Below are 72,089 nucleotides of genomic sequence, written 5' to 3' on the forward strand. Positions count from 1 at the left end.
GCATGGAGGGCATTAGAAGAAGGAAGGGAAAAATGAAGGGGGGGGAATTGGAGGGGAAGACGAACCATGAGAGACTATGGACTCTGAGAAACAAACTGAGGGTTTTATAGGGGAGGGGGGTGGGGGCATGGGTTAGCCTGGTGATGGGTATTAAAGAGGGCACATACTGCATGGAGCACTGGGTGTTATAAGGAAACAATGAATTGTGGATCACTACATCAAAAACAAATGATGTATGATGGTGACTAATGTAACATAATAAAATAAAATAAAATTTTAAAAAAAAGAATAGGAAGTCTAAAAGAAAATCATGTATCTATGGATGGTTGATTTTCAATAATGGTATCAAGACCATTAAGTAGGAGAAGAATATTATCTTCAAAAACTTGTAAGAGGATAACTGGGTATTCATATGAAAAAAGCATGACTTTATATCCCTCACTATACACAAATACAAAAATTCACTCAGTTAAATATTATGAGAATGAGAGATATACTCCAGAAAGCTGGAGTAGCTATATTAATTTCAGACAAAGCAGAACTCAGAATAAAGAAAATTATCAGGGATAAAGAGGGACATTACATAATGAGAAAGTGGTCAATTCTCCAAGAAGACATAACAATCTTATTTATGTGCCTAAAAAGAGAGTGACAAAATATTAGAGGTAAAAACTGATTAAACTAAAGGGGGAAATAGACAATACACTTTTACAGTTGGAGATATCAGCACCTCTCTTTCAATAATTGATAGATCATCAAGCAGACAAAAAATTAGTAATATAATTGACCCAAACAACACTGTCAATCAACTCAATCTGATTGACATTTAGAGAATACTGTCTCCAAAAACAGTGGGATATACATATTCACAAGCTCACATGGAACATTTCCAGAGTTAGAACCAGTCTGAGCCATAAAATAATTTAACAAATTTAAAGTATAGAAATCATGCAAAGTATGTAATCAGCACACAATGACATTAAATAAGAATTTAACAATAGATGATAGAAAATTCCAGAAGAGTTAGAAATTTAAAAGCACACTCTTAAATACTATAAGAAGAACAAGTCTCAAGAGAAACTTAGAAATATTCTGTTTTAAATTAAAATGAAAATGTTTTCAAACTTTTGGGAGAACACAGCAAAAGTATCAAAGTATAGAGCAATAAATTTGTATATAAGAAAAGAAGATCTGAAATCAATAATCTAGGCCTCCATCTTAAGAAACTAGGAAAAATGGGCGCCTGGGTGGCTCAGTCATTAAGCGTCTGCCTTCAGCTCAGGTCATGATCTCAGGGTCCTGGGATTGAGCCCCGCATCGGGCTCCCTGCTCTGCGGGAAGCCTGCTTCTCCCTCTCCTACTCCCCCTGCTTGTGTTTCCTCTCTTGCTGTGTCTCTCTCTGTCAAATAAATAAATAAAATCTTTAAAAAAAAAAAGAAACTAGGAAAAAAAACAGCAATTTAATCCTAAAGTGATTATTAGAAAAGACATAATAAAAGCTACAGCATAAATCAATGATATTGAAATGAGGAAAATAATAGAGAAAATTAATGAAGCCAAAAGCTAGTTCTTTGAAATGATCAATAACATTGATAAACTTCTAACCAGGTAAACAAACAAGACACAAATTATCAATAAAATAAATGAAAGATAGTTCATCAATGTTATTACTATGAACCATAAAATGATAAAATATAATACTATGAACAACTCTATGCCCACACATTTAATAACTTAAATAAAAGGGACCAAGTCCTTAGAAGACAAACACTACAAAACCTCATAGAAGAAGAAAAAAATAATCTGAATTGGACTATATTAAAGTATATGAATGAATAATAAATTTCCAAAAATTAAGCACCAGGACAAGCTAGTCTTAGTAGTGAATTGTACCAAATACTCAAGGAAGAAATGACAGTAATTTGCCACAATCTTTTCAAGAAAATAGAAGTAGGAGGAACATTTCCTAATCAATTCTGTGAGTCCAGCATTACACTAATATTAAGACCAGATAAACACATTACAAAAAAAGAAAACTATAGTTCAGTATCTCTCACAAACATAAATGCGAAAATCATCAAGAAAATAGTAGCAAATAATATCCAGTGTGTATGAAAAGAATTACAGAGCACAAACAGTTGTGATATTCCAGGTTTGCAAAGCTGGTTCAACATTTGAACATCTATTAAATTAATCCACCACTCCCACAGGTTAAAGAAGAAAAACCATGTGACTATATTAATTGATGTAGAAAAAGCAATTGGAAAAATCTAACATCCATTGATTAAAAAATGTTTATTGAACTAGAAATAGAAGAGAACTTCCTCAACTTGTTAAATATCTACAAAAAAAAAAAAACCATTTAAAATGCTACTTAATTGTGAGAAAATGGATTCTTTTCTCTAGCGGGAATAAGGCAAACCTGTCCTCTCTCACCATTCCTACTAAACAAACTAAACATTACTATTCTATTGTAATAGAACAATAAAATGAAATAAAAATTATACAGATTGAGAATACAGAAACAAAGACTCCTTTGTGTTGCTGCCTTTGTTTGCAGATGAAAAAAATTATCTATTTAGAATATTTCTTAGAATTAGCAAATAAAAAATACTGTAACTTATAAGCAAGTATATCAAAGTTGAAGTATAAAGGTTAATATACAAAATCAATTGCTTTTCCACATACAAGGAATGAACAATTTGAATTTGAAATCCCCTAAAAAAATGAAACAATACCATTTATAATAGCATCCCCAAAATAAAATACTCAGGTATAAATCTAATAAAATATGTACAAGATCTAAGTGCATAAAATTTAAAATGTCTGATAAAAATCAAAGATCTAGGTCCCAGGAATTCAGCTAGATAGGGATCATACCATTCTGAACACCTACAAACTCAACAGGAGATGGAAGAAAAGAATATCAGCAACTCTCTGAACAGAAAAGCGACCACTTTCTGAAAGGTAGGACATGCAGAGAAGTGAATCTGAGGTGATATTTGGGAAGATAGTTGGCAGTGGAGGGGGCCTCCATCCACTGCTACTGGCTAGTGACAGAGCAGCAGAGCACAAAATTGAAAATTTTAGAATTCGGCTCTGCTGAGGGACATCACTCCAGTGGCTAAGTGGGGGATGGAACCCTCGCTGGGACAGTGTGGTCTCAGGAACCTCGGGGTCACAGAAAGACCATGGGTGCCTGAGTGCGGCAGAGCTCCCAGGTATGGGACGGGGAAGCCGGCTGCAGAGACAGAGCTGAGGAGTGGGCTCTCAACTCAGGGTTGCCATAAACCGTGATCTGCGGCACAGTCGGGCCACTACTCCTCCAGCAGGGACCCAACAAGCGGCAGATCAGGGGAGACTCCCCTTCCTCTGCTGGGAGGAGTGGCATGGGAGCACACCCCAGGAATCTGCTGGGTTTGGAGACTCCACACGGGGTTGTGTGCCAGAGATAGAAATGCTCGGTCACAGGCCAGGTGAGCATGCAGTGTGGCCAGAGACCGGGGATACAGGAGTGATTGACTGCTTCTCTCTGGGGGCGCACCGAGGAGTGGGGAAGTTGTTTGCTCCTCCAGGGTGGAGATTGGGAGGCCACAATTTTTACTCTTTTCCTCCAAAGCTGTAGGGAAAGCTTTCAGGGAACAAAAGCTCCCTAGAGCAAACCCCAGCAGATCATTTAGCCGAGCCCCTGGCAAGGGTGGGGCAATTCCGCATCCAGCAAAGACATTTGAGAACCAGGGCAACAGGCCCCTCCCACAGAAGATCGGCAAGAACAGCCAGCCAAGACCAAGTTTACCGATCAATGAGAAGGGCAGAACTCCAGCACTAGGGAAATACTGCACATAGAATTCATGGCTTTTTTCCCATGATTCTTTAGTCTTTCAAAGTTAATTTTTTTAATTTTCTTTCTTTTCTTTTTCTTTTTTCTTTCTTTCCCTTTCTTTTCCCTGATTTCAGGTCTCTTCTGGTTTGTTTAGTGTATATTTTTCTGAGGTCGTTGTTACCCTGTTAACATTTTGTTCTCTCATTCATCTATTCTCCTCTAGACAAAATGACAAGATGGAAAAAATAACCTCAAAAAAAAAGAACAAGAGGCAGTACCGACTGCCAGGGACCTAATCAATACAGACATTACTAAGATGTTGGAACTGAGTTCAGAATGGTGATTTTAAAGATACTAGCTGGGATAGAAGAAAGCATGGAAGATACTAGAGAAACCCTTTCTGGAGAAATAAAAGAACTAAAATCTAACCAAGGGGCGCCTGGGTGGCTCAGTCATTAAGCGTCTGCCTTCGGCTCAGGTCAGGATCTCAGGGTCCTGGGATCGAGCCCCGCATTGGGCTCCCTGCTCAGCGGGAAGCCTGCTTCTCACTCTCTCACTCCCCCTGCTTGTGTTTCCTCTCTCGCTGTGTCTCTCTCTGTCAAATAAATAAATAAAATCTTAAAAAAAAAAATCTAACCAAGTCAAAATCAGAAAGACTATTAATGAGATGCAATAAAAAATGGAGGCTCTCACTGCTAGGATAAATGAGGCAGGAGAGTGAATCAGTGATATAGAAGACCAAATGTTGGAAAATAAAGAAGCTGAGAAAAAGAGAGATAAACAACTACTGGATCAGGAGGGCAGGATTCGAGACATAAGTGATACCATAAGACAAAACAATATTAGAATAATTGGGATCCAGAAGAAGAAGAAAGATAGAGGGGGGCAGAAGGTATATTGGAGCAAATTATAGCAGAGAACTTCCCTAATCTGGGGAAGGAAACAGGCAGCAAAATCCAGGAGGCACAGAGAACCACCCTCAAAATCAATAAAACTAAGTCAACACCCCGACATCTAATAGTAAAACTTACGAGTCTCAGAGACAAAGAGAAAATCTTGAAAGCAGCTCGGGATAAGAGATCTGTAACCTACAACGGTAGAAACATTAGATTGGCAACAGACCTATCCACAGAGACCTGGCAGGCCAGAAAGGACTGGCATGATATATTCAGAGCACTAAAGGAGAAAAAATATGCAGCCAAGAGTACTATATCCAGCTAGGCTGTCATTGAAAATAGAAGGAGAGATAAAAAGCTTCCAGGACAAACAAAAAATAAAGGAATTTGCAAACACGAAACCAGCCCTAAAAGAAATATTGAAATGGGTCCTCTAAGCAAAGAGAGAGCCTAAAAGTAATATAGACCAGAAAGGAGCACAGACAATATACAGTAACAGTCACCTTACAGGCAATACAATGGCACTAAATTCCTATCTTTCAATAGTTACCCTGAATGTAAATGGACTCAATGCCCCAATCAAAAGACACAGGCTATCAGATTGGATAAAAAAAAATAAGAGCCATCGATATGCTATCTGCAAGAGACTCATTTTAGACCCAAAGACAACCCCAGGTTGAAATTGAGGGGGTGGAAAACCATGTACCATGCTAATGGATACCAAAAGAAAGCTGGGGTGGCAATCCTTATATCAGACAAATTAGATTTTAAACCAAAGACTATAATAACAGATGAGGAAGGATACTATATCCTACTTAAAGGGTCTATCCAACAACAAGATCTAACAATTGTAAATATCTATGTCCCTAACATGGTAGCAGCCAATTATATAAGCCAATTAATAACAAAAGCAGAGACACACATCGACAACAATACAATAATAGTGGGGGACTTTAACACCCCCCACTGAAATGGACAGATCATCTAAGCAAAAGATCAACAAGGAAATAAAGACTTTAAATGACACACTGGACCAAATGGACTTCACAGATATATTCAGAACATTCCATCCCAAAGCAACAGAATACACATTCTTCTCTAGTGCCCATGGAACATTCTCCAGAATAGATCACATCCTAGGTCACAAATCAGGTCTCAACCAGTACCAAAAGTTTGGGATCATTCCCTGCCTATTTTCAGGCCACAATGCTTTGAAACTAGAACTCAATCACAAGAGGAAAGTCGGAAAGAACTCAAATACATGGAGGCTAAAGAGCATCCTAATAAAGAATGAATGGGTCAACCAGGAAATTAAAGAAGAACTAAAAAAATTCATGGAAACCAATGAAAATGAAAACACAACTGTTCAAAATCTTTGGGATACAGCAAAGGCAGTCCTAAGAGGAAAGTATATAGCAATACAAGCCTTTCTCAAGAAACAAGAGAGGCCTCAAATACACAACCTAACCCGACACCTAAAGGAGCTGGAGAAAGAAAAGTAAATACAGCTTAAACCCAGCAGGAGAAGAGAAATAATAAAGATCAGAGCAGAAATCAATGAAATAGAAACCAAAAGAACAGTAGAACAGATCAACGAAACTAGGAGCTGGTTCTTTGAGAGAATTAACAAGATTGGTAAACTCCTGGCCAGACTTATCAAAAAGAAAAGAGAAATGACCCAAATAAATAAAATCATGAATGAAAGAGGAGAGATCACAACCAACACCAAAGAAATACAATTATAAGAACATATTATGAGCAACTCTATGCCAGCAAATTAGATAATCTGGAAGAAATGGATGCATTCCTAGTGATGTATCAGCTACCAAAACTGAACCAGGAAGAAATAGAAAACCTGAACAGACCTATAACCACTAAGGAAATTGAAGCAGTCATCAAAAATCTCCCAACAAACAAGAGTCCAGGACGAGATGGATTCCCAGGGGAATTCTAGCAAACATTTAAAGAAGAATTAATACCTATTCTTCTGAAACTGTTCCAAAAAATAGAAATGGAAGGAAAACTTCCGAACTCGTTTTATGAGGCCACCATTACCTTGATCCCCAAACCAGACAAAGACCCCATCAAAAAGGAGAATTACAGACCAATATCCCTGATGAACATGGATGCAAAAATTCTCACCAAACTACTAGCCAATAGGATCCAACAGTACATTAAAAGGATTATTCACCACGACCAAGTGGGTTTTATCCCTGGGCTGCAAGTTTGGTTCAACATCTGCAAATCAATCAATGTGATACAATACATTAACAAAAGAAAGAACAAGAACCATATGATCCTCTCAATAGATGCAGAAAAAGCTTTTGACAAAGTACAGTATCCTTTCTTGATCAAAACTCTTCAGAGTATAGAGATAGAGGGTACATACCTCAATATCATAAAAGCCATCTATGAAAAACCCACAGTGAATATCATTCTCAATGGGGAAAACTGAGAGCTTTCCCCCTAAGTTCAGGAACAAGGCAGGAATGTCCACTATCACCACTGCTATTAAATATACTATTAGAAGTCCTTCCCAGAACAATCAGACTACTAAAAGAAATAAAAAGCATCCAAATTGGCAAAGAAGAAGTCAAACTCTCACTCTTTGCAGTTAATATGATACTTTATGTGGAAAACCCAAAAGACTCCACCCCAACACTGCTAGAACTCATACAGGAATTCAGTAAAGTGGCAAGATATAAAATCAATGCACAGAAATCAGTTCATTCCTATAGAACAACAACAAGACAGAAGAAAGAGAAATGAAGGAGTCAATCCCATTTATAATTGCACCCCAAACCATAAGATACCTAGGCATAAATCTAACCCAAGAGGCAAAGAATCTGTACTCAGAAAAGTATAAAATACTCATGAAAGAATTTGAGGAAGACACAAAGAAATGGAAAAACATTCCATGCTTATGGATTGGAAAAACAAATATTGTGAAGATGTCAATACTACCTCTAGCAAGCTACACATTTAATGCAATCCCTATCAAAATACCATCAACGTTTTTAAAGAAATGGAACAAATAATCTAAAATGTGTATGGAACCAGAAAAGACCTCAAATAGCCAGAAGAATGTTGAAAAAGAAAAGCAAAGCTGGTGGCATCACAATTCCGGACTTCAAGCTCTATTACAAAGCTGTAATCATCAAGACAGTATGGTACTGGCACAAAAACAGACACATAAATCAATGGAACAGAATAAAGAGCCCAGAAATGGACCCTCAACTCTATGGTCACCTAATCTTCGACAAAGCAGGAAAGAATGTCCAATGGAAAAAAGACAGTCTCTTCAACAAATGTTGCTGGGAAAATTGGACAGCCACATGCAGAAGAATGAAACTGGACCATTTCCTTACACCACACACAAAAATAGACTCAAAATGATTGAAAGACCTCAATGTGAGTCAGGAGTCCATCAAAATCCTAAAGGAGAACGCAGGTTCTTCGACCTCAGCTGCAGCAACTTCTTCCTAGAAACATCACCAAAGGCAAGGGAAGCAAGGGCAAAAATGAACTATTGGGACTTCGTCAAGATAAAAAGCTTTTTCATAGCAAAAGTAACAGTCAACAAAACCAAAAGACAACCGACAGAATGGGAGAAGAGATTTTCAAATGACATATCAGATAAAGGGCTAGTATCCAAAATCTATAAAGAACTCATCAAACTCAACACCCAAAGAACAAATGTTCCTATCAAGAAATGGGCAGAAGACATGAACAGACTTGTATCCAAAGAGGACATCCAAATGGCCAACAGACACATGAGAAAGTGCTCAACATCACTCGGCATCAGGGAAATCCAAATCAAAACCTCAATGAGATACTACCTCACAATAGTCAGAATGGCTAAAATTAACAAGTCAGGAAACAACAGATGTTGGCAGGGATGCAGAGAATGGGGAACCCTCCTACACTGTTGGTCGGATTTCAAGCTGGTGCAGCCATTCTGGAGAACAGTATGGAGGTTCCTCAAAAAGTTGAAAATAGAGCTACCATACGACCCAGCAATTGCACTATTGGGTATTTACCCCAAAGATACAAATGTAGGGATCCGAAGGGGTATGTGTACCCTGATGTTTATAGCAGCAATGTCCACAATAGCCAAACTATGGAAAGAGCCAAGATGTCCATCGACAGATGAATGGATAAAGAAGAAGTGGTGTATATATATATACAATGGAATATTATGCAGCCATGAAAAGGAATGTAATCTTGCCAATTGCAATGCCATGGATTGAACTGGAGGGTATTATGCTGAGCGAAATAAGTCAATCAGAGAAAGACATGTATCATATGATCTCACTGATATGAGGAATTCTTAATCTCAGGAAACAAACTGAGGGTTGCTGGAGTGGTGGGGGTGGGAGGCATGGGTTGGCTGGGTAAAAGACATTGGGGTGGGTATGTGCTATGGTGAGTGCTGTGAATTGTGTAAGACTGTTGAATCACAGACCTGTACCTCTGAAACAAATAATACATTGTATGTTAAAAAAAAAAAAAGGAGAGGATAGCAGGAAGGGAAAAATGAAGGTGGGGAAATGGTTGGGGGAGACGAACCATGAGAGACTATGGACTCTGAGAAACAAACTGAGGTTTCTAGAGGGGAGGGGGGTGGGGGAATGTGTTAGCCTGGTGATGGGTATTAAAGAGGGCACGTACTGAATGGAGCACTGGTGTTTTATGCAAACAATGAATCATGGAACACTACATTAAAAACTAATGATGTAATGTATGGTGATAACATAACATAATAAAAAAAATTCATTTCAGCCGAAAAAAAAAATCAAAGATCTAAAGGAATTAAAAGCTTTTTGTGTGTTTATGAGCTGGAAGATGTTATATTATTAATATGTCCCATCTTCCCAACTTTATCATTAGATTAGACAAAACTCCAATTAAAACCATAAGGCTATTTTGTAGATTTTAACAAACTAATTCTAAAGATTATATGGAAAGGAAAACACCTAGAATATCCAGCATAATCCTGAAAAAGAACAACGTTGGAGGAATCTCACTATCTGATTTCAAGGTTCCATATAAACCTACAGTAATGAAAATAATTTGGTATTAGTACAATAATAACTACATAGGTTAGTGGAACAATATAGAAATTCTAGAAATGAACCCACACAAATATAGCCAATTGAATTTTGACAATGGAGCAGAGCTAATTTAATGAGAAAGAATAGTCCTTCCAACTAATGTCACCAGAACAATTATATGTTCATAAGCAAAAACAAAAATAAATCTGACAAAGACCTTACATATTTCAACATAATTAATTCAAAAGGAATCATAGACTTAAATTTAAAATGTGAAACTATAAAAAATGTAGAAGAAAACATAGGAAAAATATTGGTGAACTTGGATTTAGTAATGAGTTTTTAGTGTGACACCAAAAACAAGATTAGTCAAAGAAAACAAAATAATCTGGACCTTATGAAAACGAAAAAAAAATCTGTTTTTCTGAAGACACAATTAAGAGTGAAAAGACAAACTACAAACTGAGGGAACATATTTGCAAAACACTTACCTGTTATAGGGCTTCTTTCCAATATATGCAACTCAAAAATAACAGAACAAACAACCCATAATGGACAAAAGTATAAAAAACACTCCATAGAAGAATTATTCAGATGGAGAATAATCATAATCATATGATGATCAGCATCATTTATAATTAGAGTACTGTGAATTAAAACGAGTTATCTCTATACATCAATTAGAAAAGTACAAATAACTAACAATGTTAATTGCTAATGAGGATACAGACCAACAGGAACTCTAAATCACTGATGATAAAAGTGCAAAATGGTACAGTCACTTTGGAATACAGCTGGAAGTTTCTTACACAGACAAACATAGATAAACACAGTTCTTTTTATAAATAAACATGTCATAAACATATGAATTTATGAACCAGCAATCATGCTCCTAGGGATTTATACAAATGACTTCAAAACATCCACACAGAAAGCTGCAGGCTGAATGATAATGTTTACAGGAGATTTAGTCATAATTGCCAAAAGCTTGAAGTAACCAAAATACTGTTCAATAGTGAATGAAAAAACAATATTGGTACATTTATAAAATAAAATATTATTCCATGATGAAAATGAATGTTATCAAGTCATGAAAAGCCATAGATGAATCTTAAATGCATATTGCTAAGTGAAAGAAGCCAGTCTGTATGGGTTGCATACTGTATTTATATAACATTCCAGAAAATGAAAAACAAAACATAGCAACAGTAAAAAGATTGATGATTTTTAGGGCTTCAGGAGAAAAGGGGAGGGTTGACTAGTTAAAGCAAATAGAAATTTTCAGGGCAGTGAAACTAATCTTTCTGATACTAAAAGGGTAGATACATGACACAGTGCATTGATGAAAACCCATGGAAATTTATAGTACATGAGTGACCCTAAATGAATATAAATTTTTAAAAAATCACTTAGGAGATTAAGGGACCTCAGGATGGATCACATGATGTAACAAAACAATCTCACTGTATTAAAAATGTATACAAAATGCATGAAACAGACACACTGTAGAGGGTGAGGGATAAAGTTTCTAACCTAAATAGTTTGGGAAATGAGCGGAGATTAAAGGCAAAAGACTCTGTATATAAGCACTGGACTATAGTGAATTAAGTTATTTCCCTCAGGGGTAGAGGTAAACAATTCTGACTCCACTATAAACATATGCTGAAATTGAACAATTAAATAAACATATAGTGCAAGGAGGGAGTCAGGTTTCTCACTGTTGGAGTGGGAGGTTACAAGTAAGAAAGGGCAGGAAGGTAACATGATCAATGTGTTCATAAATTAGAGTTTGAAACATCAATATAAACTCATATTTAGCTTAATATAGGTACAAATGATTTCTTATAAAAATACTTATAGATAACTATGTACATGGGTTAGTATACATACACATATTTCCATGCTTTGTAGCTGAGAGGGATAGAAATAATGCCACCCCAATAGCAAAGTGCACATCTAGCTACCAGACTTGATTTCTAATACTATATTCTCTAATCAAAAAAAGTCAGGACATGTTGAAGAAAAACCTTAAGTTAGGACTATGAAAGAAAGTATAAAAAAGAACCTGTAGTGCCAAAAAGTAAAAAAGTACTAAAAATATGACTCACCACAAATTATTAAATGAGGCAACTGAAAGTGAACTCCCCATGGCCAAAGCTGTCTAGAAATTTGAGCAACACAGTAAGTAAAGCTGTATGAGATAATAATCTAATGTTGAAAATAAATACCTTCAAATTCATGTTTATATTAATGAATGGTTGAAAGAATAAATAAATTGGGAAGAAGAGACAAATAATCCATGCAGAAAAATTTCCAAATAATTCATTTAGATATTCCACCTCCAGTGAAGTGGAGCATATCTCTCCATACCTTACGTAAGGTTATGCTTTGCATAATGACGTCTGCTCCAAAGAATACAGCACAAAAAAGGAGGAAAAAGTAACTTTACAGTGGATGAAACTAACAAATATTTCCTCAGCAGAGTAATCATGGTTAATATCAGTGATAAGTGATGTTGACAGAGTGTACCCTTGATATGATGTGAGGGAAATGGCAATTTATCTCTGTGGTATTCCTCCAAAACATCATAAATCCCAAACTAACCATGAGAAAAATATCAGACATCTTAAAATTTATGTTTTCTATAAAGGTAGACATCCTACAATATCAATATTCCTCAAAATTACCAATGCTATCAAAATCAAGAAATGTCTAAGAAACTGTCACTGTCAAGAGAAACTTAAAGCAACATGATGACTAAATATAAAGCATTATCTTGGATGGGATATTGAAGCAGAAAATGACATTAAGTAAAAACTAAGTAAATCTAAATAAATTGTGGTCTTTTAGTTATAATAATGCATCAATATTGGTCCATTCATTGTAGCAAATATACCACACTAGGGTAAGTTGTTAATAATAGGGGAAAGTAGGTGTGTGGGAAATGGGAGCTCTTGTACTAACTTCAAATTACTTTGTAAATCTAAAACTGCTCTAAAGTAAAAAGAATATCAGAAAATATACCTGAAAACATCCAAATTTGGTGAAAAATACCAGTATGCAGCAAATTTAAAACATATAAATAAAATCTAAGAACATCATAGTAAAACTGATGAAAACCGGAGTACAGAGAAAATCTTGAAAACAGAAAAAAAGGCTATATTATAAAAGGAGAGAAATTTACACAAAATTGTTGTGACCTTCTTATCAGAAACAATGGAGGCCTCATGATTCTAAAATGTTAAAATTCTTTATACAGTGAAAAAATTTCTTATAAATGAAGAAAAATGAAGATTTTTCAGATAAACAAAAGATAAGCGAATTAATTACAAGAATACCCTTAATAAATAATGCTGGAGGAAATTTTTTAGGATAATGGACAACCATATTAGATGGAATCTCAAATCTCCAGGTGGAATAAAAATGCCAGAAATGGTTAATATGTGGTTAAATATAAAAGACTATTTTTTCTCTTAATTTCTATAAAAACAACTGACTTTTCAAAGTTTTTTTTTTTTTTTTGTATTTTGTTTTAAAATACTCATGGGACTAGATATGAAAAACAACAGAATAATTAATGGGGGTAAATGGACCTCAATTCCTATAAGAATCTTACGTTTTATGTGAAAGGGTAAAATATTAATTCTAAAAAGGATACACATGTTGATCCCTAGAGAAATCAATAAAAATGCTAAAAAGTAGATGTAATACACCATTAGAAAAAATAAAATAGAATACTAAAGATATTTTAAATCACTTAAAATTAAGGTAGAAATGAATAAGATGATAGACAAACATGAGACAAATACCAATTATACATATGTATATATGTAATATATTTTAATATATAAATACATTTATAAATACATACAAATTTAATTATATATAATTATATTTAATAATTAATAAGATAGTACTACTAAGTTCTTATATAGCAATAATTATTTTAAATGTAAATGGTTTAAATTCTCCAATCAAAAGGCATTGAATGGCTGAAATGATTTAATAAACATGTGCAAGGCTGGCTTCACAACCCAGGATGCCCCCAGGGCTGTCTTCCCCTCCACCGTGGGGCACCCCTGGCACCAGGGTGTGATGGTGGGCATGGGCCAGAGGACTCCTACATGGGTGATGAGGCCCAGAGCAAGAAGGGCATCCTGACCCTGAAGTACCTCATCGAGCATGGTATCATCACCAACTGGGATGACATGGAGATATGGTACCACAACTTCTGCAATGATTTGCATGTGGTCCCCAAGCAGCACCCCATGCTACTAACCAAGGCCATCCTGAAGCCCAAGGCCAACCATGTGAAGATGACCCAGATCATGTTTGAGACTTTCAACATCCCAGTCATGTAGGTGGCCATCCAGACCATGCTGTCCTGTACTCCTCTCATTATACCACTGGCATTGTGTTGGACTTTGGTGACTGGGTCACCCACACTGTGCATATCTACGAGGGGTACACCCTTCTCCATGCCATCCTGCATCTGGATTTGGCTGGCTGGGACCTGATGGACTACCTCATGAAGATCCTCATGGAGCATGGCTACAGCTTCACCACCATTGCTGAGCAGGAAATTATGTGTGACATCAAGGAGAAGCTGTGCTACATTGCCCTGGACTTTGAGCAGGAGATGGCCACTGTGGCTTCCAGCTCCTCCCTGGAGAAGAGTTAGGAGCTGCCAGATGGGCAGGTCATCACGATTGACAATGTGCAGTTTTACTGCCCTGAGGCACTCTTCCAGCCTTCCTTCCTGGGCATGGAATCCTGTGGTATCTGTGAAACTACCTTCAACTCCATCATGAAGTGTGATATAAACATCTGCAAGGACCTCTACACCAAGAAAGTGCTGTCTGGTGGGGCCACCATATACCCCATCATCACTGACAGGATGCAGATCACTGTCCTGGCACCCAGCACAATGAAGATCAAGATCATCACACCCTCTGAACACAAGTACTCTGTGTGGATCAGCAGCTTCACTCTGGTCTCACTATCCACCTTCCAGCAGATGTGGATCAGCAAGCAGGAGTACCACAAGTAAGGTCTCTTCATCATCCACTGCAAATGCTTTTAGGCAGACTGTTACTTTAGTCACACCCCTTCTTGACAAAACCTAACTTGCACAGAAAACAAAATGAGATTGGCATGGCTTTATGTGTTTTGGTCTTTGACTTTTTAAAATTTCTTTTTATTTTGGTTTTTTTTTTGCTTTGCTTTATTTTATTTTTCATTTTGTTTTTGGTGATTGACTCAGGATTTAAAGACTAGAACAGTAAAGGTAACAGCAGTTGGTTGGGGAGAGCATCCCCAAAGTGTTACAGTGTGGTCAAGGACTTTATACATTGTTCTTTTTCTAAAATAGTCACTCCAAATATCATGAGATTCATTGTTACAGGAAGTCCCTTGCCTTCCCAAAAGCCACTCCATTTCTCCCTGAGATAGAAAGGCCAGTACTTGTGGAGCTCACACAGGAGAGGGTGATAGCATTGCTTTTGTGTAAATTATGCAGTCCATTAAAAAAAATCTTCATTTTAATACTTGTTATTTTTGTTTTATTTTGAATGGTCTGCCATCATGGCCCCCTTCTATGCCCCCCCTCCCCACAACTTGAGATGTATGAAGGCTTTTGGTCTCCCTGGGAGTATGGTTGAGGCATGGAAGCTGCCAGGGCTTACCAGTACACTGACTCACTGACTTGAGACCAGTTCAATAAAGTGCACATCTTAACGAAAAGAAAAAAACAAGGTCCAACTATATGCTGTATATAAGAGACTCACTTGAGCTTTAAGGATATATAGATATAAGGATAGATAGATAGATAGATAGATAGATAGATAGATAGATAGATAGATGATAGATAGATAATTAGCTCAAAGAGAAGGGATGGAAAAAGATAACCTATGTAAATGAAAACTAAAAGACAAAAAAGATAGTTATATCAGACAAGACATACCTCAAGTCAAAAACTATAAGAGACAAAGAAGACCATTATACTATGATAAAGGAATAAATACATTGAGAGCATAAAACAGTTGCAAATATATGTGCACTCATTATCAGAGATGACAAATATATTAAACAAATACTAACAGAATTGAAGGGGGAAGTAGAAAAATACAATAATAATGGGCATCTGGGTGGCTCAGTCGTTGGGTGTCTGCCTTCAGCTCAGGTAATGGTCCCAGGGTCCTGGGATTGAGCCCCACATCAGGCCCCCTGCTTGGCGGGAAGCCTCCTTCTCCCTCTCCCACTCCCCCTGCTTGTGTTCCCTCTCTCGCTGTGTCTCTTTCTGTCAAATAAATAAATAAAATCTTAAAAAAGAAAAATACAGTAATGGTATTTCAACAATGGGTAGATCATCCAGACATAAAATCAATAGGGAAACATTGGACTTCAACCATACTTTAGATCATGTAAACCTAATAAACATAAAGATCATTCCTTCCAACAGCAGTAAAATATACACACTTCTTAAGTACTCATGGAACACTCTCTGGCACAGATAATATGCTAGCTCACAAAACAAGTCTTAGCAAATTTAAAAAGATTTAAATCATGCCAACTGTCTTTTCTAACCACAATGGTATGAAACTAAAATTCAATAACAGAAATAAAACTTGAAAATCTACAAATATGTGGAAATTGAATAACACATTTCTGAACAACCAATGGTTCAAAGAAGAAACCAAAGGGAAACTTAAAAAAACGTTTGAAACAAACAAAAATGGAAGTACAACATCTCAAAACTTATGGGATGCACCATAAACAGTTCTAAGAGGGAAGTTCATAGTGATAAATGCATATGCTAAGAAAAAATAAATATCTCAAATAAACAACCTAACTTTACACCTCAAGGAATTAGGAGAACAAACTAAACCCAAAGTTAGCATAAGAAAGAAAATAATGTGTAAAACAGAAATAAATGAAATAGAGAATAAGAAAACAGTATAAGTTGGCTAATTGAATTTAAATTAAAAAAAGAAAAAGAAGGGCACCAGGTGGTTCAGTTGTTAAGCGTCTGCCTTCGGCTCAGGTCATGATCCCAGGGTCCTGGGATCGAGTCCCACATCGGGCTCCCTGCTCAGCGGGAAGCCTGCTTCTCCCTCTCCCACTCCCCCTGCTTGTGTTCCTGTTCTGGCTGTCTCTCTCTGTCATATAAATAAATAAAATATTTAAAAGAAAAAGAAAAGAATAGAAAATACCAAAGACTGGGTTGGCTTATTAAAAAATAAACAAAACTGACAAACCTCTAGATACACTTACCAAGAAAAAAAGAGGACTCAAATAATAAAATATAATGGAAGAAATGTTACAACAGAAATAGAGTATCATGAGAGACTGTTATGAAAAAATTTATGCCACCAAATTAGACAACATAAATTCCTAGAAACATACAATCTACTAGGACTGAAACATGAAGAAATAGAAAATCTGAACAGACTAATAAAGAGTAAGGAGATTGAATCAGTAATCAAAATCCTCCCAAGAAAAAAAAGCCCAGGACTTCACAGGTGAATTCTACCACACTTAAAGAACAGTTGATGTCAATCCTTCTTAAAATCTTCTAAAAATTCGAAGAGGAGGAAAAACTCTAATATTCATTTTACAAGGCCAGCATTATCTTGATACCAAAGTCACATAAGGGCACTACAAGAAAAGAAAACTATATGCCAACATCCCTGATGAATATTGATGCAAAAATTTTCAACAAAATATAGAAACAAATTCAAGGGCACATTGAAGGGATCATACAAAAATATGAAAATAAAATAAAATTAAAGGATCATACAACATGATCAACTGGAATTTATCTCTGGGATGGAAGAATGGTTCAATGCATGTAAATCAATAAATGTGATACCACATTAATAGAATGAAAGATAAAATGAAAGATAAAAAACATATGATCATCTCAATAGATGAGGAAAAAGCTATTTTACAAAAGTGAACATCCTTTCATGACAAAAATTCTAATAAAATAGTTATAGAAATAATATACATTAATATAATAAAGGCCATATAGGACAAGCCCACAGCTAACATCATACTTATTAGTAAAAAAGCTGAAAGCTTTACCCCTAAGATCAGGAAAAAGATAATGATGACCACTCTCACCACTTCCATTCAACATAATACTGGATGTCCTGCACAGAACAATTAGGGAAAAAATATTAAGAGGGTCCAAATGAGAAAAGGATTAGTCGAATTTATCTCCAGTTCACATAATCTTAAATATGCAAAACCTTAAAAATTAAAAAAAAAAATGGGGGCGCCTGGGTGGCTCAGTTGGTTAGGTGACTGCCTTCGGCTCAGGTCATGATCCTGGAGTCCCGGGATCGAGTCCCGCAAGGGCTCCCTGCTCGGCAGGGAGTCTGCTTCTCCCTCTGACCCTCCCCCCTCTCATGTGCTCTCTCTCATTCTCTCTCTCTCAAATAAATAAATAAAATCTTAAAAAAAATTTTAAAAATGTTAGGACTAACAAATAAATTCAGTAAAGCTGCAGGACACAAACTTAATATACAAAAATCATTTCTATTTCTATATGCTATCAATGAGCTGACCAAAAATAAGATTAAGAAACCAATTTTATTTATAATAGCATTGAAGTCTCTGCTGGTCTTGGAAGCTCCTTGCCTTTCCATCCATTCTGAATGACAGCCTTCCTGGATAAAGTATCTTTGGCTGCATGTTCTTCTCATTTAGTTCCCTGAATATGTCTTGCCAGCCCTTTCTGGCTTGCCAGGTCTCTGTGGACAGGTCTGACATTATTCTGATGTTCCTCCCTCTGTACATAAGAAATCTCTTCCCCCTCACCGTTCTCAGGATTGTTTCCTTGGATCTAAGATTTACTAATTGTACTATTATATGTTGTGGTGTAGGTCTGTTCTCATTGATCTTGGGAGGAGTCCTCTCTGCCTCTTGGACACGAATGCTTATTTCCTTCCCCAGATTAGGGAAGTTCTCAGCTACAATTTACTCAAGTATATCTTCTAGACCTCTCTCTCTCTCCACCCCCTCAGGGATCCCAATCATTCTGATATGGGAACATTTCATTGAGTCATTAATTTCTCTCAGTTTGATCCCTTGGGCTTTAATCTGTTTTTCCCATGGCCCCTTGGTTTCCTTCTTTTTTATCATCTATCTCCTAGCTCACTAATTTGTTCTGCCTCGTTTACCCTGGCAGTCAGAGGATCCAGTTTAGATTGCATTTCATTCATAACATTTTTAAGTTCGGCCTGATTAGATCTCATTTCTGCCCTTAGAGATTCTATATTGTCATTAATATTTTTCTCACGCATACATAACAACTTCATAATTGTTACTCTGAAGTCTATTTCTGACATCTTGGTTATATCCATATCCATTAGGTCTGTGGCAGAGGCCACAGTCTCTGATTCTTTTCTTTGTTGGGGGTTCCTCCTCTTAGTCATTCTGTTGAGGGGTGGTTGAGGGAATGTACAGAGTCCAAAGTATTAACCACAACCTAAACAGGATACACATGCTTTATAGGGAACTTAGGGTTGTCATACTCTTGTTCTTCCAGCCTGTCTTCTGGGGGAGGGTCCTGCTGGGCTGTTACTCAGGCAACCCTGCTTGGGCAGAGTTGCCCTGCCCCCTGTGGGTGAGGGGATAGGCTCAGTGAAAACCATTTTTTGGGGGGATTTTGTTCTCTGGCAGCTTTCCCTTGTGGCTTTCTGAGTCAGAGCAGAAGTGACAGCATCCAAACCTCTGTCTCAAAACAGAGAGATCACAGTCTGCTCTTCACTGTGCTCTCCAGGCCACACTGTATGATAGCATTAAAAAGAATAAGATACTTAGGAATAAATTTAACAATAGAGGTTAATAATCTATACACTGAAAACTATAAGACTACAAGGCATTTATGAAAGAAATGAAAGAAGACACAAATAAATGGCAAGTATCCCATGTTTATGGATTGAAAGTATTAATTTTGTTAAATTCTCCATGCTACCCAAAGCAATCTAAAATTCAATATAATTCCTATGGCATTTTTCACAGAAACAGGAAAAAGCAATCTTAAAATTCATATGCTACCAAAAAAGACCCTGAATAGCTGAAGCAATCTTGAGAAAGAACAAAGATGGAGACATCACACTTCCTCATTTCAAACTGTTATTACAAAGCTATGAAAACTGTATGGTAATGGCATAAAAACAGACACATAAACCAATAGAACAGAATTAAGAGCCCAGGAATAATTCCTCACATATCCAGTCAATTAATGTTTGTCAAGGTTGCCAAAAATGCACAATGGGGAAAGGATAGTCTCTTCAATATCTTTGGCAAAACTGGATAACCACATGCAAAAGAATGAAACTGGATCCTTAACAAAAATTAACTCCAAATGGATTAAAGACTTAAGTGTAATACCCAAAACCATAAAACTCCTAAAAGAGACATAAAGAAAAAGCTACTTGACATGGGTCTTGACAATGAATTTTTGGATATGACACCATAAGCAAGGCAACAAAAGAAAAAAATCAACCATGGAACTACATAAAATTAAAAAGCTTTTCTACAGTAAAGGCAACAATCAAAATGAAAAGGCCATCTTTTGAATGGAAAAAAATATTTGCAAACTGTATATTTGATAAGAGGATAATATCCAAAATATATTGGGAACACCTATGAACCAATAGCAAAGTAACAAATGACACAGTTTAAAAATGGGCAAAGTGTCTGAATAGACATTTCTACAAAGAAGACCTACAAATGGCCACCAGGTATATGAAAAGGTGTTCAACATTAGTAACCATCATGGAATCAAAATCACAATGAGAAATTACCTTACACTTGATAGAATGTCTATTATCAAAAACACAAGAGATAAGTTTTGGCAAGTGTGTAGAGAAAATGGAACCCTTATACAGTTTGTGAGGATGTACATTAGTACAGCTATTATGGAAAACAGTATGAATTCTCCTCAAAAAATTAAAAATAGAAATACCATATGATCTAGCAATCCCACTTCTGGGTATATATCTAAAGGAAATTAAATCAGGATCTCAAACAGATATGTACATTCCCATGTCCACTGCAGCATGAATAATGTTATTAACAGTATTAATAATAATGCTATTATGAATAACAATAGCCAAGATATGGAAACAACCTAAATATCTGTTGTTGATAGACAAAGAAAATATTATATATATAAATATAATATATATTATAATAGATATCTATATATCTATGCATTATATATTATTATTACATATCTATTACACTATGTATTTATTATATATTACATGTTACATATATATCTATTACAATATATATCTATATGTATCTATATCTACATGTATTATATCTATAATATATGCAGTTGAATATAATTTAGTCATAAAAAGAAGAAAATCTTGCCATTTGTGACAACATGGATGAACCTGGAGAACACTATGCTGAGTGAAATAATCCAGACACAGAAAGACAATACTGTATTGTGGAATACTCATAGGTGGAATCAAAATCAAACACCTAAAACCAGAGAGTCAAATGGTGGTTGTCAGATGCTGGGTGGTGGGGGAAATGGGGAGATGTTGGTCAAAGGATACAAAATTTCAGTTATAAGATGAATAAATTCCAGGAGTGTAATGTACATCATGTGCCTATAGTTAATGACATTGTATTATATACTTGAAATTTTTTTGAGAAAAATCTTAAGTCTTTTTACCACACACACAAAAAAGATAACTATATGAGATGATGAATGTATTAATTAACTTGATGGTGATAATCATCTTACAGTGCATGTGTATATTAAACCACAATTTTGTTTACCTTAAAAAAGGTACAATGTACAGCCTATATACATATAATTTTGATTTGTCAATCATATTTCATTAAGGCTGAAAGAAAATAAAAATATTTAAATTGGACTCATTTCTTAAATAATGTGTATAAATTTTCAGATAGCTTAATGAATCAAAATTGAAGAATACAACTCTAAAATTTTTAGGAATATAAGAATATAGTATTTATTTAAGAAGATGAATGAGAAAGAATTATGAAAAGACAAAATCATGGATGTCACTGTCCCTAGAGATATGCGGATTCCAAACTCATTCTCTGAAGCCATCACATCCTCAGTTATAAAACTTCAGTTTTTATAGAGTGTACAGTAGAAGTGACTGCATCCAAACCTCTGTCTCAAAACAGAGAGATCACAATCTGCTCTTCACTGAGCTCTCCAGGCCACACTGTATGATAGCATTAAAAAGAATAAGATACTTAGGAATAAATTTAACAAAAAAAATACTTTTTATACCAAACTCACTTAGGATTAGATTTAATGTTCTTAAATAAAATATTAGATCACCAAATATAGCCACCTATTAATAATATTTGTCCACATGAATTGAATAAAGGAGAAAAATATGGCTGCCTTAGTAGATGCCAGAATTGCATTTTGTAAATTTTACCATTTCCTAATTTTTTTTAAAAAATAGAAAAATATTTCTAAATTTCTAAAATTTTATGATAGTAACTTTCATAAATTTCTGGTAAATATTATACTTAATTGAGAAATATGGGAATTTTTCTTAATAAAGCAAAAGGAAATATATGAGCACCATATATCACACTAATATTCCAATACTATTTACTATTTCACTAAGTAATGAAAAATAAATAAATATTCTATACTAGAAAGAAAGAGACAAAACTATGGCTTTTTGCAATTGTGATCATCTACTTAAAAATCTAATAGAATGATTACAAAATATTTTAGAATTGTCTGGAAAAGTGTGAAATATGAGATTATCATAAAAATAGATTACCTATGCACTTGCAATGGTCAATTTGAAAATATTATAGACGTATCTCCTATTCATAACAGTACAATACCATAAAAAATGTGAAACTAAATCTAAGATTAAATTTGAATGACCTAAATGAAAAACAATCTATGAAGTTTTCCTGAGTAAATAGAAAGTCATGGAATATTCCTGCACTGGAAGATTTACTATTATAAAGTTAAAAACTCTACAAATAAATGTATGAATTAAATATAATCCTAATGAAGTTTAGAATGCTTTTTGTGGAAAATAACAGACTGATTCATAATTCATCTGAAAAAAGAAAATGGCAGGAATGCTGATGATAATGAAGAGAAAAATAAAGCAGGTTTGTAATACATGTCATGATATATTATAAATATATAGTTTAACAAGCAGTTGAGTTTCAAATTTCAAGTTAGAAATGTAGCTATTCTTAACTCCACTTCCTTCTTTTGAAAAGTATCCCCCAAAATAGTAATAGATAACACTCTATCATCAATTTAAAACAATGTCACAAACTGACACAAAATACAATAAGGACAAAAACGAGAGATAATATTTATATGCAGATATAATTTCATATTTACAGTATGATACAGCTTTCTCCAAAAGTAAAATTCAGAGTTATAGTAGACATATGCAATAATAATCTGGATAAGTAGTAATCTAAATAATTAAACCTGAGAACATGAACAATACCAAAGGAGAAATGGGGACTATTTCTACAGATCAGATCTTTATGGAAGAAAAGCAAAGGATGTGGAGGTGAAGGAGAAATCATATCAATGGAACATCGTGTGTGTGTGTGTTTATTAGTTTCCTAGCTGACAAAGAGTGGTGAGCAATGGCAACTTGAAGAAGAAAGGATAATTAGCATTTTCCAGGTCACAACATAGAAAAATACTGACTTAACAGGGTTCAACATGATTTCCCACATAATTTTTGAAGGTCAGAATTTGATGAGAGAATTTTCCCCCGGGGAGAAGACATAAATTTGGTAAATAAGTCAATAAACACAAATTTAGGCTAAGGATTGTCCAGAATCACAACTCTCTCATGATAGGAGGAAGGAGACAATGAAGGAAGTGTTACTATGCTAATTTCCTCATCTTTATAATAGTCAATAGATAATATATAGAGTTGAAACATGTAGTTAAAATTAGCCCAGAGCCTGAAAACGAAATTAAGAAAACAAAGTCAGTATACAGTAGCATCAAAAAGAAGAGAAAGCATATTTAGGAATAAATTTGATTAAGGAGGCACAAGACTAGTACACAGAAAACTGTAAAACATTGTTGAAAAATAAAACAGAACAAAGAGTACCTTAAAAATGAAAATATAAGGAGGGCATGTGTGGTGATGAGCACTGGGTGTTATATGCAACTAATGAATCATTGAACACTACATCAATCAAAAACTAATGCTGTATTATATATATGTTGGCTAATTGGACATAAAAAAAGTGAATAAGAAAAAAAATATATTCTGTCTGAATGAACTGGAGAACTTGGTATTGCTTAGACAACAGTATTACTGAAAATGATATACAAATTCAACATTAATAATTTAAGATTCATTAAAATCTTAATGGTGGTTTTACAGAAATTGAGAAACATAATCTAAAATTCATAAGGAATTTTTTTTTAAGTTTTTTTTTTTTTTTTTGACAGAGAGAGAGAGACAGCGAGAGAGGGAACACAAGCAGGGGGAGCGGGAGAGGGAGAAGCAGGCTTCCTGCCAAGCAGGGAGCCCAATGTGGGGCTCGATCCCAGGACCCTGGGATCATGACCTGAGCCGAAGGCAGACGCTTAACGACTGAGCCACCCAGGCGCCCCAAAAATTCATAAGGAATTTAAAGAGACCTTGGATAACCAAGGCAATCTTGAAAAAGTAGAACAAAGTTGGAAGACTCACACTTCCCAATTTCAAAATTTACTACCAAGTTGTAGCAATCAAAACAGTGTGGTAGTGGCATAAGGATAGGCTTACAGATCCATGGAATAAAATATATATTCCAGAAATAAGTCCATATGTGTACACTCAATCAATTTTCTACTAGGCTGCCAAGAGTATACAATTGGAAGTGTCTTCTTAACAAATGACCTTGGGAAACCTAGATCTCCACATGCAGAAGAATGAAGTTAGATTACTTATAACATATATAAATATTAACTCAAAATGGATTAAAAACAAACTTAAAAACTGACACTATATAAACCTCTTAGAAGAAAACATAAGGGCAAATATTCACGACCTTCAATTTGGCAATGGTTTCTTAGAAATGACACCAAAAGTACACGTAGCAAAAGAAAACATTGTTAAATTGTACTTCATTAAAATTAAATTCTCTTATGCATCAAAGGCCATTGTTCAGAGAGTGAAAAGTCAATCCAAAAAAAATAGTAAGAAAACCCACATATATGATAATGGTTATATAGCCAGAATATATAAACAACTCTGACAACTCAACGACAAAAATAACAAACAACCCAATTAAAAATTGGGCCAGAGCCTTGAATAGATATTTCTCCAAAGAGAATATGCAAATGGAAAATAAACATATTAAAAGATACTGAATATCACTAATCATTAGGGAAATGCAAATCAAAACACGAGATACCTGTTCATATACTTTAGAATGGCTATTATTCAAAAACAGGAAATAACAAGTGTAGGCAAATATGTGAAGAAAAAGAACCCTCATGCTTTGTGGTTAGGAATGTAAAATGAATGGTGCAGCTGCTAACCAAGCATTTTGGTAGTTCCTCAAACATTTAAACATAAAATTAACATATGACCCAGAAATTCCACTCTTAAATATACACCCAAAAGAGTTGAAAGTGGAGACACTGATATTTATACAGCAGTGGTTACAACAATGTGCCACCAAGAGTGAACTGAAACCCAAAATGGCAAAATACTTTTACTAAATATCTTGCTTGAAGAACAATATCATCTCCCACTGGTGTTCCTATGATCTGACATTTAGACTTGTCCCCACCATGTGAGGTTTTTAAAAATCATCTTTTCTAAATGATAAATCTCCCAAACTCCTTAAGACTTTCACAGATAATCCCCATCTGTTTAAAATTGTTCAGAGAAGTCTCAATGGATGCACCAATCCACACAGATAAACACATCAGAAGAAGCTGTGATACTGATGGGGAGTCCCTTTGGAAGCCAGCTATTCCAGTTCTTTCATAAGACTTTCCTCAAGCCCAGAGAAGCAAGTGATGCCCCTAAACAGCACAATTTTCACAAAAAGATTCTTCTGAATTTTAGTGCTACCCTTCGTAATGCTGCTGGAGACTGTTTTTGAGAGTCCCAGATTGTGGATACCCAGCTGGACAGGTGCAAAAAGAATCTCAGGCATCTGGTACAGCTGGTTCTCAATATAGATGACATTTTCAATTGGCTGTTTATATTCTCTCAGTTGGCATGATATCATCTGGCCTCTTACATAGTTCTTTCTCTGGCTCCAAGGCCACATAACACAGCTTCTCTTTGATATCACCCAGTAAGACTTGTCAAATATATGAGGGAAGGTGCTCACACTAGTGAGGAGGAGCCAGGTGATATGCTCTGTGATGTCCTTTCTTGCCATTTAGAGCTTGGTGAGAGCATTAGGTAGGGAATAATCTTCAAAGATAGGGACAGTGCAAGGAACCCCATCCCCACTGTCCACCATTAGTCCCATGACAGAGGTAGAGCTGTATAGCTGTATAGAGCTATACAGCTACCACTGCATGGTTAGACAGGTAGAAGGCAGGCACATCGAAGGTCTCAAACATCACTTCTGCTATTTTTTCTCAAATCTCTCTTGGGTCCAAGAAGGATTTAGTCATGAGCACAGCCCATTGATAGGGTTTTACTTCCAGCTCCCACTCAAAAAGATACTTTCAGAGTTTCTCCCTGTCATCATATCCTATTACCAGTCCATACTCATGGGGGTAGTGTAAATGCAAGACCTCATACTTCTACAGGGTTTCTTCCCTATAAAGTACTTTTTCTAATAGGCCCCTGACAAAAGCATATTTAATTTTGGATGCCCCATGACAAAACTGATGACATGATGAGGTCCAATCTCTCCAGATATGGCTGCTTTGCAGAGTCTTGGTCCATTGTCAAAAATTATAGCTGGAATATCTAATACATATGTGTTAAATATTTCTACAGTATGCTCTTCCAAACTTCAACAAAATAAAGGAAACTTGGTCACTTTGTAAGACAACAAGCACCTCTGGATGTTTTACAACCACAGGATTCCAAAGTTCTCATGTTGACACTCAGGCAGAGCTACCAGGTTGTCCCCAATTCCCCTAAACACACTGTCCTCAACCTGTGAATCTTGCCTCCTTTCAGAGAGCCTAAGGCCCACTGAGGCAATTTCAGGGATGATTTCCCCCTATGTAACAATCTAGCCATAGCAAAAATAGTCCTCAGAGAATATCAGAGAGATTTTAAAGAGTATGGTTTCTGAGCCATATGCATTTCCTGCTTGGTGAAACATAAGCAGAGTAAGGCAAATTATACCTATGAACAGCTTTGATAAACCTGTGAACTTGAAGCAGAGACCAAGCTTTAGTACCAAGTGAAGCTACAAAGCTATGTCCTTGTCCCAGCGAACTGGTTTCTTCTACTCTGTTCATCTGATGTTTATGGGATGATGAAAATACCCTTCCCTTTGTAAGGGGAGAAGCTAAGCACCAGATACAAGTCTGGGTCTGAGTGGGGATTCCTGTAACTCAGTTCCAGCATCACTCAGAACATTTGTCTTTTCCCCTTCTTACAATTATTTTTAAACAACTTTATTGAGACAAATTTCACATACCATAAAATTTACCCATTTAAAGTATATAACATGATGCTTCTTTGTATATCCACTGATAGGTACAAACATAATAGATATCAATTTAGAATATTTTCATCAGCACAAACAGAATCCCATATCCTTCAAATAGCACATCTTCAGACCATTCCCCACAAGCCCTAAGAAACCACGAATATATTTTTGTCTTTATGGATTTATTACCTCTTTTGCATATTATGAATGGAAGCATAAAATATGTTAACTTTTGTGACCAATTTCATTTTCTTTATATATTGTTTTCAAGGTTAATACATTTCTTAGAGAGAGCACATTTTGTTTATCCATTCATCAGTTAACAGACATTTGGATTTTTCCCATCTTTGACTATTAAGAAATATGCTGCTAAAAAAATCTTGAATATGTTTTTGGAAAGACTTATGTTTTCATTTCCCTTGGTTATATATCTAGAAATGGAAAAGCTTGGAAATATGATAATACTATGTTTAATCATTTAAGGAACTTTCAGCTGTTTTCCAAAATGTCTGAGGCATTTTACATTCAAACCAGCAGTGTAGGAGAGCTTATACTTTTCCACATGATCACAAACACTAATTAGTATCTGACTTTTTTATTATAGGCATTATATTAAGTATGATATGACATCTCATGGTGGTTTTGATTTATATTTCCTTGATAGCTAAAGATGTCAAGCATCTTCTCATATGTTTATTGGCCATTAGTTTATTGTTTTGGAGAAATATCTATTCAGTTGCTCAGTCCATTTTAAAGTAAGTTTGTAATTCAAAATGGATGAAAGACCTAAATGTTTCTAAACTCAAAATGGATGAAAGGAATACAGTAAAATCCTGAGAACATAGGCAGTAACCTCTTTGACATTGGCCTCAGCAACTACTTTCAAGACAGGTCTCTAAAGGCAAGGGAAACAAAAGCAAAAATGAACTTTTGGGACTTCATCAAGATAAAAAGCTTTTGCACAACAAAGGAAACAGTCAACAAAACTGAGAAGCAACCCACAGAATGGGAGAAGACATCTGCAAATGACATTACAGATAAAGGGCTAGTATCCAAGATCTATGAAGAACTTCTCAAACTCAACCCCCAAAAAACAAATAATCAAGTCAAGAAATGTGTAGAAGACATGAACAGACACTTCTCCAAAGAAGATATGCAAATGGCTAACCGACACATGAAAAAATGTTCAACATCACTAGCCACCAGGGAAATACAAATCAAAACCACAATGAGATACCTCCTATACCAGTTAGAATGGCAAAAATTAACAAGACAGGAAACAACAAGTGTTGGTGAGGATGTGGAGAAAGGGGAACCCTCTTACATTGTTGGTGGGAATGGAAGCTGGTACAGCCACTCTGTAAAACAGTATGGAGGTTCCTCAAGACATTAATAATAGAGCTACCCTATGACCCAGCAATTGCACTACTAAGAATTTACCCCAAAGATACAGATGTAGTGAAAAGAAGGGGCACATGAATCCCAGTGTTCATAGCAGCAATATCACAATAGCTCCCTGTGGAAGGACCTGAGATGCCCTTCAACAGATGAATGGATAAAGAAGATGTAGTTCATATATACAATGAAATATTACTCAGCCATCAGAAAGGATGAATATCTACCATTTGCATTGGCATGGATGGAACTGGAGGGGATTATGCCAAGTGAAATAAGTCAAGCAGAGAAAGACAATTATCATATGGTTTCACTCATATATGGAACATAAGGAATAGTGCGGAGGACCATGGGGGAAGGGAGGGAAAACTGAATGAGAAGAAATCAGAGAGGGAGACAAACCATGAGAGACTCTGGATTCCAGGAAACAAAATGAGGGTTACAGAAGGGAGAGGGGTGGGGGATGGGGTGACCGGATGATGGGTATTAAGGAGGGTGATGAGTGCTGGGTGTTATACGCACTAATGAATCCTTGAACACTACATCAAAAACTAATGATATATTATATGTTGGCTAATTGAACTTAATAAAAATAAATAAATAAAAAATAAAGTAAGTTTGTCTTTTTATTATTGAGTCATGATAGTTTTTTATATATGCTAGGTAAAACTACCTTCTTAGGAGCACCTGGGTGGCTCAGTCGGTTAAGCATCTGCCTTCAGCTCAGGTCATGATCCTGGAGTCCTGGGATGAAGCCCCACATCAGGCTCCTTGCTCAGCAGGGAGCCTGCTTCTCCCTCTCTCTCTGCTCCCCTGCTCCTACTCTCTCTCTATCTCAAATAAATAAATAAAATCTTTAAAAAAACCTACCTTATCAGATATATGATATTCAAATATTTTCCTCATTCTGTGAGTTGTCTTTTCACTTTCTTGATAGTGTCTTTCAAATCACAAGCATTTGTATTTTTTTAAGATTTTTATTTATTTATTTGAGAGAGAGAAAGCAGGAGCCAGGGGGAGGGGCAGAAGGAGAGGGAGAAGCAGACTCCCCACTGAGCAGGGAGCCTGATGTGGAGCTTGATCCCAGGACCCCAAGGTCATGACCTGAGCTGAAGGCAGACACTTAACTGACTGAGCCACTCAGGTGCCCCACAGGCATTTGCATTGGTGATGAACTACAATTTACCTATTTTATCTCTTGCTGCTAGTGTTATCTGTGTCATATCTAAGACTCTATTGTCAAATCTGAATTCATGAAGATTTACCCCTATGTTTTCTTCTATGAGATTTACAATTTTAAATCAAACTTTTATGTCTTAATCCATACTTATTTAACTTGGCATATGGTGTGAGGTAAAGGTGCAACTTCATTCTCTTGCATGTGGCTATCCTAAATACAGTAATTTAGAAATAGAATAATATACCATGACCAAGTGGAATTTATTCTAGCAATGCATGGTTGGTTCAAATGAAGAAATCATTCAATATAATATATCATATTAATAAAAGATAAAAACCATATAGTCTCAGTAGAGAAAAAAAAACATTTGCCCAAATCCAACATCCTTCATAATAGAAACACTCAAAAATGAGTAATAGAATTTAACTTCCTCAAATTCATAAAAGACATCTATGAAAAAATCTATAGTTAGCATTATACATAATAGTGATAGACTGAATGCTTTCCCCTTATATCAGGAACAAAATGAGATGTTCATTCTCACTACTCTTATTCAATATTATACTGAACATTCTTGCTAGGGCTATTAGTCAATGAAATAAACTAAAAGGCCTCCAAATTGGAAAGGAGGATATAAAATTATATGCATTTACAGATAACATAATTCTATATATAGAAAATCCTAAGGAATCCACAAACAAACAAACAAAAATGTCAGCAAGGTTGTGGAATTAAAAAAAAATCAATATAATCAATATTCAATTAAAAAATCAATATAATAGTTTTTATTTTATACAAGGCCAATGAACAGTCTGAAAATGCATTTACAAGCAGGAATAGAAGGATTTCAACTGGAAGAGAAAAGAACATAAACAGAAACCATGGCAGATAGGTGTTGTGACTATTTGTAATATAGTAGTAAGTGCTATGTTGTACTGCCCAGTTCCCACCATTAAGAACCAATGTATTTTTATCTCCCAGCTGCTGGGAGTGTTGCCTGCTGATGACTCACAGCCAGGGATCTTCCTAGATATTCTTCTCAGCTAATGGGAGCTAAATTGCCTTAGGTTGTGTTGCATCGCCGGGAGCAGCCTGCACCCAGTGACTGGTCAATGAGGGAGGTATTGTCCTAGCCCCCTTGATCCAAATTGCATGAACTGTGAAGGCCCATACCAGGTCAATTGCTCCCCATGGGATTAGCTGAAGCTTGTTGTGCAAATAAACCACACAGTTCAATTTATGACTGCTCAGTTTTGCTACCCTCACTCCCTTCTATGTATTGTTGTCAATAGCACTCACCAACATACTCTCTGAATGCAAATATCAGTCTTAATGCCCATATCCTAGAAAACATAACATAAAAGGGTTTGCCTCTGAAGTAATTTGAGGAAGCAGAATCTAAAATGGAATTTTGAATCTTAATAATTCACTGGCCAGGAGGCAATGACCCCACAGATGGTATCTATCATGCTCTAGAGGTGCAGTTGTAAAAGAAAAATAATCTCACCAGTGATGGGCTGGAATCAGATATACTAATGAGAAGGAATACACTGATGGGTGCTGTATTTCAGGATTCTGAGAAGTTTGGGGAAAGCAGTAATTATAAGGACAACGGAATTTGATGGCTCCTGTTCAGTAACATCATTACATTGGAGAAAGACAATGAAAGGTAATTAATCAACAATATAATGCAAAGTGCAAAAGTGAGGACCTCTTTGACAGTTTCTAAAGAGACTGTCATCTCTCACATCCAGAAGACAAAAATAAGAATCAGGTTCAGAATTTAATTATAAGGGTAGTGGGGTTCCAGATATGTTTTAACTCTCAGCCTTTGTATGGCTGCTATGTTAAGGTCAGGGCCCTATTTGGGAAGGAGTGAGGCCCTGAAATATAAGATGGAGACATCCAAAGAAACAGACTTAAAAATCTTGAATCACCATATTTCACTGAAACATATGATTCGGCAAAGGTGGTCCACTGCTCCCTGTTACAGTCTGACACCTTTCTTCTTTTGAGATGATGTGGAGGTCTCTGCATTAGAAAACTTCAAAGGTCCCTTCAGGCTTTTTTGTTAATGAATTTATTTATTTATTTATTTATTTATTTATTTATATTTAAATTTTATTAATTAATATGTAATGTATTATTAGTTTCAGAGGTAGAGGTCAGTGATTCATCAGTCTCATATAATACCCAGTACTCATTACATCACATGTCCTCCTTCAGGCTTTATCTACAATAGTGCTTCTGGCCACTAAGACAAATAACTGTAGTCAAATCACAACATAATTTGAACAAGGAAGGGGTGGGCCTGCTAACATCAGTTTTAATAACAAAGCAGTAACTCTGGAAGGTGGTGCTAATGCACTTCTAAGATGGTTCTTGGGAAGAAAAAAAAAAAAAGATGGCCCTTGAAGCTTAGGCAATGTGATGGCCCATCCTAGATAATGAAGAAATAAATGAATTCCCATGTAAGACAGTAGAAGGGATCAAAAGTTTTAGAAAAGTAGGACTGCCAGAGTATGTATACCACATAGAGATGATAAAAACCTACCAACCAACTATGTTCTCTGGGAGGGTTTTATTTTTCAAAATAATAAATCTGCTGGTGAGAAGGACACCAGCATTGTTGACAATCTTTTGGATATCCTCCAAAGGTCATGGCTGCTGGTAAAAGATGCTGTTATAGAATGGGGCTCCTTGATAGCAATGCCAATGATAGGTGGCTGAAATAACAAAGGCTAAGTGAAAACATTTATATGTAAGAAGTAAAGTAGGCATAATAAGCAGAATAAATAGCAAGTTAATAGTTTCATCCAGGGAAGGCTGTCCCAAAAAGAACTATAAAGATGATTAATACTTTTGGAGATTGCCCTTTTGGAAATGGAAATATCATAAAAGTAAAAAGTGAATAATAGAGGCGGAACATGGGAAGATAGTGCAATAGGAGAATCCTAAGCTCACCTCCCCCCATGGATATGCCTAGATAAAAAAGCCACATCAATATAACTAACCCAGAAAACAAACTGAAGACTGGCAGAAACAGACTCTCCACAGTTAATCATAGAGAGGGGGGCATATTAAACATCACAGGAAAGGTAGTGTCTTGAATTGGAACCAAGCTAACTTGCAAATAACCACATATGGGAGTGGCACCATGAGCAAAAAAAAAAGGGGGTGGGGAATGGAACAGACTCCACACTAGGCACCCCACACAAGAAGGACCCGTACTGGGAAGATGAGTACCCATTGTATTTGGCTGTGTATACCAGAGCGGCTTAACTCTGCAAGTTTTTACAATTAGTAGGGCTTAACACTAGTAAATTTAAAAATCTCTGGGTCACCTTTGGTAGAGCTAGAGGGTGAGAGAAAATTGAGTCCTCACCCTTAAAGAGACAGCATAACAAACAACCCTGCCAAGAAACAGCATAGAAGCAGCAGTTGGAAAAATTCCTGGGTTATACATGAAGATTAATTTACTAATCTCAGAACATGTGCTTGAGAGGCAGGGATTTTTAGAAAACATCCCCAGAAAAAAAGAAAAGATCAGGTTAGCACTATTTATCTCTACCTATCCAGCCTAGATACCTACACACCTGCAGGAATCAGCATGAACACTCACCACCTAGCTTGCAAATACGGCATGCCCTGCCCCTCATATTCTTTTGCAGTCTGCCCCATCCAACCCACCCCACTGGACAAGATTATGTCCAAGGTGGCTCCTGTCATGTTTTATTCTGTAAGAAGCCCTGAAAGTGGCCAACACCACTGCAAAGTGACTCTTGCCCTAGAGAAAGAGAAAGATAATCACACACACCAGTTCCACTGTAGCCCAAGCAATGAGCTAGGAGGAGACATCTGATCTGACTGCCAGCCCCACCCACCAATACATACCTCACAGGAGGCAGCACAAAGAGAGAGCTCTGTAAATTGGGGTCACTGCAAACCCAACAGTTTGGGGGGCAGACATCTGGTCTGACTACAGACCCTGCACACCAGTGAAAGGCTCTCAGGGGACAAGGCAAAGAGAGTTCCCTGCAGTTTGGTGTGACCACAGTTACAGCAAATGAACTGAGGGAAGGCATCTGGTTTGACTATACTATAAATCAAGGCAGCCCAAACTGGCCCCTTAACTGCAAAGAGATGAAACCTGCCCAAAACAGGCTAAAAGGGCCATTACAGCCAAATGGACTGAATGCAAACACACCTCAACCACAATAATAGGGCACATACAATACACAAACGAGGCACCCCTACAGTGCCAGGAGCTGGTGAACAGCAGACATTGCATTACAGGATACTATAAGACCTTTTCTTCATAAGGTCACTACTTTCAAGATCAGGAGGCATAGCTGACATTCCTAATACAAAGAAACAGACATAGAGAGTTAGACAAAATAAGGAGACAGAAGAATATATCCCAAATGAAAGAACAGGACAAAATCACAGCAAAAGACCTAATTGGAATAAATATAAGCAATATTCTTGATAGAGAATCCAAAGAACGTTCACAAAGATACTAGATTTGAGAAAAGAGTGGAGGAGTTCAGTAAGACCTTCAACTGAAATTAAAAGTACACTAAAGAGAATAAACAGTAGATAACAGGGAGCAAAATGGATCAGCTAACTGGGAAGAAAGAGTAATGGAAAGCAACCAAGCTGAACAACAACAACAACAAATCTTACAGAGAATACCTTAAGTGAACTCAGGCACATCATGAAGTGTAATAATTTTGCATTATAGGGATCCCAAAAGAAAAAGAGAAGGGGGAAGAAAACTTATCTGAAGAAATAAAAACATCCCTAATCTGAGGAAGGAAACAGACATCTAGATTCACAAGGTACAGAGAGCCCCCCAAAAATGAACCAAAAAAGGTATACGTCAAGACACATAAAAATTAAAATGTCAATTTTAAAAGCAGTGAGAGAAAAGAAAACAGTTATATATAAGGGAAATCTCATAAGGCTATCAGCTTATTTTTCAGTAGAAACTTTGTAGGCCAGAAGGGAGTAGCATGATATACTCAAAGTGCTGAAAGGAAAAAAAAAAACAAAAACAAAAAAACAAAACTGCAGCTAAGAATATTCTATCCAAGGCTATATGCAGAATAAAAGGAGAGAGAAAGATTTTCCCAGACAAATAAAAGTTAAAGAAATTCATCACCACTGAACCAATTCTATAAGAAATGTTAAAGGGAATTATTTGAGTGGAAAGAAAAGGCCGTAGTCAAGAATAAGAAAATTAGGAAAAGAAAAAAATTCAAAGGTACATACAAACATAATAAAAGTAGTAGATTAATCACTTATAAAACTAGTACAGAGGTTAAAGAAGAAAAGCAGTAAAATAAATTATATATAAAAATCAGCCAAGTGATTTACAAAATAAAAGGATGTAAAGTATGACATCATATACATTAAACATGGAGGAGGGTGATCATCATGTTAATAGAGACTGCTATAAACATAACATGTTATATGTAAACCTAATGGTACACAGATCAGAAAGCTGTAATAGATACACAAAAAAATAAAGAAAAAGGAATCCAAGCATATCACTTAGAAAACTATCAAGCCACAAGGGATGAGCGCAAGAGAAGAAATGAACAGAGAAGAACTGTAAAAACAATCATAAAACACATAACAAAAGGGCAATAGGTATACATCTATCAATAACTACTTTGAATGTAAATGGACTAAATGTTCCAATCAAAACATATAGGGTGATGCAATTGATTTTAAAAAGCAAGACCCATTGATATGCTGCCTATGAGAGACTTATTTCAGACCTAAAGACACATGCAGACTGAAAATGAAGGGATGGAAAAACATTTATCATTCAAGTGGAAGCAAAAAGAAAGCTGGGGTAGCAATACTTATATCAGACAAAATAGATGTTAAAACACAGACTGTAACAAGAGACAAAGAAGGACACTACATAATCATAAAGGGATGAATCCAACAAGAAGATAAAACAATTGTAAATATTATGCACTTAATATTGGAGCTTTAAAATACATAAAGCAACCATAAGAGACATAAAGGAAGAAATTGATGGAAAAAAATAATAGAAGGGATTTTAACATCCCACTTACATCACTGGATAGATCATCTAGACAGAAAATCAACAAAGAAACATTGGCATTGAATGACGCATTAGGCCAGATGGATCTAACAGATACACTTAGAACATTCCATCCAAAAACATTGGAATGCACATTCTTTTCAAGTGGAACATTCTCTAGACTAGATCATGTTAGGCCACATAATAAGTCAAAACAAATTTAAAAAGATTGAAATCTTAGGGAAAAAAAAGATTGAAATCTTATCATGCATCTTTTCAGCCACAACGGTGTGAAACTAGAAATCAATCACAAGAAAATTTCTTAAAAGAACACAAATCCTTGGAAGCTAAATAACATGCTACTAAAAAATGAATGGGTTAACCAAGAAATCAGAGGAAATTAAAAAAAAGAGAGAGATAAATGAAAATGAAAACACAGTGGTCTGAAATCTTTTGGATGCAGTGAAATCTATTCTAACAGGGAAGATTATAGCAATACAGGCCTACTCCAAGAAGCAAAAACAAACAAAAACCCACTCAAATAAAAACCTAATTTTATGCCTAAAGGAGTTAGAAAAAGAAGAAATAAACAAAGCTCAAAGCCAGTAGAAGGAAGGAAATAATAAATATTAGAGCAGAAAAAAATGAAATAGAGACTACTCTTAATCATAGGAAATAAACTGAGGGTTGATGGAGGGGAGGGGAGTGGGAGGATGGGGTAACTGGGTGATGGACATTAAGGAGGGCATGTGATGTAATGAGCACTGGGTATTATGTAAGACTGATGAATCACTGAACTCTAGCTCTGAAATTAATAATACATTATATGTTAATTAATTGATTTTAAATTTAAAAATAAATAAATATTGGAAAAAATAAACTGAGAACATTAAAAAAAAAAAAAAGAACTCCAACAAACAAAAGTCAAGGACCAGATGGCTTCACAGGTGAATTCTACCATCATCTAAAGAAGAGTTAATATTTTTTTTCTTAAACTATTCCAATAAATTTTTAAAACAGGAAAAAAGTTCCAAATATATTCTACAAGGCCAAGATTACCCTGATACCAAAACCAAATAGAGACAATAAAAAAGGAAAACGATAGTCCAAAATCTCTGATGGACATAGATACAAAAATCTTCAATAAAATATTGGCAAACCAAATCCAACAATATATTAAAAAATTCATCACAATCAAGCAGGATTTATTCCAGGCACCAAGAGTGGTCCAATATTCACAACTAAATCAACATGAAACATCATATTAACAAAAGAAAACATGAAAACCATATAATCACTTCAATAGATGCCAAAAAAGCATTTGACAATATACAACATCCATTCACGATAAAAACTTTCAACAAAGTAAGTTTAGGGGGACCATACCTCAACATAATAAAGGCCATATATGTAAAACCCACAGCTAACATCATACTTAGTGGTGAAAAGCTAATAGCTTTTTCTTTCTTTTTTTTTTTTTTTTAAGATTTTATTTATTTATCTGAGACAGAGAGAATGAGAGGGACAAAGAGCACATGAGAGGGGGGAGGGTCAGAGGGAGAAGCAGGCTCCCTGCCGAGCAGGGAGCCCGATGCGGGACTCGATCCCGGGACTCCAGGATCATGACCTGAGCCAAAGGCAGTCGCTTAACCAACTGAGCCACCCAGGCGCCCAGCTAATAGCTTTTTCTTTACGATTCAGGAATAAGAATGATGTCCACTCTCACCAATTCTATTAAACATATTACTTAAAGTCTTAGCCACAGCAATCAGACAACAAAAAGAAATAAAAGGCATTCAAATTGGTAAGAAGTAAAACTTTCACTATTTGCTGACGACATGATATATATACAGAAAACCATAAAGACTCCACCAAAAAAAACTACTAGAACTGATAAATGAATTCAATAAATTCACAGGATACAAATTAATATACAGAAATCTGTTGAATTTCTATACACTAATAATGAAATAGCAGAAAGAGAAATTAAGAAAACAATCTAATTTACAATTGCACCAAAATGAATAAAATACCTAGGAATAAACTTAACCAATAAGGTGAAGGACCAGTACTCTGAAAAATATAAAACATTGATTAAAGAAATTGAAGATGACACAAATGGAAAGATATTGCATGCTCATGGATTCAAAGAACCAATATTTTTAAATGTTCATACTACTTAAAGCAATCAACAGATTTAATGAATCCCTATTAAAATATCAAGAATATTTTTCACAGAAGTAGAACAAATAATCCTAAAATTTGTATGGAACCACAATAAGACCCAAAATAGCCAAATCAATATTTAGAAAGAAAAACAAAGCTGGAGGAATCACAATACCAGATTTCAACATATATTACAAAGCTGTATTAATCAAAACAGTATTGTAGTGGCACAAAAATAAACACATAGATCAATGGAACAGAAGAGAGAGCCCAGAAATAAACCCACACATTTATGGTCAACTAATCTACAACAAATGAGTGAGACTATACAATGGGAAAAAGAGAGCGTCTTCAACAAATGGTGCTGGGAAAACTGAACAGCTACATGTAAAAGAATGGAATGGGATCACTTTCTTACACCACAAACAAAAATAAAATAAAAATTGATTAAAGAACTAAATATGAAACTGGAAACCAAAAAAAAAAAAAAAAAATCCTTGAAGAAAACTTAGGAAGTAATCACTTTGACATCAGTCGTAGAAACATTTTTATACAACTTTTCATATCTCCAAAATTAAACTATTGGAACTAACCAAAATAAAAGCTTTTGCTTACTGGAGAAAACCACTAACAAAACATAAAGACTGCCTACTGAATGGGAGAATATATTTAAAATGATATATTTGATAAGGAGTTAATATCCAAAATACATAAAGAACTTATACAACTCAACACTTAAAAACATAATAATACAATTAAAAATGGGCAGAGGACATGGATAGACATTTTTCTAAGACACATGAAAAGATGTGTAATGGCAGTAATTATCAGGGAAATGAAAATCAAAATCACAATGAGATATCACCTCACATATGTCAGAATAGTTAAAAAACAAAACAAGAAATAACAAGTGTTGGTGAAGATATGGAGAAAAAAGAACTCTTGTACATTGTTGATGGGAATGCAAGTTGGTTCAGCCACTATAGAAAATAATATGAAGGTTCTTCAAGAAATTAAAAATAGAATTACCCATGTGATCCAGTAAATCCACCACTAAGAATTTACCTAAAGAAAAGGAAAACACTAATCCAAAAAAACATATGCACCTCTATGTTTATTACAGTATCACATACAATAGCCAAGATAAGGAAGTAACTCAAGTCTTCATCAATAGATGGATAAATGGATAAGGAAGATGTGAGATCTATATAATGTTAATATAATATAATCTATATATCTATATACATATTATGAGGAATATTATATATATAATGGAATACTACTCAGCCATAAAAAAGAATGAAATTTTGCCATTTGCAATGCCATAGATGGATCTAGAAGATATAATAAATACCAAGTGAAATAAGCTAGTCAGAGAAAGGCAAATATTATATGATTTCACTCATATGTGGCCTTTTAGAAACAAAACAAAGGAGCAAAGAAAAAAAGAGATAAACAAAACCAGACACAAATATAAAGAACAAACTGGTGGTTGCTAGAGGGGAGATGGGTGAGGGAATAGGTGAAACAGATGAAGTAGAGTAAGAGTACATTTATCATGATGATCACTGACTAATGTACACAATTATTCAATCATTATATTGTATACCTGAAGTGAATATAACACTGTATGTTAATTATACTGGAATTTAAAAAGTGAATAACGGAGGTAACCATTAAAAAGGAAAAAAAATGAAAATTTTAGAAATATAAAAATAAAATATAAATTACTAGATGGGGATTTTGGGGAATATGGTGGAATAGGAGAACCCCAAGCTCACCCTGAGCCACATTTACAACTCAGTATCACTCACATCAGAGTAAATAAACTGGAGAGTGACATGAAGTTCAGCAGAACAAACTCCACAACTAAATTTAGAGAAGAAACCACATCTGAGAGTTTAGGAAGGCCAGAAACAGTGGTCTGGAGCTGGCCACAGGAGATAGGGAGCTGCAAGAACAGAGAGGGGAAAGCACCAGGGAGTCCACACAAGGAAATGAACCCCCATAACGTCTGGCCTTCAAAACCAGAGGGGCTGAAAGCCATGATTTTATATAACCAGCAGGACTTGGAGCCTGGAGCATTAAAAGTCAGCTGACTCAGCACTGAGCAAGCTAGTAGGGCTAGGGATAGCTGGGACCCTGCCCTTAAAGAGATAACAGTCCACAGAGAGGCAACATAGAAGCCACAGCTTGCACAAAGCATGGGACAAACAGGAGCTCTATCTACTTAAATGGATTTTGGAGCATCTTGGGGGACTTTTCTGGGAACAAAGGAGCTGATGTGCCATTTTCCTCCCCTGCCCCCCAGCATAAACACAGAGCTACCTGCAGGAAGTAGTGCTACACATACACTTGCTACCTAACCTGCTAGCAGTGTGCCCCACCTGAGTTCTTGTGAACACCTGCTCACTCCAAGCCTACAGGCCTTGGTCCTGGAATCAAAGCAAAATTTTTTAGAGCCACATGTGACCATCCCAGCTGACAAGGACAAATGGCTGCTGCACACTGTGCCCCAGTTGCTGTCACTGCCACAAGCCTCACCCCTAGTGGCCACCAAGCTTCAGAGGATCCAGCCTAGGACTAGTAGCTCAGCACAAATTTTGCTAACTCCATGTGCACCACACCCAGTTGCCCCACACACAGACACCCTGCATTCCAGGCCACCACCACTGTCTCCAGATACAGCTACCTTGCACACAGACACTACACCCTTCACACAGCTGCTGCATGCCCCAAGGCCACCACCATCTCTGTGCACTGTACTCCTGGCCACCACAGCCACTAACGCTTACCATGCCCATAGCCACCACTGTGCTGTGTCCTTGGTGGCCACCACACTTGGGGGATCTGGCCTAGGCTAGAAGCTCAGCACAACTTTTGCTAAAGCCTTGCTTGCAACCTGCCAAGCCACCACACACACAGACACCAGGCACTCCTGCCCTCTTCAACACTTCTGCGCCTCATGACCTGGCTGCCACCACTAGTGTGCACTTCCAGGATCTGGCCTAGACCTAGGGCTCATAGAAAATTTTGCTAACACCATAGCCCCTCCCCAGCCCTCCTGTGCCCTTGTCTCCTTAAAGCCAGCCTGCCTGAGTCTCACTGACACCACAGAAAACAAGCACAGTCCACAACAGGCAGAGAGTCAGTGCCAACATCTGGAATGAAAGAAAAAGTGACTCAAACACAAAGGGTACAAGCAACACACATAGGAGACTCCCCTCAAGTGCCAGGTTCTAGTCTACAGAGACAGACACAGATAGGTAGAAAAAATGAGGAGACATAGGAATATATCCCAAATGAAAGAACAGGACAAAATTACAGCAGGAGATCTAACCAAAACAGAAATAAGTAATATGCCTGATAGAGAACTTAAATGATCATAAAGATATTCACTGGACTTCAGAAAAGGGAGGAGGATATCAGTGAGACCCTTGACAAAGAGATAAAAAATAACATATCAAAGATGAACTCAATAAATGAAATTAAAAATACAATAGATGGAATAAATAGTGGGCTACAGGAGGAGAGGAATGTATCAGTGACCTGAGAATAGAGCAATGGAAAGCAATGAAGCTGAACAGGTGAGAGACAAACAAATACTGCATAATGAGAATAAATTTAGAGAACTCAGTGACTCCAACAAGCATAATAACACTCACATTATTTGTTTCCCAGAAGAAGACAAAGGAGGCAGAAAATGCATTTGAAGAAATAATAGCTGAAAATTTCCCAAATCTGGGAACAGAAACAGAGATCCAGATTCAGGAGGCACAGAAATCCCCAAACAAATTCATCCCAGGAGGTCCACACCAAGACACACAATAATTAAAATGACAAGAAATAGTGATAAAGGAAGAATTTTAAAGGTTGCAAGAGAAAAGAAGATAGTTACATACAAAGGAAACCCCATGATGCTATCAGCTTATTTTTCAGCATAAATCTTGCAGACCAGAAGAAAGTGGCATGATACATTCAAAATGCTGAAAGTTAAAAATCCACATCCACTAATACTTATTCCAGCAAGGCTATCATTCAGAATAAGGAGAGATAAAGAGTTTTGCAGAAAACAAGAGTTAAAAGAATTCATGACAAGTAAATCATCCTGACAAGAAATGTTAGGGGGGACTCTGTGAGTGGAAAACAAACAAAAATAAGTAAGAGAAAAAAATAGGAAGCACAAAAGCAAAAAAAAAAAAGTGTACTTATAAAAATCAGTCAAGAAAAGCATAAAATAAAATGATGTAAAATATGATACCAAATACCTGAAATGTGGAGGGTAGAAGAGTAAAGAGTGGGTTCAAAACTAAGCGATCATCAGCTTAATATAAACTGCTCTATGCAGAAGATGCTATATATAAACCAAATGGTAAGCACAAATCAAAAAACAGTAATAGATACGCAAATAATAAAGAGTAAGGGATCCAAATATATCAGTAAAGATTATCAGCAAACTATAAAAGACAGAAAGAGAAAAAAAGGTCAGAGAAAAACTACAAAAACAAATAACAAAATGATGATAAATACATTATTTATCAATAATTACTTTGAATATAAATGGACTAAATGCCAAAATCAAAAGCCATAGGGTGCAAAGTAGAAAAAAAAAGACCCATCTATATGCTGCCTATAAGAGACTCACTGCAGACCTAAAGGCACCTGCAGACTGAAAGTGAAGGGATGCAGAAACATTTGTTATGCAAATGGATGTTGAAAGAAAGATGGAGTAGCAATACTTATAACTGACAAAGTGGACTTTAAAACAGACTGTAACAAGAGACAAAGAAGTACACTATATAATCATAAAGCGGACAATCCAACAAGAAGATCTAACAATTGTAAATGTTTATGCACCTAACATGGGAGCACCCAAATACATAAAACTGTAAGTAACAAACATAAAGGAACTAATTGATAGTAATATATTAATAGTAGAAGACCCTAACACCCCACTTACACTGATCAACAGACATTCAAACAGAACATCAGCAAGGAAACAGTGTCTTTGAATGACACACTGGATCAAATGGATTTCACAGATATATTCAAAACATTCCATCCTAAAATAGCAGAATATACATGTTCTTCAAGTGCGCATGAAACATTCTCCAGAATAGATCATATATCAGGCCCCAAAGCAAGCCTCCCAAAATTCAAAAAGATTGAAGACATGCCATTTATTTTGTCTGACCACAACTCTATGAAACTAGAAATCAACCACAAGAAAACATTTGAAAAGACCACAAATACATGGAGGTTAAATAACATGCTACTAAATAATGAATGGGTCAACCAAGAAATCAAGAAGAAATAAAAAATACTTGGAGACAAACAAAGGAAAACACAATGACCAAAAAACTTTGGGATGCAAGAAAAGCAGTTCTAAGAGGGAAGTTTATATGAATACAGGCTTACCTTAACAAGCAGGACATACCTCAAGCAAACAACCTAACCTCACACCTAAAGAAAAATAACAATAAGAACACAAAACAAAACAAAACAAAAAAAGCAGAAGGAAGGAAATAATAAAGAATAGAGCAGAAATAAATAATATATACAGTAAAGAAACAAAAAAAAAAGAAAAAAGAAAAAAACAAACAAAACCCAATAGAACAGATCAATGAAACTAAGAGCTGGTTCATTGAAAATATCAACAAAATTGATAAACTTCTAGCCAGACTCATCAAAAGAAAGGGGGGAACTCAAACAAAATCACAAATGAAAGAGGAAAAATAACAACCAACAGCAGAAAAATTGTAAAAGAATATTATGAAAAACTGTATGCCAACAAATTAGACAGCTTAGAAGCTACAGATAAATTCCTAGAAACATATAACCTGCCAAATTTGAAGGAGTAAGAAATGGAAAATTTGAAGAGAACAACTACCAGCAAGGATATTGAATCAGAAATCAAAAAACTCCCAACAAACAAAAGCCCAGGACCAAATGACATCAGAGACAAATTCTACAGAATATTTTTAATCTTGTTTTCCCTACCAAACATTTAATACCTATTCTCTTCAAACTACTTCAAAAATAGAAGAGAAAGGGAAACCTAAATTCATTCTATGAGGATAGTATCAACCTAATACCAACACCACATAAAGATATCACCAAAAAAGAGAACTACAGACAAATATCTCTGATGAAAAAACATGCAAAAAATCTTCAACAAAATACTAGCAAACTGAATCCAACAACACATTTATAAAAAAAAAAAAAATCATTCACCAGGATCAAGTGAGATTTATTCCTGGGATGCAAGGGTGGTTTCATATCCACAAATCAATCAATGTGATACATCTTATCAATAAAAGGAATGATAAAACCATATGATAATTTCAATAGATGCAGAGAAACATTTGACAAAGTACAACATCCATTCATGATAAAAACCCACAACAAAGTAGGCTTAGAGGGAACATATCCCAAAAGACATGAATGGATATTTCTCCAAAGAAGACATCTAGATGGCCAACAGACACATGAAAAGATGCTCAACTTCACTTACCATCAGGAAAATATAAACCAAAACTGCAGTGAGATATCACTTCACACCTGTCAGAATGGCTAAATTCAAAAGCAAGCTATAACATGTGTTGATGAGATGTGGAGAAAGAGAAACCAACTATTTTTTTAAGCATTTATTTATTTATTTTAGAGAGAGAGGGAGAAAGAGAGAGTACATGAGAGTGGGGGGAGGGGAAGAAGGAGAAAATCTTCAAGTAGACTCCCCACTGAGCACGGAGCCTGATGTAGGGCTCAATTTCACAACCCATGAGATCATGACCTGAGTCAAAACCAAGAGCTGGATGCTTACCCACTGTGTGGCCCAGGTGCCCTGAGAAAGAGGAACCCTCTTGCACTGTTGGTGGGAATGCAAAGTGGTATAGCCACTGTGAAATACAGTATGGAGGTTCCTCAAAATTAGAACTTAGAACTACCCCACATTCAGCATTCACACTACTGGGTATTTATGCAGAGAATACAAAAACACTAATTCAAAGGGATATATGCACCCCAATGTTTATAGCAGCATTACTTACAATAGCCAAATTATGGAAGCAGCCCGAGTGTCCATTGATAGATGAATGGAATATTCTTCAGACATATAGAAGAATGAAATCTTACCATTTGCAATGACATCATAGACTAGAGAGTATAATGGTAAATGAAGTAAGTCAGTCAGAAGAAGACAAATACCATATGATTTCATTCATATGTGGAATTTAAGAAACAAAACAACTGAGCAAAGGAGAAAAGAGAGAAAGAGAGACAAACCAAGAAACAGACCCTTAACTATAGAGAACAAACTGATGGTTACCAGAGGGGAAGTTGCAGGGGGAGGGGTGAAATAAGTGATAGGGATTAAAAAGTGCACTTGTGGTTATGAGCACTGGCTGATGTATGGGATCTGTTGAATCACTTTATTGGACAGCTGAAACTAATATAACACTGTATGTTAACTATACTGGAATTAAAATAAAATAAATAAAAATTACTAGGTGGATTTAGATGGATAATGTTGACAGAGCAAAGAGCCTATAAACTTGAAAATTAGTAAATAGAATTAATGCAACCTAAAATGGAAAAAAAAAGCTGATGGAAAAAATAATCAGAGCCTCAGGAGACTGTAAGACAGTGACAAAATATCTAACATACTTGTAATTGACATTCCAGAATGAGAGGAGGGAGAGATAGGAAAAAAATAATTGCTTGATGAAAAAAATGTATTAGTATTTCAAAAATTTAATGACAAAGGTATATTTAGAGATTTAAGAAGGTTAGAGAAGGCAAACAGATACACACAATGAAAAATATCTCTAAGCACATTATAGTCAAGTAGCTAAAGAAAAAAAAATAAGAAAATTTTGAAAGCATAGAAAAATGGCACAGTAAATTCAAGGAAACAATGATTCTAATGATGACTGATATTAGAAACAATGTGGACCAGAAGAGAGGAGGAAAACATCTTTAAGATACAGAAAAAAAAATACCTTCAACCTGGTATTCTATATCTGGTGTAAATATAATTCAAAAATAAATGTGTACAAAACTAAACATACTCCTACCACACAAACCAGCAGTCTCACTTCTTGGTGTTTATCCAAGAGGGGAGGGAACCCTTTTTGCAGAGAGAAGACCGGAATTGAAGAAGAGAGAGGGAGAGAGAGAGAGCGGTGTATTGGTTTCACGCAAGGAAACAGTCCCCCAAGACCATTGACTGGGAAATAGGGATGAACTGACTATGGCAAGTATTTTGCAAACAGTGGACCTCAAATTCCGAGGTTTTAGAAGTCCACGCCATTTGCCAGAGTCAAGCCTGGCAGGCAGTGGTGCTCCTGGGGAGAGGGAGGGCAGAGGCCTGGGAGCAGACAGTGGACAGAGTGGAGTGGGGATCCCCTGGGTCACAGTGGGAGAGAACGTTCCCCTTCCTGGAGTATATTTGGAAGAGGGCATATTGCCTCTCCAAGGACAAGTGACACGGAGGGCACCCTTGAATGGCCATTCAACAGCAGGGACACCCAGAGGATAGATAACCTGGTTGCAGCTTTTTGCTGTGCTTCACCATATACTCCAGGTACCTGTGCAGCCCAGCTACTGCTTTTCTGGGACAGAACGGCACTGGGTGAAGCACTAAGAGGCTCTCCTCTGGGAGAGGGGAGCAGGTCTGTGCCTTGCTGGGTCCTTTAAGATTTGGAGATTTGAATCCCAGCTGTGCACCAGAGATAAAACACAAAACTGTGGTGCCAGACATGCCATAGGCCCGGACACAGACAGGGTGAGGGCAGGGATCTGATGGAAGGCTGGGATATAGGAGGGGAGATTGTTCGCTTTTATGTGTGGGCTTCCTGAACAGTAGTGGGTGTGGGTTACCCTCCCCTGGATGACAGGGCGGGGTGACACCATCTTCCACCCCCCTAACACCTCCACCCCAGCCCACCAGCATGTGGGACTTCAGTGAAACACACAGCACCCCCAGTGGGAGCTGCTTACACCAAACCCCAAAACCCCACCCTCGTGGCATGGGGCACCCCTGCGGGGGGGGGGGGGGCTGTGTTGGTCCTCTGAGGGAGAGGTCCATTGTAGTGGCTCACAGTCAGACCTGCCCTAGTTAAGATGTTCCCCCCTCCCCTGGTGGCATGCACCAAAGTCTACTGAACATAGAGTGTTCCAAAGCATCAGCTTCAGTTATAGTGGAAATAAAACCAGGCTGGCTTTCTTTCTTTTTCTTTTTCTTTTTCTTTTCTTTTCTTTTCTTTCTTTTCTTTTCTTTTCTTTTCTTCTTTTCTTTTCTTTCTTTTCTTTTTCTTTCTTTCTTTCTTTTTTTCTCTTTCTTTCTTTCCTTCTTTTTCTTTCTTTCTTTTTCTCTTTCTCTCTCTCTTTCTTTTTCTCTTTCTTTCTTTCTTTCTTTCTTTCTTTCTTTCTTTCTTTCTTTCTTTATTTCTTTCTTTCTTCTTTTTTCCTTTTTTCTTTGGCATCAGGCTTATAGTTTTTTTTGTTGTTGTTTACTTTTTCTCATTTTTTGGATCAGGTTTCGTTTTTATTTCTTTTTTTTTTCTTTGTTTCTTTTTCTTTGGAGTCAGGTCAAATTGCTTTTTTGGTTCCTTTTCTTTTCTCCTTTTTTGAATCAGGCTTTTTTTTTTTTAATCAGGCTTATTTTAACAAACAAATCAAAGCACACCTAGTTAAAGATCCAAACATTCCCCATGCAAGCAGGGAGGAACTCTGCAGAGGACTGACCTGTGTCAAAGAGCAGCCAAAGCACAGTAGCAGAGTGCACACAGCATACACCAGAAACACTTCCTGAAGTGCCAGGTCCTGGGTAGTAAATTACCCCTTTTTAATATAGCATTACTCTCAGGAGCAGGGAACATAACAAGTTTTCATAACATGCAAAAGGCAGATACCTAGACATAATGATAAGACAGAGGAGTTCTCCCCAAAAGAAAAATCAAGAAGAAATCACAGCCAGGTTTATGCTCAAAACAGATATAAGCAATATATCCAAACAAGAATGTAGAACAACAGTCATAAGAATACTAGCTGGGCTTGAAGAAAAGCATAGAAGACACCAGAGAAACCCTTGCTGCAGAGATAAAAGACCTAAAAACTAGTCAGGCCAAAATAAAAAATGTTATAACTGAGATGCAAAACTGACTGGATGTAATCACAGGGAGGATGGAAGAAACAGAGAAATGAATAGATGATATAGAAGATAAAATTATGGAAAATAATGAAGCCAAAAAGAAGAGGGAAAGAAAACTCTTAGATCACAAATATAGACTCAGGGAACTCAGCGATTCCACAAAGCACAATAATATCTGTATCATAGGAGTCCCAGAAGAAGAAGAGCAGGGTAAAAGGGGACAGAAGGTTTATTTGAACAAATTATAGCTGAGAACTTCCCTAATCTGGGGAAGGAAACAGGCATTCAAGTCCAAGAACCACAGGGAACTCCCCTCAAAATCAACAAAAACAGATCAGTAATTATATCATTCTGGCTACATTACATTGTGAGAAAGTCAAAACTAGGAAACAATAAAAAGGTTAGTGGCTGTCAAGGATTAAGGAGCAGGGAAGAATGAATTAGATGGAACACAGAGGATTTTTCAGGCAGTAAAGTTATTCTACATAATACTAAAACGGTGGATACATATCTTTATGCATTTGTCAAAACCCATAGAATTTACAACACCAACAAAGACTGAACACTAATGTAAACTATGAACTGTGAGTGATAAGGATGTATTAATGTGGTATTATCAATTCTAAAAAATATAATACTGTGGTGCAGGATGGTGTTAGTGATAGAGATTGTGCACATTTGGGGGGCAGGAAGTATATGGGAACTGTTTGTACTTTCTGCTCAATTTTACTGCGAACCTAAATTTGCTCCCCAAAAAAGTCTATTAAAATTTAAGTAAATGTGAAATAAAGACATTAAATTAAAAAAAGACAATAAGGTGTCAGGTGTCCTGCACTAAAAAAAAAAAAAAAATGCCAGAGGAAATTCTTCAGGCTGAAACACTATAATAACATGAAAACTTAGATGTCCTGGAAGGGAAAAAGGCATCAGAAATAGTAAATATCTGGACAAATATAAGAAAATATGTTTACTTTTAAAAATGTTGAAAAGTATAGAAATTACATTATTCTCTAATGTATTTTAAAATAAAAGATTTAATACAAGATTGAAATAGATTTATATGTACTGCATATGAAAACTACTGGAAGGAATGAGGTGGGGGTTAAATAGATATATCAAGTTGCAAGATTTCTATATTTCATGTGAAGCAATACAATATTCTGTAAACTGTGAACAGTTAATGATATAATACCTAGATCAACTTATAAAAATAAAGTATAGCTAAAAATTAAATAGCTGTTTTAAAACAATTTAAAGTTGTTCTAATAATGCAGAAGAAGGCCAGAAAGGTAGAACAGAGAAATACATAACAGAGAGGGAAATACATAATAAAATGTTAGACCTAATTCAACCATTCTAATAATTAAACGAAATGGTAAATAGCTAAACCCTCTAATTAGAAGGCACAGAATGTCAAAGTAGATTTTAAAAATACCCAAGTATATGATCTCTATAAGGACAGCACTTTCAGTGTAAAGTCACAGAGATGTTAAAGATAAATGGTAAATAAAGATATACCACACAAAAAACTATCATAATAAGGTGGAAGTGGCTATGTTAACATCAGACAAAATAGAGCATGAAATATGTATGACCTGAGGTAAAGAGTAACAGTTCATAATAAAAGACAAATTATCAAGAAGATATCACAATAATAAACATCTATGCATCTATCAACAGATCTTCAAAGTATATAAGGTAGAAATTCAGAAAATTAAAGGATATTTTACACCATTCAATCAGCAATTCATGGAACAACTAGCCTAAAAGTCAGTAAAGACAGATAACCTGAACAATGCTGTCAGTGACTTTAACTTAGGTGACACACCAACCAACAACTGAAAAAATACACATTCCTAGCAAGTGCACATGGTAAGTTCACCAAGATAGATTTTATGCTGGGTCATAAAATTAATCTCAATAAATTTAAAGAGATTAAATTCAGACCCAAGGTGTTCACTTACCACAATGGATTTACATTAGAAATTAATAAAAATAATACATCAAGAGAACCCCCAGTTATTTAGAAACTAATCATCACACTTCTAAATAAACCACAAATTAAAGTAGAAACTATTTTGAACTTTTTGATATAGAAAATGTAGTATATCAAAAATTATGAGATGCTTCTTAAGCAGTAAATTAGAGGGAGATTTATAACTTTAAAATTTATATTAGAAAATAAGAAATATCATATTATAAGTATAATTTAATCTAACAAATATAACCTATATATCTGATATATGTATATACTATTTACATTATATTACTTTATATTAGAAAATTAGAAATAAAACCAGATGACTAATATTGCATGTCAAGAAGACAGAAAATGAAGAAAAACAAAATGAATCAAAGCAAGTAGAAAGAAGGAAATAATAAAGATGAGACCAAAATTAAATTTTTAAAAACTGAAATCAGGCAAAAATAGAGAAAATTATCAAAGCCAAAATTGTCATAAAAAATCGACAAAATCAATAAACACCCATAAAAGGATCAAGACAAAAAGAGGAAGAACACAAAACACCTATATCAGGAATGAAAGAGTGTTATAATTACAGACTTAATAGGTATTAAAAGGATAAAAACAGACTATGATAGTTAAGTCAGGTATGATGGTACAATAAAAAGTGCCAGGGATCCATCTCTCCACCTGAACAACTACACTGGCAGAAATGATCTGAAGTGACTATTTGGAATTGTGGAGTTAATTTGAATGCTTGTAGCTTCAGGAGAAAGATAGGTTGGGGAATTAATTAACGCTGGTAGATTTCAGCCTTCAGCATGGAAGTGAATACCCATCCCCCACCATCCCAGCCCCATGTCTGGTAGTCTTAAGAACAGCAACTTGTTTCTGGTGCAGCTTGATGAAGCCAGAGTGGGCAATAAGAACCTCATCCTTCCAAATACTGGGATACTGTGCTCTGATTTTAGATTGCTGTTTGTTATCATTAACATAACATAATAATAAAAAAAAATTGAAAAAAATAAATTAAAAATAAATTTAAAAAAAAATGTATAGGCACACCATGAGAGACTATGGACTCTGAGAAACAAACTGAGGGTTCTAGAGGGGAGGGGGATGGGGGGATGGGTTAGCATGGTGATAGGTATTAAAGAGGGCATGTATTGAATGGAGCACTGGGTGTTATATGCAAACAATGAGTCATGGAACACTACATCAAAAACTAATGTTGTAATGTATGGTGATTAACATAACATAATAAAATTTTAAAAATGTAAAATAAAAAAAAAGTATAGGCACAGAAGTGAGATACCATTGTTTTAACCACCACTAGCTGAAGAAACTTCCAAGAGATTTAAAGGCACAAGGCCTATTTTTTGAACACTAAAAAACTGCATATATGGAGAAATTAAAAAATCCACCATGCAAGGATGCCTGAGTGGCTCAGTCGGTTACACATCTGTCTTTGGCTCAGGTCACGATCCCAGGGTCCTGTGATTGAGTCCTGCTTTGGGCTCCTTGCTCAGCAGGGAGCTTGCTTCTCCCTCTCCCTTTGCTGCTCCCCCTGCTTGGCTCTCTCTCTCTCTCTGACAAATAAATAAATAAAATCTTAAAAAAAAATCCACCATGCAAAACTAGGAAAGATATAAGCTCAGGAAAGACTTTTGAGGACCTTCAGCTTTCACATTAGTTTGTTCCCTGGCACATAGACTAAAATAATTTAAAAAGACAGCAAACCCTGGAGAGGGGATAGAATCTCATTTTCAGTGTCACCACATTATAAGATTCAAATATCCAGTTTCCAACAACAACAAAAATTCACAAGATATATAATAAAAGAGGAAAGTATGACCCATTCAAGTGAACAAAATCAATCAACAGAAAACGGGCCTGAGGAAGTATAGATGTAGAACTTACAGAACAGTTGTAGAATAAAACAGCCCCTTTTAAGCTGATATCAGCTTAAGTTTGATTGCATAAAAAACTCTACCCTTTCCCCCCTTGTATCTTTTTCATGTCACAATTTATCTCTTCTATATTGTGTATTTGTTAACAAATTATAGTAGCTATAGTTATTTTAAACACTTGTGTCCTTTAACCTTATTACTATAGCTAAGTGTTTAACACATCATCTTATAGAATTAGAATTTTCTAAATCTGACTTTATATTTACTTTTACCAATGTATTGTATCTTGGTATGTTTTCATGTTACTAATTAGTGTCTTTGCATTTCAGCTTGAAACACCCGTTTCTGCATTTCTTGTAAAGCAGGTCTAGTGATGATGTATTTAATTAGCTTTTGTTTGTCTGAGAATGTCTTTAATTTTCCTTAATTTCTATAAGATAATGTTGATGGATGGAGTATTCTTAGTAGATAATTTTTTTTAAACACTGAATCCACCATTCCATTCTCTCCTTTCCTTTTAAGGTTTCTGAGGAGAAATTCACTGATAGCCTAATCAAGTTTCCTTTCCAGTTTACAATATTTTTTTCTCTTGTTGTTGGGATTCTCTGTCTTTGATTTTTGATAGTTTCATTACAATGTTTCTTAGAGAATGTAATTTTTAATTGAAATAATGAGATAATATATTAACTACATGAACTTGGACATCCAAGTCTCTCCCCAGACTTTGGAAGTTCTCATCTGTTATTTCTTTAAATAAATTTTATCTTCCCCCTTCTCCCTCTCTTCTCCTTCTGGCAATCCAATGATTCTGATATTCATTTTTTTTATGGTGTCCATGGATTATTTACTCTTTCTTCATTCTTTTTCTTTGTTCTCCTCAGACCGGTTTTTTTTCAAAATTCTTATTCTCTAATTCACTGATTCTATCATCTGTTTGTTCTATGCTGTTGTAAATGCTCTTAATTATGTCTTTTTTAAATTTCATTCATTGAGTTATTCAGCTCAAGAATATCTGTTATTTTAGGATTTCTATCTCTGTTAAATTTCTAATTTATTTCTGTACGTTCTTTTAAATATTGGCTCTAGTTACACAATTTTATCTAAAAGTAGTACACCCTATGATTTAGTATTTATTAGAGAAAAATTTTATACTATAGTGCCATGTTTATATTTTGCAAACAATGCTTTGGTTAAAACAAAAGGTTTTTTTTCTCATTATAACCTTGATATTTGGGATTTTAATATCTATTAAGAGCATAGTTTAAAATTTTTGAAACCAATCCTTTTGCAATAGAAGTACTTTCCCAATTGTTAATTTAAACCATTAAATTTGGGGAGAATCGTGTTTTTACATGTAATGATTAGGAAATGCTGCAACTGGAGGGAAGTTTCAAAGACATTTATGTATGCTCTTGGTGCAGCAGAACTTGTTCTAAGCTCTACATATTCTCTATGTATATAAAATATACAGTCTTAGAACTCTGTATATCCATGGCAAGAAAGTAAATAACTCACTTAATTTTTAAAAGTATGGAGCAACTCATACAGCAATTCAGTAATGTGGCAGGATACAAAATCAAAGCACAGAAATCAGTTGCTTTCCTATACACTAACAATGTAACTGTAGAAAGAGAAATTAGGGATTCAATTCCATTTACAATAGCACCAAAAACCTTAAGATACCTTAGAATAAACTTAACCAAAGAGGTAAAGGATCTATACTCTAGAAAATACAGAACACTTATGAAGGAAATTGAAGAAGACACAAAAAGATGGAAAAATATTCCATGCTCATGGATTGGAATAATAAACATTGTTAAAATGTCTATGCTGCCCAGAGCACTCTATACTTTCAATGCCATCCAGCAACCCTCAGTTTGTTTCCTGAGATTAAGAATTCCTCATATCTGGGTGATAGACATTGGGGAGGGTATGTGCTATGGTGAGCGCTGTGAATTGTGCAAGATTGTTGTATCACAGATCTGTACCTCTGAAACAAATAATACATTATATGTTAAAAAAAAAAAGAAGAAGAAGAAGATAGCAGAAGGGGAAGAATGAAGGGGGGGAAATCTGAGGGGGGGATGAACCATGAGAGACGATGGACTCTGAAAAACAAACTGAGGGTTCTAGAGGGTAGCAGCATGGGAGGATGGGTTAGCCTGGTGATGGATATTAAAGAGGGCACGTTCTGCATGGAGCACTGGGTGCTATACACAAATAATGAATCATGGAACACTACATCAAAAACTAATGATGTACTATATGGTGATTAATATAACATAATAAAAAAAAAATACCAAGCATTAAAAGTTAACCATCATTAATTAAAACTTAAAAAAAAAATACCAATGGCATTTTTCAAAGTGCTGGAACAAACAATCCTAAAACTTGTATGGAACCAGGAAAAACCCCAAATCACCAAGGAAATGTTGAAAAAGAAAAACAAACCTGGGGGCATCATGTTGCCTGATTTCAAGCTACAACACAAAGCTGTGATCACCAAGACAGCATGGTACTGGCACAAAAACAGACATATAGATCAATGGAACAGAATAGAGAGCCCAGATATGGACCCTTAACTCTATGGTCAACTAATCTTCAACAAAGCAGGAAAAAATATGCAATGGAACGAAGTCTCTTCAATAAATGGTGCTTGGAAAATTGGACAGCTGTATACAGAAGAATGAAACTTGACCATTCTCTAACACCATACACAAAGATAAACTCAAAATGGATGAAAGACCTAAATGTGAGACAAGAATCAATCAAAATCCTAGGGGAGAACATAGGCAGTAACATCTTCTACATCAGCCACAGCAACTTCTTTCAAGACACATCTCCAAAGGCAAGCAAAACAAAAGCGAAAATGAACTTTTGGGAGTTCATCAAGAAAAAAAGCTTCTGCACATCAAACAAAACAGTCAGCAAAACAAAGAGGCAACCCACGGAATGGGAGAAGATATTTGCAAATGACAATAAAGACAAAGGGCTGATATCCAAGATCTATAAAGAACTTCTCAAACTCAACACCCAAAAAACAAATAAGTCAAAAAATGGGCAGAAGACACGAACAGTCACTTCTCCAAAGAAGACATACAAATGGCTAACAGACACATGAAAACATGTTCATCATCATTAGCCATCAGGGAAATTCAAATCAAAACCACATTTAGATACCACCTTACACCAGTTAGTATGGCAAAAATTGACAAGGCAAAAAACAACAAATGTTGGAGAGGTTGTGGAGAAACGGGAACCCTCTTACACTGTTGTTGGAAATGCAAGCTGGAACAGCCACTTTGGAAAACAGTGCGGAGGTTCCTCAAAAAATTAAAAACAGAGTTACCTTATGACCCAGCAATTGCACTACTGGGTATTTACCCCAAAGATACAGAGGTCGTGAAAAGAAGGGCCATATGCATCACAATGTTCATAGCAACAACGTGCACAATAGCCAAACTGTGGAAAGAGCAGAGATGCCCTTCAACAGATGAATGGGTAAAGAAGATGTGGTCCATATAGACAATGGAATATTACTCAGCCATCAGAAAGGATGAATACCCAACATTTGCATCAGCATGGATAGAACTGGAGGTGATTATGCTAAATAAAACAAACAGAGAAAGACAATTATCATATGGTTTCACTTATTGTGGAACATAAGGAATAGCATGGAGGACATTAGGAGAAGGAAGGGAAAAATGAAGGGTGGGAAATCAGAGGGGGAGATGAACCATGAGAGACTATGGACTCTGGGAATCAAACTGAGGGTTTTAGATGGGAGGGGATGGGGGGATGGTTTAGCCTGGTGATGGGTATTAAGGAGGACACATATTGCATAGAGCACTGGGTGTTATATGCAAACAATAAATCATGGAACAATACATCAAGAACTAATGTACTGGGGTGCCTGGGTGGCTCAGATGGTTAAGCATCTGCCTTCGGCTCAGGTCATGATCCCAGGGTCCTGGGATCAAGCCCCACATTGGGCTCCTGGCTCAGTGGAGAGCTTGCTTCTCCTTCTCCCTCTGCCTCTCCCCCTGCTCATGCTCTCTCTCTGTCTGTATTTCTGTGTCTCAAATGAATAATAATAAAAAAAACCCTAATGATATACTGTATGGCGTCTAACATAACATAATTTTAAAAATTATAATAAATAAATGAATGAATGAATAAAAGTATGAAGCATGCAGGGTCACCTGGGTGGCTCAGTTGGTTGAGCATCCAACTCTTAGTTTTGGCTCAGGTCATGATCTCGGGGTGGTGAGATTGAGCCCCAAGTCAGCTCTGCACTCAGCATGTAATCTGCTTGAGATTCTCTCTCTCCCTCTTTCTCTGCCCCTCCCCCTGCTCACGTGTGCTCTGTCTCTTAAATAAATAAATAAATAAATAAATAAATAAATAAATAAATAAATAAATAAAATCTTTTTAAAAATTATGGAGCTTGCAGAATTCTAATTTGTTAAAAGAGTGGATCTTTTATTAACTACACTTTCAAGTAAAATTGTATTTCCAAAGTATATTCTATTTAAAATACCTAAACCTGGGGCACCTGTGTGGTTCAGTCATTAAGCATCTGCCTTCGGCTCAGGTCATGATCCCAGGGTCCTGGGATTGAGCCCCGCATCAGGCTCCCTGCTTGGTGGGAAGCCTTCTTCTCTCTCCCACTCCCCCTGCTTGTGTTCCTGCTCTCACTATCTCTCTCTCTCTGTCAAATAAATAAACAAAAATCTTAAAATAAAATAAAATACCTAAACATTTATATTTTAAATTCAAAATATATTTTGAATAGTTTTAAAATTCAAATATAGGGGCACCTGGGTGGCTCAGTCATTAAGCGTCTGCCTTTGGCTCAGGTCATGATCCCAGGGTCCTGGGATCAAGCCCCGCATCAGGCTCTCTGCTCAGCAGGAAGCCTGCTTCTTCCTCTTCCACTCCCCCTGCTTGTGTTCCCTCTCTCGCTGTGTCTCTCTCTGTCAAATAAATAAATAAAATCTTTAAAAAATAATAAATAAAAAATAAAATAAAATAAAAAATAAAATTCAAATATAGAATATTTTGAATAAACTCATAAATATTTCTTTAATATCTCAAAGTTTCTCAAATGTTTCATGCTGGTACATTATAAAACCTCTGTAAAAATATTCAGATAAGGATTCTAACACCAATATATTGAGAGGGAAACTGAAGGAAAGAAGAATTAAAGTTTTTCACTAAAATCCATGGAATCACCTGAAGAGCTTTGAAAAATGTCTTATTATTATATTTAGAGGTTCCAGTTTAATATTTCCTCTCTTAGGGCAGGATACTGTTTGTTTATTTATTTAAATAATGAATGGTTAGCTCTAATTTATTAATTCATCTAATTTATAGTGTTGTCCACTATATTGTTCTAACTCCTTCATTAGAAGTATAAGTATCTCTGTATGTATTTACACTGTGAAAAATTAAATAATCATAGTGTATTATTTTCTAGGACTGCCATTAAAAATCTCACAGACTGGATTACTTAAACAGGAATCTATTTTCTCACACTTCTGGGGGCTGGAAGCCCAAGATCTACACATAGACCGGTTGGTTTCTTTTAAGATATCTTTCCTTTACTTACTGATAGCCATCTTCCCTCTATGTCTTCACATTTTCTTCCCTCTATGTATGTCTGTGTCCTATTTTTTCTTGTAAGACTCAAGTCATTGGACTAGGTACCACTCAAATGATATCATTTTATTCTAATTACCACGTTAAAGGTCCTATCTTCAACTATGGTCACATTCTGGAGTACTGGGCTTAGACTTCAACATATAAATTTTAAGGGGACATAATTTAGGCCATAACACATAGTTTATGTTAAAACAGCATTATAATAACCTATTTTGTAATATTTACTTTCTTCTTCATTTTTGAGATCAATTTGGTTAGTAACCTGATGTTCAGACCATCTAAATAATAAAGTATGTCTTGATGTTCAGACCATCTAAATAATATATTAAAGTATGTCTTTTTTAATTTGATATTTCCCCTTGCCAGTGTAAATTATATGATTCTCTTATTTTCTTTAATAAGCTCTGCTTTATCTGAACCTTGTGATGAAACAGTTGGTAAGAAACATAAAAGTGTGTTACATTTATGTTAAGTAGTCAACACTAACTTTGAAATAATATTTCAATTAAATACCCAGGGAAGGGAATTTTTATTTTCACACACTCTAATTAACATTAGAATTGTGTCTACATGGCATATTAGCTATCGGGTGTTAATGATTGAATAATCATTCATTCATTTTTTTCATTCAATGGTTATTTCCTAAATATCTGGTTTTGGTTCAATATATTATATTTGGTAATATAAGAGTTATCAAAGAAGTTTTATATAGCAACCCTGCTTTCAAGAAGCTTACTTAATGAAAGGAGAAGAAAACTAATGTTAACCTGAGACTAAAATAATAGTGTCAGAAGAGAAGAGTTTGTTTTATTTTTTTCCCTTCGATATTTCCCAAAATCTCCCTCCCCTAAACCTTGGGAAAAAAGGATATGTGAAAAATAAAAGGAAAGATGGAGAAGGTAAAAGAGGACAGGCACTCCCCCTAGAGTGATGTGATCATTTCAAACCCATGGTACCAAAAAATAACCAAGCTGTTATTCATTCATTTACCTCAAGTAAGTGAATGCCTATGTAATGCAAACTGTACAAACAAGTCCTGATACATTCATAAAATAGTAATCTCCATGTGACAAAGATCAAAAATAAAACACATTTCTCAATGAATGTTAATATTAAACCTCACAATAAAAGAAATTTGAATAAGAATAAAATTTTGCAGACAAAATTTATACTAAACAAGTATAAAACAATAAAAAATTGTTCAAATTTCTGTTGTCCCTTATAAAAAAGAAAAATCATTTGTGTTATCTTTCATCCAATTTAATATTTCCAACTCATTTGGAGCCCATATATGTCTCCATGCTCACAGTGACACTATAGGATTTTAATATTTATTCTTTGTCTCTTTTCTGGCTTCTCTTCTTTGTCAGTCAACTTGTTGGTTATGTCTCTTGATATAAAAAGGCTACCTGAACTAATAAAAAAATTAGTAAAGTCGCATAACACACAAACTAACACACACACACACACACACACACCAGCTTTGTTTATTTATGCTAACAATGAACAATGTGAAAAGAAAGTTGAGAAAACAATTTCATTTATGATCAAAAGAATAAAATATATAGAAATAAACAATCAAAAAGGTGAAAGACTTGTAAGTTAAAACTATAAAATGTTGCTAAAACAAATTAAATCAGATCTAAATAAATGAAAACCTATCCCATGTTCATGGATAGGAAGAGTTAACTTTGTTAAGATGTCAATACTACATCCCCAGTGTACCTATTCCACAAAATCCCTATCAAAATTGCAACAGCATTTTTCACAGAAATGGAAAATCAAATCCTCAAATATATGTGAAATTGAAAGAAGTCCAGAGTAGCCAAAACAATATTGGAAAGGAAGAATAATGTTGGAGGACTCTCACTTCCTGATTTTGACATATACTACAAAGCTACAGTAATTAAAACAGCATGGTGCTTTCATAAGAACAGACATACACAACAATGGAGTATATTAAAAAGTCAGGAAATAAATCTTCATACAGTCAACTGATTTTTAATAAGGTACCAAGAAATCAGAGACTCAACTCAAACAGATATTTGTATATACATATTCACAGCAGCATTATTCACAATAGGAAAAAGGTGAAAGCAACCCAGAAACCTGAGTGTTCATTGAAAGATGAATGGATAACCAAAATATAGTATATACATAAAATGGATTATTGAGCTTGAAAAAGAAAGGAAATTCTGACACATGTTACAACATGGATAAACTTTAAAGACACTAAGTAAAATAAACCAGTTACAGAAGGGCAATGTTGAATGATTCTACTTATATGAAGAACCTAAAAGAGTCAAATTCATAAAGACAGAAAGTAGAATGGTAGTTTCCAGAGGCCTGGGTAGTGTGTATAATGCTTACAGAGTTTCATTTGGGAAAGATCAGATAGTTTTGGAGAAGGGTGGTGATGATAGTTACACAACAATGTGAAAGTACTTAGTGTGACAGAACTGTACACTTGAAAATGGCAATAAATAAAGCACTTCTAGGTAGATGGTGGAGTAGGAGGATCCTGAGCTTACCTCATCTCACAGACACAATAAGATAGTACCTACATCTGTAAAATTAACTCTGAAACTGGCCTGAAGACTAGCAAAACAGACTTTCCACAATTATACAGAGGATGCCACATCAAAAAAGTGTAGGAGAGGTGAAGACATGGTTGGAAACCTGTATCTCCCACTCCCCTCCACATTTTGTCCATCCCCCAACTCCCCTTCCTTCTGGCAGCTATCAATTTGTTCTCTGTATTTACAGGTCTGATTCTGCTTTTTTGTTTATTCATGTTTTATATGAATCAAATTATATGGTATTTTTCTTTCTCAATTTGACTTAATTCACTAGCATAATAACCTCTAGGTCCATCTATGTTGTCTCAAATGGCATGATATCAGCCTTTTCTATGGCTGTGTAATATACCATTGTATGTATGTAGCACATTTTTCTTATCCATTTGCCTATTGATGGACTCTTAGATGCTTCCATATCTTAGCTAATGGAAATAATGCTGCATTAAACATAAGGGTGCATATATCTTTTCAATTAGTGTTTTTGCTTTCTTTGGGGAAATAGTACTAGAATAGTTGTATCATATCATAATTCTATTTTCAATTTTTTTGAAGAACCCCATACAGTTTTGCATAGTGGCTGTACCAATTTATATTCCCACCAACAAACTATAGTAATCAAAACAGTATGGTACAGGCACAAAAATAGACACATAGATCAATAGAACGGAATAAAGATCCCATAAACAAACCCATGCTTCTACGGTCAATTAATGTATGACAGAAAAGGGAAGAATATACAATGGAGAAAAGACAGTCTCTCCAATAAATGGCACTGGGAATACCAGATAGCTTCATGTAAAAGGATAAAAATGGACAACATTCTAACACCATACACGAAATAAACTCAAAATTGATTAAAACCTAAATGTGAGACCTGAAATTAAAAAAATCATGTAAGAGACCACAGGCAGTAATTTATCTGAGATTGGCCATAGCAACATTTTTCTAGGTTATCTCCCAAGGCAAAGGAAAGAAAAGCAAAATAAAGTATTGGGACTACATCATGATAAAAAGCTTTTTCATAGCACAAGAAACAATCAACAAAATAAAAAGGCAACTGCTGAATAGAAGATAGTGATATATCTGATAAAAGGGTTAATGTCCAAATTTTATAAATAACTTATACAACTCAAAACCCCCCAAAAGCAGAGTCTTATTTAAAAATGGGCAGAGGAGGGGTGCCTGGATGGCTCAGTTGGTTAAGCATCTGACTCTTGATTTTGGCTCAGGTCAAGATCTTGGGGTGGTGAGATTGAGCCCCATGTCACTTAAGATTATCTCTCTCCCTCTCCCTTTACCCCTCCACCCTTCTCTCCCTCTTAAAAAAAAATGGGCAGAGGACCTGAATAAACATGTTTCCAAAGAAAACATACAGATATCCAACAGACATATGAAAAGATGCTCAACATCACTTATCATCAAGGAAATGCAAATCTTTATCACTACTTTTTTGCCATTTTAATTATTATGTGTCTCGAGGTGGACCTTCTTCGGTTAATTTTGTTGGGAGACTCTGTGCCTCCTGTTTCTGAACATCTGTTTCTTCCCCAGATTAGGAACGTTTTCAGCTATTTTTTCTTCAAATAAATTTTCTGTCCTCTTCTCTCTCTCTTCTCCTTCTGGTATCATATAATGTGAATGCTACTATATTTGATGATGTCACTGTTATTACATTTGATGTCATTACATTTGATGCTATTACGTTTGATGATGATGAGTTCTTTTAAACTATTCTCATTTTTTTATTATTATTTTTCTTTTTTGTTGTTTAGCTTGGTTGCTTTCCATTTACCTGTCTTCCATATAGCTGATACACTCTTCTGCCTGCTCTACTCTATTAATTCCCTCTTGTGTGTTTTTTAATTTCAGTTATTGATTTTTCATCTCTAGGTCTTTTTTTATATATTTTCTTTGTTGAATGGCTCACTGAGATCCTCCACTCTTTTCTCAAGTCCAGCGAGTATTTTTATGACCATTACTTTGAATTATTTGTCAGGAATATTGATTATCTCCATATCATTTAGCTGTTTTGCTGTGGTTTTGTCTTGTTCTTTCATTTGAGATGTATTCCTCTGTCTCATTTTGTCTAACTCTCTGTGTTTGTTTCTATGTAGTAAGAAAGTTAGCTATGTCTCCTGATCTTGAAAGTAGGGGCATTATGAGGAGGTCCTGTGGTAACCTGTAGCACAATGACCCCCATTCACCAAAACCAGGCATTCTAGGAGTGTCTCCTATGTGTGCAGGGGTGTGCCCTACTGTTGTGGCTGAGCCACATTTGCTTTTAGTCCATTTGGGTGTTATGGCCCACCTGGCCAGTTGTGGGCACACCAGGCAGGGTTTGGTTCCTACGCTGTTAAGAGGCCAGTCTGGGAACACAGCAGTCTTGTAGTTGGGTGGTGTCAACAGTCAGACAAGATACCTGCCCTTATCTAATATGCTGGGGCTGCAATTGCACTGATCTGCAGGGTGCTCTCCCTGCATTATCCCCTGAGAGACTTTTATTGTGGGCAGGGCCTGTAATCAGACCAGATGTCTGGCCCAATTCCAGGACTGATTGATAGGGCACTCTCTGTATTGCCAGCTATAAGCTTTGGCTATTGGGATTTCAGGTGCAGTGGTGTGTGGTTATCTTCCCCTATCCACAGGGAAGGAGTCATTTTAGAGTGGTGCAGGTCCATGCTGGGGTTGCTTACAGGGTATATTGGTGCATGAGATGCTTTGTAGGAATGCCTCCAAGTGGAGTATGTTTGATTGTGCAGATCCACTGGACAGTGAGGGTGCAAAATGTGCAGTGCTGGCAAGATAGGTGGAGAGTGTTTGTGCTGGTTCCTTCAAGTGTCTGACAATCTAGGCCAGGGGGAAGGGAGAGAAATGGCACCTGCCCTGCCAGCACTTTGTTCTTGGAGAAGTCTCCTAAAGATCCCTGTCCCTCCAGGGGACATTTTGCAATTAATAAATATATTTTCTTCAATATACCCCAGGTGTTTTTTCAAACTTCTGCTTCCATGCTATATCTCAGAGAAGTTTTTGTTATGCTGCCTTCTTAAGGGTAGGGATTGAGTTGCCTAATAGCCTTCCAGCTCTCCTAAACCCATTAATTTTTAAAGTGTCAGAAGTTAATCCCAGCTAATTATAAAAATTTATGAAGTTAAGCCTCACTGGTTCTGAAAGCCAAATGCTATGGGGACTCATCTTCCCAGTGTGGGACCTGAGTCTGGGGTTCCTGATGTAGGGTCTGATCCTCTCGTTTTTCTGTGCTCTTGGTGTCCCTTCTATTTTTGGTTAGTCTTGCTGGGGAATTTGGTTCCCAACCACATCTCTACCCCTCCTACCCTTTTTGATGTGGCCTCCTCTCTATGATTAATTGTAGAAAGTCTGTTCTGCCAGTCTTCAAATCATTATCAGAGTTAGTTACACTGATATGGCAGTTATCTTAATGTGTTCATGGAATGAGGTGGGCTCAAGATCTTCCTACTCTGCCATATTCCCAGAACTCTCCTATTTTGTTTTATTTTTGATAGTAGTCACCCTAATAGTTGTGATATAACAACACGTTGTCACTTTTATTTGCATTTTTCTGAGATTGATGTTGAGCATAATTTCCTAGGCTTCCTGGCCATTTATATATCATCTTTTGGGAAATGTTTATTCAAGTCCTTTGCCAATTTTTAAACTGTGTTGTTGTTGTTGTTGTTTTTAGTTGTAGAAATTATCTAGTTTCCGCAAGACTATTTGTTGAAGAGATAGCCCTTTCCCCATTAAATGGTCTTGGCACCCTTGAGATCAATTGACAAAATACACAAGAGTTTATTTCTGGAATCTCTACTCTATTCCATTGGTCTACATGTCTGACTTCATGCATGTAATACACTTTTTTGATTACTGTGGCATTGTAGTTTTTGAAATCAGGCAGTGTGACATTTTTAACATTGTTCTTATTTTCCAAAATTGTTTTGGCTGTTCAGGATCTCAATAGTCCATGTGAGTTTTAGAATGATTTCTTAAAAATATTTTTAGACTCTAAGAAACAAACTGAGGGTTTTAGAGGGGAGGAGGTGGAGGATGGGCTAGCTCAGTGATGGGTATTAAGGAGGGCATGCATTGCATGGAGCACTGGGTGTTTTACGCAATCAATGAATCATGGAACACTACATCAAAAACTAATGATGTACTATATGGTGACTAACATAATATAATAAAAAAATATTTTTGCAAAAACAGTCATTGAATGCTGATAGGGATTGTCTTGAGTCTGTAGATTGCTTTGGGTAGAAAAAGCCTATTAACAATATTAAGTCTTTTAACCCATGAACATGGATGACTTCCATTTTGTGTCTTGTTTAATTTCTTTCAGCAATAATTTGTAGTTTTCAGTGTACAAGTCTTTCAATTCCTTGATAAGTTTTATTCCTAAGCATTTTATTATTTTTGATGCTTTTATAAATGGAATTTTTCTTTATTTACTTTCCCAATTATTCATTATTAATGTATAGAAGCCTGACTTTTGTGTGTTAACTTGTATACTACAACTTTGACAAGCTATTTTATTAGTTGTAAACAGGTTTTTGTGAAATATCTAGAGTTTTGATTATGCAAGCTATGAAAAAGAGATAATTTTACCTCTTCCTTTCCAATTTTGATGCCTTTTATTTATTTGTTCCTTAATTGTTCTTACTAGGAATTCCATTATGGTATTGAATAGAAGTATTGAGACAAGGCATCCTTGCCTTGTTCTGAACTTAGAGGAAATATTTCAGTCTTTCACTATTGAGTATGATGGTAACTGTATGGTCTTTATTATATTGAGGTACTTTCTTTTTATTCCTAGTTTGTTGAATGTTTTTATTATAAAAAGGTATTGAATATTGTCAAATACAGTTTTCTGCATCAACTGAGATGATGATATTTTTGTCCTTCATTCTGTTAATATGGTGTATTTCATGGGGCATGTGGGTGGCTCAGTTAAGCATCTGCCTTCAGCTCAGGTCATGATTCCAGGGTCCTGGGGGAGTGGCAAAGATGGTGGAGGAGTAAGGGACCCTATTTCAACTGGTCCCCTGAATAGAGCTGGATAGCTACAGACCACTCTGAACACCCACAAAATCAGCCTGGGATGTAAGAAGATATATCTGGTTCTCTACAAACAGAATATACCCAGGGTTTGGTTTCAAGGTATGAAGTGGGGAGCCGTGATTCTGTGGGCAGATATCAGAAGATAAATGGAAGGGGAAGGGAGCTGCCATAAGCACTTGAGCCAGGAGGGGTGAGATAACACAGGAGCACAAAAGCCTCCCATGCTGGGGACTGGGCACAAACTTGCAAACTGGTAGGGGCAGAGAAAGGACTTTAGGACAGCCCCCTGACTGAAACCTGGAGCTGTGGAGGCACGCTTGCTTGGTTTTAGAAGCACAAAGGGCAGAAACGGGCCTGGGCATGGAAGTGAGGGCTGGGAGTGCTGCTGTGGGGCACAACCCAGGATGCTGAGGTTTTAGCAGCATAGACAGAAATGGAGACAGTGTGGCCTGGAGAGCTCACTAAAGAATAGACTGCAATCTCTCTGTTCTGAGGCAGAGGTTTGGAAACGGTGACTTCTGCTCTGACTCTCAGAAGAGACGGGGAAAGCTGCAAGGGAAAGCCGACAGAGAACAAAAGGCCCAAAAAACCGGTTTTCACTGAGCCCATCCCCTGCCACAGGGGCAGGGCAACTCTGCCCAAACAGGGTTGCCTGAGTAACAGTACAGCAGACCCCTCGCCCAGAAGACAGGATGGAAGAACAAGTGACCGACAACCCTAAGGTCCCTATAAAACAGGTGACTCTTGTTTTGGTTGTGGTCAATAATTTGGACTCTGTACATTCCCCCAACCACCCCTCAACAGAATGACTAGGAGGAAGAACCCCCAAAACAGGAAAGACTCAGAGACTGTGACTTTGGCCACAGAACAAATGGATATAGATATAAGCAAGATGTCAGAAATACACTTCAGCATAACAGTTATGAAGATGATTACTAGAATAGAGAAATCAATTAATGGCAACATAGAGTCTCTAAGGGCAGAAATGAGAGCTGATCTAGCAGAACTTAAAAATGCTACCAATGAGATCCAATCTAATCTAGATACTCTAACAGCTAGAGTAAATGAGGCAGAAGTACGAATTAGTGAGCTAGAAGATAAACTGATAGAAAAGAAGGAACATGAGGAAGCCGGGAAAAAACAGCTTAAAATCCATGAAAACAGAATTAGAGAAAAAAGTGAGGCCATGAAACATTTCAATGTCAGAATTATTGGGATCCCTGAGGGGGTGGAGAGAGAGAGAGGACTAGAAGATATATTTGAGCAAATTGTAGCTGAGAACTTCCCTAATCTGGGGAATGAAACAAGCATTTGTGTCCTAGAAGCAGAGAGGACCCCTCGCAAGATCAAGGAGAACAGACCAACATCCCACATGTAATAGAAAAATTTGCAAATCTTAGAACCAAGGAAACCATCTTAAGGGCAGGTAGGGGGAAGAGATTCCTTATGTACAGAGGGAAGAACATCAGAATAACGTCAGACCTGTCCACAGAGACCTGGCAAACCAGAAAGGGCTAGCAAGATACATTCAGGGTACTAAATGAGAAGAACATGCAGCCAAGAATACTTCATCCAGCAAGGCTCTCATTTAGAATGGATGGAGAGATGCAGATCTTCCACGACCAACAGAAGCTGAAAGAATATGTGACCACTAAGCCAGCCCTGCAAGAAATATTAAGGGGGGTTCTATAAAAAAAAAAAAAGACCCTGAGTGCTATAGAACAGAAATTTACAGAGACAATCTATAGAAACAAGGACTTCACAGGCAACATGTTGACAATATAATCATATCTTTCAATAATCACTCTCAACATGAATGGCCTAAATGCTCCCCTAAAACGGCACAAGGTTGCAGATTGGATAAAAAGACAGGACCCATCCATATGCTGTCTACACAGGACTCATTTTGAACCTAAAGATACATCCAGACTGAAAGTGAAGGGATGGAGATCGATCATTGATGCCAACGGACCTCAAAAGAAAGCTGGGGTAGCAATTCTCATATCAAACAAATTATATTTTAAGCTAAAGAATGTAGTTAGAGACACAGAAGGACACTATATCATACTTAAAGGGTCTATCCAACAAGAAGATCTAACAATTGTAAATATCTACGCCCCCAACATGGAAGCTGCCAACTACATAAACCAACTGTTAACCAAAATAAAGAGACATATATTGCTTCTCAATCTTTTGGCTAAGATCAAGTGCAAAATAAAGAGACATATTGATAAGAATATGTTAATTGTAGGAGACCTCAACACTCCATTCTCAGCAATAGATAGATCATTTAAGCAGAAAATCAACAAGGAAACAAGAGCTTTGAAAGACACACTGGACCAGATGGACCTCATAGAACATTCAACATTCCACCCTAAAACAACAGAATACTCATTCTTTTTGAGTGCAAATGGAACCTTCTCCAGAATAGACCACATGCTGGGTCACAAATCAGGTCTCAACCGATACCAAAAGAGTAAGATTATTCCCTGCATATTCTCAGACCACAATGCTTTAAAACTGAAACTCAATCACAAGAAAAAATTTGGAAGAAATTCAAACATTTGGAAGCTAAAGACCACTCTGCTGAACAATGTTTGGGTCCACCAGGAAATCAAAGAAGAACTTAAACAGTTCATGGAAACCAATGAGAATGAAAATACATTGGTCCAAAACCTATGGGATACTGCAAAGGCGGTCCTAGGGCAGAAATACATAGCCATCCAAGCCTCACTCAAAAAAATAGAAAAATCCCAGGGCGCCTGGGTGGCTCAGTTGGTTAAGTGGCTGCTTTCGGCTCAGGTCATGATCCTGGAGTCCCTGGATCGAGTCCCGCATTGGGCTCCCTGCTCGGCAGGGAGCCTGCTTCTCCCTCTGACCCTCCCCCCTCTCATGTGCTCTCTCTCTCTAATTCTCTCTGTCTCAAATAAATAAATAAAATCTTAAAAAATAAAAAAAAATTTAAAAAAAGAAAGAAAAAAAATAGAAAAATCCTGAATTCAACAACTAACTCTACACCTTAAAGAACTGGAGAAAAAACAACAAATGATGCCTAAGCCATGCATTAGAAAAGAAATAATTAAGATTAGAGCAGATATCAATGAATTAGAAACTAGAAATACAGTAGATCAGATCAACAAAACTAGAAGCTGGTTCTTTGAAAGAATTAATAAGATCGATAAACCACTGGCCAGACTTATCCAAAAGAAAAGAGAAAGGACCCAAATTAATAAAATTATGAATGAAAGGGGGAGATCTCGACTAACACCAAGGAAATAGAAACAATTATTAGAAATTATTATCAACAACTATATGCCAATAAACTGAGCATTCTGGATGAAATGGATGCTTTCCTGGAAACCTATAAGCTGCCAAGACTGAAACAGGAAGAAATTGACAACCTGAATAGGCCAATAACCAGTAACAATATTGAAGCAGCGATCAAAACCTCCCAAAACTAAGAGTCCAGGGCCTGATGAATTCCCTGGGGCATTCTACCAAACATTCAAAGAAGAAATAATACCTATTCTCCTGAAATTGTATCAAAAAATAGAAACAGAAGGAAAACTTCCAGACTCATTCTATGAGGCCAGCATTACCTTAATCCCCAAACCAAGCAAAGACCCCATCAAAAAGGAGAATTTCAGACTGATATCCCTGATGCATATGGATTCCAAAATTCTCAACAAAATCCTAGCTAATAGGATCCAACACTACATTAAAAGGATCATCCACCATGACCAAGTGGGATTTATCCTCGGGATGCAAGAGTGGTTCAACATTCACAAATCAATCAATGCAATAGAACACATTAATAAGAGGAGAAAGAAGAACCATATGGTCTTCTCAATTGATGCAGAAGAAGCATTTGACAAAATACAGCATCCTTTCCTGATTAAAACTATTTAGAGTATAGGGATAGAGGGAATATTTCTCAATTTCATAAAATCCATCTATGAAAAACCCATGGTGACTATCATCCTCAATGAGGAAAAGCTGAGAGCCTTTCCCTAAAGGTCAGGAACATGACAAGGATGCCCACTCTCACCACTATTGTTCAACATAGTACTAGAAGTCCTAACAACAGCAATCAGACAACAACAAGAAATAAAAAGGTATTCAAATTGGCAAAGAAGAAGTCAAACTCTCTCTCTTCACAGATGACATGATACTTTATGTGGAAAACCCAAAAGATTCCATCCCCAAATTACTAGAACTCATACAGCAATTCAGTAATGTGGCAGGATACAAAAATCAATGCACAGAAATCAGTTGCTTTCTTATACACTAATAATATAACTGTAAAAAGAGAAATTAGAGAATCAATTCCAATTACAAAGGCACCAAAAACCAGAAGATACCTTGGAATAAACCTAACCAAAGAGGTAAAGGATCTATACTCTAGGAACTACAGAACACTCAGGAAAGAAACTGAAGAAGACACAAAAAGATGGAAAAACATTCTGTGCTCATGGATTGGAAGAATAAATATTGTTAAATGTCGGGGCGCCTGGGTGGCTCAGTTGGTTAAGCGACTGCCTTCGGCTCAGGTCATGATCCTGGAGTCCCTGGATCGAGTCCCGCATCGGGCTGCCTGCTCGGCAGGGAGTCTGCTTCTCCCTCTCCCACTCCCCCGCTTGTGCTCCCTCTCTCGCTGTGTCTTTCTCTGTCAAATAAATAAATAAAATCTTTGGAAGGCAGCTATGCTCACCACTATACCACCAACGCAAATAAATAAAATCTTTAAAAATATATATTGTTAAAATGTCTATGCTGCTCAGAGCAGTCTAAACCTTCAATGCCATCCTGATCAAATTACCAATGGCATTTTTCAAAGTGCTGGAATAAACAATCCTAAAACTTGTATGGAATCAGAAAGGACCCCAAATTGTCAAGGAAGTGTTGAAAAAGAAAAACAAACCTGGGAGCATCATGTTGCCTGATTTCAAGCTACATTAGAAAGCTGTGATCACCAAGACAGCATGGTACTGGCATAAAAACAGACATATAGATCAATGGAACAGAATAGAGAGCCCAGATATGGACCCTCAACTCTATGGTCAACTAATCTTCAACAAAGCAGGAGAATAATATACAATGGAACAAAGTCTCTTCAATAAATGGTGCTTGGAAAATTGGACAGCTATATACAGAAGAATGAAACTTCACCATTCTCTTACACCATACACAAAGATAAACTCAAAATGGATGAAAGACCTAAATGTGAGACAAGAATCAATCAAAATCCTAGAGGAGAACATAGGCAGTAACCTCTTCTACCTCAGCCACAACAACTTCTTTCAAGACATATCTACAAAGGCAAGGGAAACAAAAGCGAAAATGAACTTTTGGGACTTCATCAAGATAAAAAGTTTCTGCACAGCAAAGGGAAACAGTCAACAAAACAAAGAGGTAACCCACAGAATGGGAGAAGATTTTTAAAATGATACTACAAAGGGCTGATAGCCAAGATGTATAAAGAACTTCTCAAACTCAACACCCAAAAAACAAATAAGTTAAAAAATGGGCAGAAGACATGAACAGACACTTCTCCAAAGAAGACATACAAATGGCTAACAGACACATGAAAACATGTTCAACATCATTAGCCATCAGGGAAATTCAAATCAAAACCATATTGAGATACCACCTTACACCAGTTAGTATGGCAAAAATTGACAAGGCAAGAAACAACAAATGTTGGAGAGGTTGTGGAGAAAGGGGAACCCTCTTACACTGTTGGTGGGAATGCAAGTTGGTACAGCCACTTTGGAAAACAGTGTGGAGATTCCTCAAAAAATTAAAAATAGAGCTACCCTAGGACCCAGGATTGCACTCCTGGGTATTTACCCCAAAGACACAGATGTAGTGAGAAAAAGGACCATATGCACTGCAATGTTCATACACTTGATCTTAGCCAAAAGGCCAAGTTCATAGCAGCAATGTCCACAATAGCCAAACTGTGGAAATAGCTGAGATGCCCTTCAACATTCAGATGTGGTCCATATATACAATGGAATATTACTCAGCCATCAGAAAGGATGAATAGCCAACTTTTACATCAACATGGATGGGACTGGAGGAGATTATGCTAAGTGAAATAAGTCAAACAGAGAAAGACAATTATGAAATGGTTTCACTTATTTGTGGAACATAAGGAATAGTATGGAGGACATTAGGCGAAGGAGGGGAAAATGAAGGGGGGTAATCGGAGGGGGAGATGAACCATGAGAGACTATGGACTTTGAGAAACAATTGAGGGTTTTAGGGAGGAGGGTGGTGGTGGGATGAGTATTAAGGAGGGCATGTATTGCATGGAGCACTGGGTGTTATACGCAATGAATCATGGGACACTACATCAAAAACTAATGATGTAATATATGGTGGTTAACATAACATAATAAAATAAAATAATGTAAAAAATAAGACTAATCATGTACTGTATGGTGACTAACATAACATAAAAAAAAATAGAATATTTCAATTCCAGGATAATTCATTACTCATTTCTAAGAAATAA

The 72,089-nt window shown here is 36.2% G+C and overlaps 2 pseudogenes; one reads left to right on the forward strand and one right to left on the reverse strand.

Moving 5' to 3' along the window:
• The first annotated feature begins 13,784 nt into the window (after positions 1-13,784).
• Positions 13,785-14,906, forward strand: LOC118012822 (annotated as a pseudogene).
• Positions 14,907-25,386: 10,480 nt separating this feature from the next.
• Positions 25,387-27,231, reverse strand: LOC118011093 (annotated as a pseudogene).
• Positions 27,232-72,089: the final 44,858 nt, after the last annotated feature.

This window comes from Mirounga leonina, unplaced genomic scaffold (assembly GCF_011800145.1).
Source record: "Mirounga leonina isolate KUSES-001 unplaced genomic scaffold, KU_Mleo_1.0 Mir_101664, whole genome shotgun sequence".
In the NCBI taxonomy this organism is placed as follows: domain Eukaryota; kingdom Metazoa; phylum Chordata; class Mammalia; order Carnivora; family Phocidae; genus Mirounga; species Mirounga leonina.